This window comes from Mytilus galloprovincialis, chromosome 2 (assembly GCF_965363235.1).
Source record: "Mytilus galloprovincialis chromosome 2, xbMytGall1.hap1.1, whole genome shotgun sequence".
In the NCBI taxonomy this organism is placed as follows: Eukaryota; Metazoa; Mollusca; class Bivalvia; order Mytilida; family Mytilidae; genus Mytilus; species Mytilus galloprovincialis.
Genome location: NC_134839.1, coordinates 98,833,383 through 98,895,863, shown reverse-complemented (window position 1 = coordinate 98,895,863; position 62,481 = coordinate 98,833,383). Strand labels below are relative to the sequence as shown.

Below are 62,481 nucleotides of genomic sequence, written 5' to 3'. Positions count from 1 at the left end.
AGGGACATTCAAACTCGATAGATCGAAAATATACTGACAACGCCATGACTTAAAAATAACCAAACAGACAAATAATAGTACACAAGACACAAAATAGAAAACTAAAGACTAATCAACACGAACCCCACCAAAACTGGGGATAATCTCAAATGCTCTGGAAAGGTAAACAGATCATGCTCCACATGTAGCACCCATCGTGTTGCTATTGTAATTACAAACCCAGTACAAAATCTAATTCAGTTGGTCACAATCGTGAAAAGGGAAAGAGATTGTAATTACGACATAAGGAATATATCCGATATTATCTGTGAAACGGATATTCCGTAACGGTCAACCAACTCGTGGTGGCTTCCGTAAAATTTACGAAGGGATGACTTCATCTTAACCATTTGTAACTCTTGGTTATATAGCCTTTTGTGAGCAGCAAACCTCTATCAAGGAAATCATAATTGGAAATACAAGCCCCAGAGTATCGTATCAATTGGGAGATACATGCTCTGTATGCAGGCGCTGCTGGAATGTTGCTACATAGAAATAAAAAGTTCACAGTTGGGAAGCTGAAATCATCTCTTGTGTCGTTAAGTTTTCACCCGACCCTCATTGTCAACTTTTAGATGTTAGTCAAGATATGTGGCAGAATTAAGCGACATTATTATTTAAGGACCTAACCTTGTTATTTTCAACTATTTTGCGCAATAATAGGGGAATTATAGACTTTAAAAGTGTCTGCGAGCCAATAAATCTAAATCCCTGCTTTTAGAGAACAATCAAAGTAGTTTATAAAAGGTTTCTTTTATGTGTTTTAAGTTTAGTTTCCGGTCACGGTGAAAAAACTTACTATGCGGTATGGGTGTTGTTCATTGTTGAAGTTCGTACGGGAACCCATTGTTGTTAATTCCTACGTCTTTGGTCTCTGTTGGAGAGTTGTTAAGTTGTTGCATAACAGTCATAACATATTTTCCCTTTTTATATATGGATGATTTTATTCGTTTCTTTTAGTCAACAACTGTGTAGAATATACAAAATAACTATTTATAAAGAAGAATTATTGTTAAATAAACAAAATGTGATTTTTTTCCTTTCTAATACTAGTTATTTGAAGCATTCCTGTCAAGTTTTGTCATAATTAGTGCAATAGTTTGAGAAAAATCCAGTATAATGATAGACGACATCTACAGCGATTCGAGCAACATTTCGTCGACAAATCCAAACCACGCCGCTTCAAGATAGAATAAAGTGTGGACCAAAGTGTGGCCTCCACTACGACTACACCACGTTTACAACACGCTGTTCAAGACCATAATACGATTCTAGCACGTCCTTGTCGTCCTCATCACGCTATTCTTACGACCTGACTACGTCCGTACTATGACCATCATTCTCATTGTCTTTTTCACATAAAATATATTAAATCTCTCCAGGTTTTGTTTGTCTGTATGTAATTAGACTTCTTGTCCATTTTCTCTAACGACTCAACCATGCTTCTCGTTTTAGTATAGATTAAACCGACGGTTTTTCCGTTTGATTGGTTTTACACTAGTAATTTTGGGGCCCTTTATAGCTTGCTGTTCGGTGTGAGCTAAGGCTCCATGCTGAATGCCGTTCCTTGGTCTATAATGTTTTATTTTTATAAATTGCCACTTGGATGGAGAGTTGTCTCATTGGCACTCATACCACATCTTCCTTTATCTATTGACACATCTGTGTCATCTCTGCTATCGTTCATTTAAATATCGTAGTCGGTCCAACATCTCTGCTTGATCATGATTCGTTACTATCAGAGCTCACTCTGCCTCTACATCAACCCCTACCACAACGTCCACGTGTTCTAGTAGAATTTGGTGGCATGGCTGTATTGTTTCCGCGAAATCTACGTATTGATCAGAAATAGAAGGAATGGAAATGTATTGATATGGAACACGATGTTGTCAATTTTGCTGAAGATCGCGGTATAAACGTAGTATAATCGTGGTAAGAAGTGCTATAAACTTAGTAGAAGCGTGGTAAGATCGTGTTGCAATCGGATAACTCGTGGTATGGTCGTAGTGAAAAGGTGGTGAGCGTAGAAAGATGATGATAATCGTAGTGAGGTCGCAGAATAAGCGCGGTGAGAACATTGTATTATCGTAGCGGGATCGATGTAGAGGCGTAATGAGGACGTAGTAGTATCGTGAAAGCAACGTGATTTACATTTTCATGCCGCTCATACCGCGACCTCACCACGATCTGAATTTATTTTAGATCGTGGTGCGATCGTGGTCTAGTGGGACTTCGGCTTAACTACATGTTCATTAAAGTATTTTCTAGGAAAATGTTCTATCATAGCAGAATAAAAGAAATAAGGAGAAAAGGCTCCCCAAAACACTAAGTATAGCTTGTTCTGTCAACTGAATATGCATGGTAGAGTCCTATTTTAAGGAAATTTTCTCATAAAATGTGTTTTGGAGACGCAATCCACTCAGAATATTTATTTTTTTGTAACATTTCACTTTAATAGCAAGAAATTTTAACACATGAGAGTACTCATATAGTAGTGTATATTTGTTTAGGGGCCAGCTGAGGGACGCCTCCGGGTACGGGAATTTCTCGCTACATTGAAGACCTGTTGGTGACCTTCTGCTGTTGTTTTTTCTATGATCGAGTTGTTGTCTCTTTGACACATTCCCCATTTCCATTCTCAATTTTATCACAAGGTCAAAGGTGCATGTACAGCTTCCCATATTAGGTGTAATACCACCATTGATTTGTCCCTATTTGTCTTTTTTAAATTTGCACTTTTAGTAAGCTAGTTAATTTAAAGCCATTTTTTTAAGATGTGTATTTCCGACAACAAAGTTACATTATGAATTGAATGTGAGGAAGTGTTGCATGTTGACATTTTTTTCATACATATCCGCCATATAATTCAAATGTTGTTGTTTTTTTTGTTTTTTTGTTTTTGTGGTTTATTTTCTTTTCATTAAAACGGTTCAACTAACGTCTAATTTTACTGTAATAAAATCGGTGAGTTATTCTTCAACATAATAATTCATCTTTTGGAACATGACTAAAATGATACAAAAGACTAAAAACTTCGGATGACGAACCTACTGTTAATGTATATATAAAACTTACCGTTTACATAAACACAGACGTTGTAGTGAACTGATGTTAAACATGTTGGAAGATTTTCTTAAATATTTTATTTTACATTTTTGCATTATTTGACGATATATTTCACCTGTACTGTCAGAAATATAATACATTCTCAACGCGATAATATATTTTTAATATTACCACAGATCCTTTCAACTGCTATTGTAGATCTCATGCTTCATTTACACCTATTGACAATTTATACAATTTCGGCAATAGTTGAGAATTGAATTAAATTTTACACATCAATCCAATTTTAATACAAACAGTATATCAACATTGAACGACAAACAGCTTTAATTTTCTTCCGTCCATTGTAAATATATTGCCCTGACGTGTTATAAGTGTTACATATTCAGAAGTATTACGCTTACCTAATATTTCAATTTACACATCACTAAAACAATTCCAAAGAAAGTACTTGTGCAATTACTTAAATTAAAATGTTTTAAGATTTTTAAAGATCATAGTCCTTTTTTTATGACAAACTTCCGACAGTTGATTCATGTTTTTGAATGTATGAAATCAGACAATTTCATTTTCTCTAATATTTTAGCTCATCCAATACATTAAAAGAATTTGATATTCTTGTCAATCTTTTTAAAGAATTACTTACACTAGGTTTAATTCTTATCATTATTCTATTAAAAATAATCTAAAATATGACAAAAAGAGTATAGGAACTAAATGGAAATATATTGTATAATATAGACTTCATAGAACATGTACATTTGCTCATTATTGAAGGCCGTACGGTGACCTATAGTTGTTAATGTCTGTGTCATTTTGGTCTTTTGTGTATAGTTGTCTCATTGGCAATTATACCACATCTTCTTTCTTAAAGTTTAGCCAGATGGGTTTATGATATAAGCATACTTCCATTTAGAATATTAAACTTGTAAACACACTTGAAGAATGACCATGTTACGCAAACTTCATCACACCTAATACCTTAAAATGTCTTGTCCTAGGACCTTTTTCAAAAAGTTCATCAAAAGATACCAATATCTAATAGATACATATTCAGCATCTCCTTAACAGAAGGTAGCCTTACGTTATAGATGTTAGTAGATATAGGAAGATGGGGTATGAGTGCCAATGAGACAACTCTCCATCAAAGTAACAAATAAAAGTAACCCATTATAGGTCAAGGTACGGATTTCAACACAGAGCCTTGGCGCACATTGAACAGCAAGCTATAAAGGGCCCAAAAAATTACAAGTGTAAAACCATTCAAACGGGAAAACCAACGGTCTAATCTATATAAAAACGAGAAACGAGAAACACGTATAAATTACATAAACAATCGAAAACTACTGTAGGTCTTGAAGTTTTGTATCTTTTTCTAAATAGTTTTCCCTTTATTATTTTCCTTTTGGTCGATTTCTTTTACATGACATTACATGCCGCCGTCTTTGTGCATCCAGCTATCGGCTATTTGGCTTTTAACCAGATTGCTTTTGTACAAAGGTGAAGAGCATTTTATCTTTGAATTTGTTTCTGAATCCAGCTTTCATCTTTGATGATGTTTTTTCAAACACATTTAGATGCACACTATGTTTTTTTTCTTTATTTAATCCGCATCTTACAAGAACAATTACACTGTATAATATAAACAAATATTTGTGCAAGTGGACTCACGCAAGTTAAAAAACGACGCTCTAACTGTGTAAAGTAATCGATATAATTAAACTAAAGAAAATTCAACTTTGATCTGCTTATCTCGTCTTGTATTTTCCTGAAATACAGAATACAATAACTGTAAATAATAGAATATAAGTAAATCAAACATAATTTTGACAGTCTAACCATAACTTGTGTATTAATATAAAAATAAGAAAAAGTTGTATGATTGGGTGATTGTAAATAAGACATCTTTACGCCACAGAGAAAATGTCGTTGCTCTTCAAAGATTTCAATTGATGTTATTCTAAGTTAATATGAGGCAGGCATAACCTGTGAATGGGGACGAAGTCTGTATGTATTATTTTTTTTACCTCAAACATGTTAATAAAGGAAACGGAAATACCGTAACGTTCCCGATTTCGGTTCTGTGGTTAGGGATTTAGCTGTGACGTTGTTTAAGTTATGACGTCATATTCAATGTAAACAAAAGAAACGCTTCCATCAGGTAACGTTTTTTTCAAATCAAACAATTATTAAAAATGAACTTGTATTGAGTTCCAATCTTATATTTTACTAGACTGATACATATAATTTTCTTTTCAAAGTTTCATGCAAACAAGACAGATTTCTGCGCAAATGCGGGGAAAACCGGAACAGGAACTAGATCTGAAAAAAAAAGTTAACGATTTTGAGTTCATTAGTAGAATGAATAATTCGGGAAATTTTCCCGATTTTTTTTTTTTTTTTTTTTTTTATTGATTTTTTTCTTCCGTAATTGGGGACTTCGTCCCCATATTATAAGCTTTTAATTCAAAACTTATCTAGAGTAGGAGTAAAGTTTTAATGTACCATGTGTTGTATATCCTTATCTATTGTTAAAGTCGATCCGCTCGGTTAGGCAGTTGTAACATTGGATGCTAATAGCTGTTAGGCTGTCTACTAAATTACCATGCTTGCCATACAAAACCGAATCAAATTGCTCAAAAACAGTTACTTCTATCATTACAAATGTATGCAGCCAACCGACAGTCGCGTTAAAACCTGTTGATCTTGTTTTTGTGCTATATACACAAAACCAAGAAACACATCAGTGTATTGGTCTACGTCAGAGTGCACGCAAATATCGAACAACAGACATTTAACCTAATCTTCGTGTGGAAATTCCAATATTGTTGTAATCTACATGCATGACAATGACACCAGGCGTGATGATTGATAAATATAGAGGAATTCTGATAGAAGCAACTTCTTTATCTTGCTTTATTGTTTTATCAGCACTAATTTTCAATCGTGTTTACTCGATATCCTCATCAGTTATAACAGCAAACTATCTTTTACTCTATCTTAAGAAAACATCAAACTATTCCCGCTAAATGTTTTATTAAGAAATCATCAGGTCATGCATCAGTTGGCAGACCATTATTACCAAAATCAAAACACGTGGCAAATGGATGGACCATTTATGTGTATAGTCGACGTCAGGATTTAATTTGTGTTTTATCCTCAGTATGGTTATCATAACTGTTTACCTTGAGCTCTGCGTTAGCTACGTCTTTTGCACCTTCAGATTGTTGAACTGATGCATACATGTAGCTCGCTAAAGTCTCTTCGTAACTTATACATCGTTGCATCATTTTAATCTGGGCTTTAAGCAAACTCAAAACCTGTAACATCCCAACACTTTATAATCATTATAATTTTATATTCATTGCTGTGAAGTTTGGCACTGTCAAATCAAAAAAATTTCTATTCACACATTGGCCAATTATTGAAAGTTTTGTGTACACGTAATTAACGTATTATTATATTAATAATATGTAGGTTCTCTGAATGCTTTAATTAGTCATTTGTTACAAATTTTGGGTATTTTGTAGTGTTTTTTAACCACAGTTTAAGGCTATTTCAATAGAGCATGAACCATTTGAACATAAACAAAATTTTTCTGGTCAGCTAGTATAATATCGATATTGAATTTATCTCACATATCATGTTGTTATTAGATTTCAGATGCAATAAGAAATTGTACACAGTTTAAAATACTCACTTCTCCATTTAAGAAACAGAAAAGAAGAGATACAAGAAAACCCTGAAAAATGATCGAACATTATTTTTTTTAAATGTTATAAATATTAACAGTATAGAAAAATTAATTTGGTATCTTGAATAACCTCTTTTGAGTCGATGTGCAATATTTTTTTTTAAATGAATTAAATCGGGTTTAAATCTATATTAAAGGTTATGAACTTTTGGCATTAGTTCAGTGGGCAAAAATGAACCTGCGAAATGAGCATTGATTTATAAATATCTGACTCAACCCGAAAAATTATCATTTCATTTGTGTTTATTAGAAAATACAGTCTACTTTGTTATGGTATTAATGCAAAACAAATCCCATGTTTAAGCACCGTTAGGATAATAAACACAATTTAACAGTGTGGTTTGTGATCTTTGCAAGCTGTTCATTAAAAGAATTACTGTGAACATGAACTGTGTGTGTATAAAAGCAACTTTCAATATACAAAGTTTTTATCCAGGTAAAAGATTCAATGTAATGAATAGATTTTTAAAAAGCATAAAGATTGCTTAGATAAATAACAAATAAATTTACTATTTCCGCAAGCTCTAGCTGTATTGTCAAAGAAATGTTAGTTCGTTCTCGTTTTTACTTTTGAAGTTTGAACATTTGTAAAAAATATTGAAAAAGAAATTTTCCTATTGAAACTTTTCATAATAGTTCAACATTTTATACCTGAAATGAAGAAAGACAGGCTGACACCATATCATACACATATTTTCCATTTTCGTTTCCATCGTTTGGACGGAATGGTAGAGCGATGTACTGTATGCCCAACAATGGTATCAAAATACAGGTTGCTTTTAATGATTGCCTGAAAAACAGTTGTCATGTTAAAACGCACACTATAAAAAGTATAAAACTACATTTTTTGTTTAACAGATGCATTTCATTTTCACATGACATTAGCCTGTCAGACAACATAATTTATATTCTTTTAATTTCTGTCTTTGTTTAATTAAGTTTCATATATGTTTTCGTGCATTTAAAGCTTGAATGCAGAAACTGTAAATGAAGCTTTATTTTAAGATCTTGTCATAACTGCATAATACGACCCAGGGCATCAAAGTGACGTCACAAGTTACATTTCTGCACTTATAAAATGAAAACAACACTGTCTATATTTCATGCGCCCCCAAAACCGAATGTTTAGAAACCAAAACAGATGAAATGCAATTTTACCTAACAAAGTGTCCAGATTGTATGACCAGTTCATTGATATATCAACCGAATAAAGATCTTAAAAGAAATGAGGTTTTGCCATTTCAAGGCACAAATGATGAGTTTTGGAATACTTCACCTTTTTTTCCAAATATGATATGATATTACAAATTGTAAGTAAAAAGATATATGAATAACCAAAAACATTTGAAAATACAAGAGACCAAGAGATATAAGAAATCAGAACCGAATGAAGTTATTCTTAAAACAAGAAGAAATTGTCAACCATTCTGAACACAATCCACAGACAAAATTTTAAACGAGATTTCAAATGAAACAACTATTTATTATTGACTATAAGATGATGGTATACACAATTATAATATATCGTATGACCTATGAAAGGATCCGACAAGAATAGAGATGAAAAAGGCCAGATTGATGCTAAAACAATAAACGAAAACCTAATAAGGCAGACAGCAAGCAACGACAACCTATGAGTTACACATTCATAACTTTGGACAGGAACATGAAGTATGTAGAGAGGTTTAATATGTTTGTGAACGCCGCAATCCTTTCCCTTGCCTTGGAAAACAGTGTAAATAGTAACATAAAAAAAATACTGAACTCATAGGAATATTCAAAACGGACAATCAAAAGCTCAAACACATCAAACGAATGGATACCAACTGTCATATATCTGACTTTGAATTTTCCTTGGAGTTCAGTATTTATGTGATTTTATTATTTTTCAGAATCAAACATCCCTATATGTAACAGCGGTCAGTGTTTTGTTATTGGCATATTAACATCGTTAAATGATACATTTTGTTTGTCACTAGCTATGTAATAATCATTAAAATGGCGTTACAATTCAGTCATCGCTCAGCATAAGAACACGAAGTTAAAGTAAACCGAAAGATAGTTACATGTAATACTCGGATGAAGACAATTCTTCAAATTAGTTTTTATCTGTTTTCTTAGTCAACCTTTTTTATGATTTCATAAACCTATAATATAAACTACAAACCTTAAAGACTGCAATGATTGTGACCTATTCGCATTTACTTTAGAACAAAGAATACGTATAATATTCATTAGGAAAATGACATTGATCTACAAGATAAAAATAGGACAATAGAAAAAAACGCATATTAATATCTTGAATACAGAACATAAATTGATTGAACAATACAAACATACAATTCACTTTACACATCACCAAACAAAGTTTATACCATAGCATTCACTTCTATAATTATATTAACAATTATTATAGAAATATGTATCATTCATTTTATATTCAAGCTATAGAGGTATATGACCGATTAGAATACAAAAACACGTGGACAGAAGGACACAAAATGATATCTTTTGTAAGAGAACATTGTTTTTGTGGTATAATTTCAGTATATTTAAAGAGAACAAAATAAAAAGTTTCATTGTTTTCGTTATGTCATTACCTAACTCCATAACCATAGGCGCACTGAGCAACATGTTTAAACTAACTATAGACATGATCTGCTTACCCTTTTGGAGCACCAGATATCATCCCCATTTGTATATGGCGTTCGTGTTACTCAGCCTTGAGTTTCATATGCTATGTTTTGTGTACAATTGCTTGTCTGTTTGTCTTTTTCTTATTTAGCCATGGCGTTGTCAGTTTATTTTCGACAGATTAGTTTGAATGTCCCTTTGGTATCTTTTTCCATTCTTTTTCAATACCAATCAAATAAAATCGGATATAATGCTGTCTCGATATTCGTAAAAATGTTCTCACATTAAGATACAAATTGAATTTTCTCGCCATAAGATACATGTGCAATGTTCTAACATCAAAACTAATGGTTTCCTGTAATTCAGTGGTTGTCGTTTGTTTATGTGTTACATATTTGTTGTTTTCGTTCATGCTTTTGACATAATAAGGCCGTTAGTTTTCTTGTTTGAATTGTTTTACATTGTCTTATCGGGGCCTTTTATAGCTGACTATGCGGTATGGGCTTTGCTCATTGTTGAAGGCCGTACGGTGACCTATAGTTGTTAATGTCTGTGTCATTTTGGTCTTTTGTGGATAGTTGTCTCATTGGCAATCATACCATATCTTCTTTTTTATATCGTCCAAAGGAAAACTCTTGCACATCACTTCCATTTTTATATTTTTGTTCTCACACTTTACTGAGGTTATATAGTATCGAATTCATAACAGTGTGGCTATGGACATTGATTGGCGCACTTTAATATCCCATTGACTGGGACAGATTAGGTGAACGTTCGTCTATAACGCCCATTGCTCACGACGTCCTTAATATAAACATTTAAACCGTGGGGTCACCAAAGGTTCTCAACGCCTATATAAAATAATTCGAAATACTAATCAGGAATTTGTGTTTTGATTTATATTGATTAATTAAACGTCCTTTACTTGTGTTTTTGTTATGTTTCGACAATCAATTTTCATAATAAGATATCGCAAAGCCATGTTCTTTCAGAAAAAAGAATGACTTACTGAATGCATGTATTGATTGATTATCTTTTTCGGATTTAACAATTGCGATTGTCGAGTTATGTAATCTTTTAACTTTTATCTGGTCTAATTTTATTTTAGAACGAATGCATAATCCACTTTCAAAAGTTGTGCAAATACGAAACATAAAGACAAAATATACTTCTGCCCTGTCTTTTTCGTACTTGAAAGTTATTGGATAGTAAGAAAGCTATTTGGATTAAACCTTGTGAAATTTGCATGCATTTACGTTATTGTATTGGCAAAATGTATCATTTGGTGTATATAGGAAACTTAAACCGTTCTGCTATACTGCTACTATACTTGTGAAAAACACTTGGCAACAGAAACGCATTCATCTTATCTATATAAAAAAATCGACCCAATTTACATAGAAATGGACGTCTTCGTGCATTTGTGATCGCAAATAAAATATGTTCCGGACCTTATGAGTATTTGGACCATACGTGTATGGTTGGACCATATTAGTATACCCTTATGGTCATGATATATGCGTATGGTCCAAATACTCATATGGTCCGGAACACATACATGATATTCTGTGTGTTGTCGGTCGTCTATTAATTTTTTTTCTTTTGTTGATGGATTTGACGTCTTTCTGTGAGTGATTATTTGTTCATGACTTAAAACTTACTTGCAAATAATTTAAAAACAAGACTTGATCTATACAAATGTCCAAACAAACCATGATTTTTTTTTAAACATACATCACATCCATTGCAAAAGGCTAAAATTCGCCAGGTCTTTAATTTCAACTAAGTGAGTTGACTAAATTAATGTTGCGGACCATTTTCCAATTTCCATGCGGTATCCCTATTTTTTTTCTCGCTCATCTTTTATGTTTGTTTTTTTCATCCCAAGACCTCTTGGAGCTTTCATTCTATAAAGTGTGTATTTTGCTAATGGTCGAAGGCCATACGGGGACCTATAGCTTGATAACGCCTGTTGGTCCCTGGAAAGAATGTGTCTGATTGCCTATCACACTTCATATTCTTATTTTAACATGCAGTTATATCTATGATAAGAATGAAAATTGAATTGTCATTGAGACAAAAACCCAACCAAAGAGCAAAAAAAAAAAGAAAAAAAAAAAGCCCAAGGCAACATGTAGATCTTTCGTATCAAGGGAATTGCTATAAATATATTTATTTCAGGTTAATAGTATTAGGCCATACTCAAGTTATAAAATATTTCTTGTCGTCAACTTTTGCAACCAGCTTCTATGTTTCTATAATGCACTGTTCATCTTTTTTGGGCTTCGACTTTTCCATTGGACAGACAATTTTGTTTTCGACTGTTTTAAAAAGATGCATTTTTTACAAAATCATACAAGTAAGGAGTCTCTGGCCTTTGGTAGTGTTGTATGTTAATTAATGTTTGTTTATTTATTTGTTTAGGAAATAAGTATGACGTACATTTTCACTGAACTAGGACACTTTTTATAATAGTTTTTCGATATCGCTCGGGCAAAAATAATCACGAATATAATGCCTACCCATGTTAAAACTACAATAAAGTATAGTTTGCATCAAATATTTCTTGAACCTACCATTTTTTTTGTCTGTGTTGGATTTGTGTGGCATTGAAAAAAACGGGTATAAACTACACAGTGCAGCTTCCAACAAGAATACAAGATTTATTGATTTTCAAAATGCGACCAAAATTAAAAATTTGCTCGCAGAGGAAAAAATTCAACAGTTTGATTTTCATTGAAATAAAATAATTGTTATGATTTACACACCGTTACTTTTTCCAATATAAATTTTCGAACTATTTTGTTTATAAATTTACATCATTTTTAAAAAGACCACGCGTCTTCGATATTTAGAAGACTATAAAAGCGATGTTCATTATCTTTCTTCTGCTGTAAGTTTAATTTAGTTATTTTGTGTCATAATTGCCATCTCGTATGTTTTAAATTTGAATAAAGAAGATTCAGGTTGTCTTATACGTCAATGATACACACACAAAAAAAAAAACGATAACAAATAAAATAAGGTGCAACATTCATTCTCCATGAAAAGAATACATCACATGGATGTAATTTTTGTAAGAAAAATACCAATTTCGTGAGAAGTTGTGTGTTGGACTTGAAGAGCCAAGGCAAACTGACAAATATCTGAATGAACGAATCGATTTATGGTATATAAAAAAAAAAAAAAAACAAAGCCCACATGGTTAGCATTGAATAAATAGAAGGCCACTCTTAAATGATCACAACGTAGAAGTTTTTGTTCTCTTAATCAATAAGATATTTTCTGAAATAACGCGGGTCCCTATTAACTTAAAAGTTTTTTTGTTTTTTTTTTACCATGAATAAACTTTTTCTTTTTTATTATTATTTATTGATATCAGCTCTGGACATTAATATTCTTAAAAGTGAAACTGTTGTAAGTGATGGTATAACAATTATTTAAAATAAATTCCTTAAATGATATGTGAAAAGAAAGTTTCATTTTATGTATCAAAATGTGTAACAAATGATTATTTAAATCCCCACTTGAAGGCCTCCGATAGACTGAGTGAGCATAAAATCATCGCCCACGACAAACAAGTTAAAGGTAAACTTTTCAGTACAATTACTAATAAACGTTTTACTGTCGACCACACTGTTATGAATTTCGTTCTATATTGTTTTACTTCTATTTTTGTATCGAATTTCAATACAACCTTGCAATTTTATGTGATTTACACCACGTCATAGTTACTTACTAAAAGTGACAGAGCAATAGGTCCCGAAAATATCCATATTAGGATTGTATCATCATGCCAACAGCTATGAAATTATATAAACAAAAACATGTATAAATGTGATGTAATATATAAAACAAATATATTGAATCTGAATTAATTCACGATGTTTATAAACCACATGGCATTCTTCAGTGTCAACCAGCAATTGATTTGAAAAAAAGAAACACATTCTTATAGGAACTATAAAGACATTCAAGACAACTCATGTTTAAGTGAAGTATGTGTTGATCAGTATACTTTGTTACGTATAAATAGTAAACACAACTGTTTGTCTTTCTGTAGTGTGTGGTCCAAGAGTACACGAAAACAACAAACACAAAAACAAACTATAAACCAGTGTAAACATGGACACAGTCTGTGTATTAATTGAACAGACGAAAAATTGATACAAATCGGAAATCTGACTTTCAAAATATTCAGCATTTTTTATATAATCTTCGGTGACCTAAAACAATGCTTTTGGATCTACGATTTCCATTTTCAGTGACTACGGCTCACTTAAACTAAAAAAAAATGTCGATCTTTTAATTGGAAAAGGTTTCATTTTGTAAAATTAAGGTATCCAGAATACAAAAGAGAGATTTTCGTCAATATAAGAGCTTTCGATGTCTCGAACACCCTCTTGGATGCAGTGGGTTTGGTGCGGGTAGATGCGTATAGTATCATATTTGAAATAATTTTTCGGTTCTTTTACAGATTTCTATTGGAAAAATTACTATATTGATAGCAACTATATTTGTATTTACAAATTCCCTTAAAAAAACTTTTCATCATCTTTGGAAGTAGTTGGTGAGGTTTTGAACCGCCAGCTGTCATAGCCAAATTTTACTGAAAAAACTATGACAATCTTGTGCATACAATTATACATATAGAAGCCATCATACATGTATACGACAGACAAACAAGCTATCAAACAAACAAATACATGTGCTTTGTTTGTTAACCATGGGGCCCAGAATGAGCAAAATTACAATCCGAATTTTCAAACATACTAGTAATATTAAATGATACTAAGGATAAAGATGGATTAAACGAAGTATAACATGATTAATTTGAATTTTATTAATTAGCATAATATCTAAACATACCTGGTATCAATATCTTCGTTTGTTGAACGTAACACTGTATATATAACAGAAGGTATCACTGGAATGCCTGGGAAATACAAAAAATGGGATAAAGGTTCATTGTCTTAAGCCCCAGTCCCACTATAGTCGCCGTCACGTAAAATTAGCGCCATGTTTTTTGTCCAAAAAAAATTAAATATCAGCCGCGTTTACTCAAGATGATGTTTTTCATTTAGCGGAAGTAAAATCCTGTCCAAAAATCCACTACTGTCCTACCTTTTATTGTGTTTGCACTGTATAATCCTGACCTTCACATTTTTCAAGATTATTTATATTGTAAAACCGACATCTTGGTTTCTATGAGGATCCCTTTATCCATAACATTCGTTACTCTCTGGTAATGTCATTGTCATTGATGATACAATTTCCCGCGCTTTTTACGTAAAGATGACAAAAAACTCAAAGAGAAACAAGAAAATGGAGAGCATGTGGAACTCCACGGCAACACTTCCGGTAATAACAATGTCGGATTCCACTATACAAAATAATCTTGGATTATGTGAAGGTCAGGATTACACAGTGCAAACACAATAAAAGGTAGGACAGTAGTGGATATTTGGACAGGATTTTTTCTTCCGCTAATTGAAAAACATGATCTTTAGTAAACGCGGTCGATATTTAAGAAATTTTTTACAAAAAACATGGTGCCAATTTTTCGTGACGGCGACTATAGACCACGATCGCACCACGCTCATCGCGATCTAAAATAAATTCAGATCGTGGTAAGGTCGCTGTATGAGCGGCTTGAAAATTTACATTTTCGTTGCTTTCACGATGCTACATTATTACGCTTCTACAACGATCCAGCTACGATTATACCACGTTCTCATCGTGCTTATTCTGCGACCTAACTACGCTTATCAAAATCTTTCTACGCTCATCACGTTCTCACTACGACAATACCACGAGTTATCCGATTGCAACAAGATCTTACCACGCTTCTACTGCGATTATAATACGTTCTTACCACGATTATACTACGTTCATACCGCGATCTTACTACGTTCTCAGTGATAACGTCAATACGTGTTCCATATCGGTTCCATTACAGACCTTCTATTTCTGATTAATACGTAGATTTCTCGAAAACAATACATTCATGCCACTAAAATCTACCAGAACACGTGGGCGTGGTGGTAGGGTTTGATGTAGAGGCAGAGGAAGCTCTGATAGTAACGAATCCTGATCAAGCAGAGATGTCGGGCAGACCAATCCAACCTAAATTACAACCTATTGCTGGTCCATAAAGCTGAAATGAGGATATCTTAGTGAACGATAGCAGAGATGACACAGATGTGTCAATAGATATAGGAAGATGTGTTCTGTGCCAATGAGACAAATCTCCGTCCAAGTAACAATTTTTAAAAGTAAACCATTATAGGCCAATGTACGGCTTTTGGAATTTTGGACCCTCAATGCTCTTCAACTTCGTAGTTATTTGGCTTTATAAATATTTTGATATGAGCGTCACTGATGAGTCTTATGTAGACGAAACGAGCGTCTGGCGTACTAAATTATAATCCTGGTACCTTTGATAACTACTTCAACACGGAGCCTTGGCTCACACCAAACAGCAAGCTATAAAGGGCCCAAAACTATTCAAAAGGGAAAACCAACGGTCTAATCTACATAAAAAACGAGAAGCATGGTTGAGCCGTTAGAGAAAATTAACAAGTGGTCCTATTTACATACAGACAAACAAAACCTGGAGAGATATACTTTATGTGAAAATGACAACGAGAATGATGGTCGTAGTATGAACGTAGTCAGGTCGTAAGAAGAGCGTGATGAGGACGGCAAGGGCGTGCTAGAATCGTGAACAGCGTGGTATAGTCGTAATGGAAGCGTAGTTTGGTCGCGGTAAGAACGTGGTGGTCGTAGTGAGGTCGTAATAACGTCGCTGTGAGGTCGCAGCACAGCATCTCTGAATAAAATCACTCTTCGCTACGCTCTCGCTACGATGGTACAGCGACGTTTGCGATCTTACTACGATCTTAGTGCGCTCTCATGCACTACGCTTTTACTACGACCTGATTTCGCCAAGACCGCACCACGATTGTTTTGAACATGTTAAAAGTCGGCCACGCTCATCACGATCTTGAAAATCTCACCATGACCGTGACACGACCTTACTGCGATATACTCGATCGTACTACGATCATCAAAATTTGCATTTTTTTCACAGATCGTAGTACGATCGTGGCCTAGTGGGACTGCGGTATTAGCAATAAGCCGTTTCTTTATAGAAATAAATGAGTGTAGTGAAATTATCATTCAAAGTTTTCTATACAAGGATATGGAATATGGGATATACAAAAGATATACATAGCATACGCTTATTAGACAGCAACTAATAACACATCTCACAATTAGAGGACAACTAAGGACTACTAAATAAAACACAGAGTTGAAGAGCATTGTTATCCAAAAATTTCCAAGTTGTGCAAAAAAAGGCAACAGCAGTAATTTCTGTTGTTTTTACTGTTGTACTTGATGGACTAGAACCTTCCCTAAAAACCATTACGGAATAAAGGTAGCATTTTGGGAATAATTACGAACTACGCTAACAAATGTCACTGAAGAAATATAGAAATAAAATTATATAGGATTTGTTATTTTTAATTACAGTTAAAAAAAAAACTATTATTCTAGAAATGCAGATCTATGACGTGTTACTGGATAGTCATTTAATTGCATCAAACAATGTCCTCTTACCACTTTGGCATTTTGATTTTAGTGCTCCTGCAATAAAACCTTACACAGTAATTGACATCCTGTCGCATTAAATAAGAGCTGATATTTTATGTTTTAACTTTTTCATGATAGAAGTGCAATAACTTGTCAAGCCATGTTTTGAAAATGAATTGTTTTATTGTGATGTTAGAGTATTGTAATTACACTGAAGGTTAATGTTTATAGTTAACAAACATGTTTACATAATTGACATGAAGTAAGAAGATACGTCATCATTAAGGAATTATCATGCAAGATCACTTTATAGAAACGGAAAGAGCTTTCAGAAATGAAGAAATCGAGTTTTTAACAAATTAACGATGGTCTTCAATTATCATTGTGGTCTATTCTCTATAAAATGCACAAAATCTATAAAATTATTGTTACAGTTCTAGCAAAAAAGTGATTTGTATACATAAAGGCCATCATAGCCTACCAGTTTAAAAAAAGATCAGTGAAATTTCAAAAGCATGGCAACTGAATGTGTAAAGACAATGCATGGATCAATGTACATTTAAAGTATAAGGAGAACTTTTCAATTTATGGTTGTTGATATGTGTATCTTAACGGTCGCCAAAATCTGTTCAGTCATGTGCAATTCCATATTTTTTCCCCTTTTATATCTTACTTAAACCGAGGTCGTGTCTGACTTCTTAATTGAAGAAGGACATACACAAAATCATGACCGAAAGAAAAACAACTTCGAAGAGATGACTGCAAATCTACCGTTAATAAAAGCTTGGTTCAGTAGTTTCTTTGTAAGAAATAACACTGTAGGAAACACAAGACTTGTCATTAACACTATGTGCAAGTGCTAATGAAATGATTATATCAAATGGAAATATCGCGATTAGAAACATTGAGATCATCTTGTAAGTCGTAAAGTTGAGTTCCTAATAGATTTTCACTGTCAATTTTTTGATTCAAAATATGAAGCGAAGAAAACTGTCTGATATTATATTACAGTATATGTAATATTTTTTTTTCTGTTTAAAGTTCATTTAAGAAGATTCTATCAACACAGTTCCCAAGTTTACCAAGTGTATTACAATGCAATCTTGATAGTTTCATTTGCAGGATTATGTTAGCCTTCTTTCTTTTGATTTCCATAGATATACCGACTTTTATGTTAAAAAAAAGTTTAATCATCAAAATTAGAATCAGCTCGATGACAATTTCAGAGAACTTTTTTATTTATATTAGAGCGTTATTCAAAGATATCGTGCTTTTCTTATTAATGATGCAAAGTTGTTTCAATGTGTGTTTTAAGTTGAACCTAAGCAATAATAGTGCAATTAAGGGTGAATTTGTCAAATGTTTCGCCATTAAATAAACAGTCGGTATAAGATAAGATAACAGATTTCTGACCAAGCGATTGGACAATAAGGCAGTGATACGAGGTTTGTGCAATTATTAAACAATTAGATAAAAATAAGGGATGGATGAACATAAGACAAAAGATCGTTGCAACAAGAGGGTGTAGTCCAAACTTCATAGCTCTGTCAGTAACACCTCTAACATTTCATTCACCTTAAACACATCAACGACCTTTAACCTCTAGAATCGAAGTCAAGGTTTCCCTGGCCAATGTTACTCGGATCTCTGGAAGATTTGATTAACAAAACTATTCCTCGGTAATTATGAGAATGAACACAAACTGAAAACATTCAGTCCTTTTTTTTATTATAAAAGAGAGGATCTACACCACAAAAATTAAAGAAGAAAGATATATTAACTGATGTTCACAGAACGAAAGTCCTATAATAGTGATTGGTGATAAGCTTATATAAATTAGTGTATATACTAGTAAGTCAATGTGGTTCCTTTACTGTATGTCCTTCAATACACTTTCAAAACATTCAATCACTACTTTAATGTCGGACTTTTCGAATGACAATGTAAGAGGAAATTATACAGCTAATTTTGTTGTAGAAGTATCAAATGATATGTTGCTTATTCTTTAGTTTTCTATGTTGTGTCATGTGTACTATTGTTGGTCTGTTTGTCTATTTCCTTTTTAGCTATGGAGTTGTTTGTTTATTTTCGATTTATGAATTTGACTGTCCCTCTGGTATCTTTCGTCCCTCTCTTATATAAATGTTAAGAAAATACTGGAAATTACTTATATATTTTAGATGCAATAAGTTGATAAACCGTTTTTACCAAATGTGTCCTATATCCTGTTGTGACATTTTGACCGGGTGTTGAATGCATAGCATAAGAAACGAACCTGTTGACGCACTAGTTCAAGCTCCTTTTGAGTTCATGCGATTCTCTCAGGTTTTATTTTTTACTTTGATTTGTATGTTCTAAATGTATTGATGAGATTTAAACATAAAAAAAAACATCTATAAAGTACTTACCCCATCCAACAAAGTAACACATTTTTAGCAATGTCTTTTCGTTTGTAAAAGTCATTACAAGTACAGTATGAAGATAAAATCCTTCACAAAACATCCAGGCATAGTTACAAACTGTGACATACTGTGAAAGAACATGTAGTATCCGGCACCATACCTTGTAGAAAATATGGATAATAATAGAAACAAAGAATTAAAAATTGCTTAATGTTCATTGCATAATTGACAACGTTACCAATGCAAAGATTATACTTTAAATACAAAATATATAACAAGATCTCAGTACAGGTTATATTGCATCAGCAAGAGTTTTATTATAGATCATAGTACATTTCTAGTTAAAGTGTCTAAATCAATACAACTACCTTATCATATCACACTGATTTCTCATTTCACAACAGTTTTTCAAAGAGAGTACATATTCTCTAAAAGAACTCATCATCATACAATATTAGTATCTCTGACGTAAACACTACATCAATAATTTTTATATATATTATAAGTGCTCTTAAAAATCAAGATTACATGTAAAAACTACGTAATTTCGAAGCGGTTTTCTGTCTTTGCCTTCACCAGGAACGCTCCCCAAGCACATACATTCAAACTGAATACTGATCAGCTACTAGTACACAAGTAAAATGGAACTAAAATACAAAGCAAACTTCAACTTTGCCTTATGAAGTTGTAACTTTAGTCTCTTTTAAAAAGTTTCTAAATCCAACAATAATGACTGAAAGAAAGTATACAATAATCTCATCAAAGAGAACAGATCCCAGGATAACAAAAATAAAAAAAGTCAAACAACAGTCCATATACCATCAACAGAAAATTAAACATTTAGCAACATTAAGGAGGTTGTATGAGGCAACGCATTTCCAATTAAACTATATTTCATTTTAAAAAATATCCCACAAAACATACAGAAATATAAAGCACACTCACCGGGTTATCTGCGACGACATGGGGGTCAAATGAAGTAGTAGCGTAGTATGTTATCCAAAATACAGCTGTTAGTGTATACGATACAAACAGGTGTTTGTGTATAGTCACTCGTGTGCATTTCAACTGTCTGAAAAAAAGATAAATTGAAAACTGTTTTGTGGTTTAAGTTGATAAAATACCCCACAAGAAAAATGATCATATTTAGACTACCGTAGTACACATGTAACAAATTTAAAATAGTTGAATTTGCAAAACTGACAAAATGTCTTGCATTATTAGGAACTAAAAAGTTAACTAGTAAACCTCTATCAAAGAAGTTTTGGTATCCAAGAGAAGCTATTCCTGATATTGACCATTCAATCAGTCGGCCTTGAAAAGAAAATAGAAAGTCAATCACAGTATTGGATATTAAATGAATTTTAGGTTTGGAGAAACATTATTCTTATTTCTAAAGCTTGCCAAACAAAATACTAAGCTCTGGGACGTAAATACAGAGATTTTACTAAAGCGGTTAGTGTAAGGCTTCATCGGTTTTCTAGAAATACATATTGTTGATAAAATTCCCTATTTTCATTACGGACCTCCGTGTGTTAAATCTCTGAGTAATCTAGTGATATTTGTGTTAATATTGTATGATAAATTATATAAATAACGTATTATAAATTATGAGTCGATTTTCATTTGTGTAACTCAGCTGACAAAAACGAAATACTGAATTGATATGCTATCGAGGTCACACTTTAGAAAGATTAGACCATTTGTTAAGTTCTTAATGATGAAAATGAACTACATTGATCATTTTCAATTTTGAAATCCTAATTGTAAATAGTGATTTATAATCCTGCTGAGCTTCTGAACAATTTATGCATTATATGGTGGTTCATCTGACATATATATGAGCGTTAAATATTTTAGTTTATCATATTAAAGGAGTAGGTGTGGTAGGGGTCATTATTTTGCCCTTGAATAGCAAATTGTAAATAAGTTCAATAGAGAAATAAAAAGTTGTGATACGATTCCCCTTGATTCAACTATCTACAAGAGAGCAAATGTCATGAAGTTGAAATATTTTGTAAGGTAAAACGAGCTGTAAAAGAGATGCGAAAGATACCAGAGGGGTGATCTCAGGTTCTCCGGAAGGGTAAGTAGATCTTGCTCCACATGTGGCACCTGATAATCCATTATACTAGTAAGACATATAATTTTTTCAGTGGTATTTGTGACTTACCTGAAATAAGCCAAAATTAACAAGGCTACAGTCAAAACCACAATGGAGAGACCATATCCGCTGAAGTAAGCATACAACACATTATTGGCTCTCTGAGAGAAAAAAATCAAAAAAAAATCAATTGACTCAAGAAAGGAATGAGAGTTATCCGGCATCGATGAAAAAAATCTGGTAACAATGAACTTTCTATTTAGTAAAATATTTGTCACATTAACAAAACTATAGAGGACAGCAAATCTGTTAACAATATAATATCTATTTAGTTAAAGAGTTGTCAATACATCAAGTACATGAGCAGTGGAATTTGGTTACTAAAATTACGTCAGTTTAAGAGTTTAAAGAGCTGTTGAATTTGTATTCACAGTAAAACATTTGTCAATATCAGAGTTCTGAAATCTATAAGAACCGATTATCAGGTATCTGCATGTTAATGTTATAAAATACGAGGTACGAGTTCACAGTATGTGGATTTTGTCGAGTGAACGGAGTGAACGAGTTCAAAAACGCTTCATAATATGTCGAGCGCTGATATTTTACAATATATTATGCAGTTAAATAGACAAATTATGCGTATATTCAATAATATAAAAAGAAATGTGTGGTTCGCCAGGATACCGGAAGATATAAATTCGAGTCAAACTCTAGTCAACAACGGTTTATTTATTATGACGTCAATGATATTAACGGGTAAACATATTTGATGTCACAAAGTCTACTAAGAGCTGAGCAAAGTGATACAGACAGAGAGACGACCGATAATTATAGTCAAAGCATGTTATTCTATTTTATCATTGCAGATAGAAATTACAAAAACAATAAATCGTTATATACGGATTATCTGCTATATATAGGCCATAGGGTATCAGCAATATACATAGTCTTCAGCATAAAAACAACGAGTATGTTATTGCCAACACTGAGGCTTGCTAACTGTTTTTACTTTATACTTTGGAAAGGATGAAAATACAAAGAGAGCTCTATCCAAAGTATTGATACTTGTTTGTTGAAATGTTAGTGCGTCTTGTACATCTATAATTCTTACCTGTACTTTAATAGTATCAGAACATGGAGCGTAGTTTGTCCATGACCTTTGTGTATGAGGATGTTTATACCATGTACCATCAGTATTACATTCCTTAAACGGTTGTCCTTTAAAACAAAAACATGTAACATGTATGCAAAGTCTTTGAAATAAACTGCACAAATCAGATTGACATATTGCAAGATAAGATATTATTAATGTTTATTTATCTGTTATTTTTGTTTGTTTGTTTGTTAGTTAGCTAGTAAGTTAGTTGGTTAGTTAGTTAGTTAGTTGGTTAGTTAGTTAGTTAGTTAGTTAGTTAGTTAGTTGGTTAGTTGGTTAGTTAGTTAGTTAGATAAGTTAGTTAAGTTAGTTAAGTTAGTTAGTTAGTTAGTTAGTTAGTAAGTTAGTTGGTTAGTTGGTTAGTTGGTTAGTTGGTTAGTTAGTTAGTTAGTTAGTAAGTTAGTAAGTTGGTTAGTTAGTTAGTTAGTTAGTTAGTTAGTTAGTTAGTTAGTTGGTTGGTTGGTTGGTTGGTTGGTTGGTTGGTTGGTTAGTTAGTTAGTTAGTTGGTTGGTTAGTTAGTTAGTTAGTTAGTTAGTTAGTTAGTTAGTTAGTTAGTTAGTTAGTTGGTTGGTTGGTTGGTTGGTTGGTTGGTTGGTTGGTTAGTTTGTTAGTTAGTTAGTTAGTTAGTTGGTTAGTTGGTTAGTTGGTTAGTTGGTTAGTTAGTTAGTTAGTTGGTTAGTTGGTAGTTAGTTAGTTAGTTAGTTATTTAGTTAGTTAGTTAGTTAGTTAGTTGGTTAGTTGGTTAGTTGGTTAGTTGGTTGGTTGGTTAGTTAGTTAGTTAGTTAGTTAGTTAGTTAGTTAGTTAGTTGGTTGGTTGGTTGGTTAGTTAGTTAGTTAGTTAGTTAGTTATTTAGTTAGTTAGTTAGTTAGTTGGTTGGTTAGTTGGTTAGTTAGTTTGTTTGTTTGTTTGTTTGTTTCTTTCTTTCTTTCTTTTTATTTCGCTGTATTTAGTTTTTCGGGGGTGATCATTAATTTTATATTGCAATTACACATTTTCTCTAAACTTGTTTGAAACTTTGTAGACAAACAATGCGTATACCATCCATTGTTGGTGGAAGAATCCTGATCTCTGGAGAGAATTCCCAACATTCCACAGGAAAATAAGTAATCCTAGTCATTTAAAAAGAGGGACGAAAGATACCAAAAGGACAGTCAAACTCATAAATCGAAAATAAACTGACAACTACATGGCTAAAAATGAAAAAGACAAACAGACAAACAATAGTGCACATGACACAACATATAAAACTAAAGAATAAGCAACACGAACCCCACCAAAAACTGGGGTGATCTCAGGTTCTCCAGAAGGGTAAGCAGATCCTGTAGGTCCTGGTCCACGTGTAACCCGTCGTGTTGCTCATGTTATTACAAATCCGGTAAATAGTCTAATTAACATCGGAGTCTCCAAGGCACCTGCCACGGTTCAAATTGAATTCCTCAGTGTTGACCAGCTAGCGATATCTGTGAATAAACTTCTTAGACTACTCGATCACAGGAAATAATCTCTCAGAGCAATTCATTAGAGAGTAAAATGTTTTAGTAAAACGGAATTACGTTTCAGACTTACCAAAGGGATCCAAATATAACCTCCTTCTGCTCCTAATGAATGATTTGATAATTTTAAATAGTTTCCTAATTTTATGTCATATTTTTGTTTCACTGTCTCTTATTCGTGACCATAAGAACAGAGCATATTTCTTGTTAGATTGAATTTTGTATCATCTATAATACTAAAATAAAGAGGTCCAATTTGTCAGCCGTCATGGGGTAAAAACAACAAATCAAAGAATTCAATTTTATATATAGCTAATATAGGACAATGGTGTAGATTAAAAAGTACACCACTCCAGACCCTTTTGTTTTCCACATAATTAATATAGCCAATAATTAACAAGTTCCGGGTCGATTCCGATACCGATACCAATAGTATATTCATCTGTTACCTATTACCTTATTTGTACGTTCCGCATCTGACAGGCGCACCACCAAACGGTGTCTTTAGGATTTTGCTATATACACGGGTCATAATCACAGGGTTGACACTTCTAAATTCAATCATTGTCAAATTGTTCCCTATTGTAGTATTTTAATCAGTAAGACTTTCTAAGATAACAATACGAGTACTAAAAATCTGGACTTAAAATAATGCGTATAGGTACAGTTTTCGATTTGTTAGCGGGCATGACGTAAAACAGCGAATCAAAGAATTCAACTTTATTTATAACTTATATAGGACAATGCTGTTGATTAAAAAATACTCCATTCCAGGACCTTTTGTTTTCCAAATAGTTAATATTACCAATAATTGATACGTTCAAGGTCGACGGCTTCAAACAGAAAGATTTGAAAGCAGAGAAAACTGTGTATCTTATAATAGGCATGACTTTATCAAATGACAATATCAATACTAAAATAAGGCTTACGTATACTTTAATTCATTTACGGACCCGCGATATCACGGGTGTGTTCTAGTATTATTAATATTATTCATCCTTGACATTCAATCTGTGGTTTCAAATTTGTTGAGCGTTATGTCGGCGTCACACATTGGCGAATAGACCGGCGTGCACCAGACGTTATAACTCCAGGAAATTGTTATGCAGCTACGAAGGAAAAAAAGTTTCTTGAACCTATTTGAGACACGTCCCGGTCGTATCTGGGACGATAATCCGTGCTTTCGGCGTGTTTGGGACGACGTTTTGTAATAGTTTGTTTGTTACAAACACACCTGCATACGTTTTAGTTAAAATCGAACGATCTTGAAGCGTATACAGCGTGCCTTAGACGTGTCTCAAACTTATCTATAGCGTTTTCAACGCACTTGTATCGTATGTATTACGTGCATGTAGCGTACACGTATATGCTAGACAAACGCTTGAGCTGGATGAAATTTTTATTCTGCATAAAAATTTCCTAAGAGTTATAGCGTTCACCAAGCGTATACCTTTGCATTTCGACGTACTTCAAACTTATGCAACGCGCGTTTAACGATTGTTTAGCGCTCCTCTGACCGGCAATTAACGTATACCGACTTTGTCAATTTTCTCTGTACGTCTGGTGCACGCCGGTCTATACGCCAATGTGTGACGCCGGCATTACCTTTGGTGGTAAATCCAGCAACGTGCTTCTGACGCGTGAAATTTTGAAAGTCACGTTCTACTATTCTATACTTGTAATCATTTTAGGACTTACATGTCTATTTATGTTAGTGGCACTGGAAGTAAATTAATACATCTGACATAAATGCACAGAGTTTAATTCTTATGTTCCCGATATGATATTAGATATTGCAATCATTTGACAGTACATGCTATTTCAAAACAATTAATCCATCATTCTTTATATAAAATGCAACAGTTTTATTTGTTTTTCACTTCCATTTGGGATTTTATTTGCCTTTTTATTGCAAAACGGTATTTTATTGTGCATTTGAAAATTCATTTAAAACAATTTATATTGATATGATATGAGATAGGAAACAAACTATTACCAATGACAAATGCACTTGGGAGACAATTAATTGTATTCCGACTCTTACATTCATATGCGATTAAACACAGACATCTTAATATTATTGATAATAATGACTTGCATCTTATGGCTGGTGAATTCAGAACACTCATTTAATCTCCCGAGAGACTACTGTAAGTAACTTGTAGCCGTTTTTCTAATGTCCAGTGTCAAATATTTCATCCACATTAAGATAGATAACATTTTTAACATTAGACATTTTAGAAGGGTCTGACGAGTGGGTATCTCTTTCGGTCGAAAGTGACAAACAAAAAAAAAGTTATAGGCACTCTGCGAAAGCATGATTAAAAGAATACTCATTATTGTTTAATGTTGATAGGCCATGACTGTGTTTAAAAACAGTCATACAGGCAAAATATTAGGTCTCATGTAAGGAGGGGTAGAACGCTAACAAATACATTCAACTCCGCCAATTTCATTGTTTGCCTGTCCCAATTCAAGTATTTGTATAAATATAAGCATCTGACATTGAAATCTCCAAAATAGTAGTGGAATTCTGTGCTCAATATAAATATTTGTTTTATTTTGAGTTTTTTGTTTTCCCGTAAAAAATTAATTTGCTAGTATCATAGTGTTTTAACGTGATATAATCTCTTTTTCGGCTTTCTCATTTAGATGAGATATTACGTTTGGAGATGGTGTAACATATCAACTTTAAAATTGAGTAATATAATTTTTAAATTATTCACCATTTTGACTTTCGTAAAATATTTACAAGAATGTATTTTCTGTTTGAAGAAATAGTCAGGATAAATAAATTGAACACTTAATCAGTCGAATAGTGGTGGTTTGATGTCCTATTGAGAAGGGTTTCATGAAATCATAGAAAATAACAAATATATCTAATCAATATGAATTCTTTGTGTTTGGTTTCATTTTAATCACTAGAGAAACCAATCTTCACATAAATGTAAAATTTCATTACTTGATTTTTGTGTGTTCATCATAAAATCGAATTAAGTATTTCTATATCTGGTTTAATAACACTTGCACTTTACTGTGATAAACTAGAATAGCATAATTGTTTACCGTGTGATGTAATATTACAAAAAAGATTGATCTAACATTTACTTTGCCCTTCTTATAGTCGTATTAAAATATTTTCAATTCAATTGTGTTTGCTAACTGCATGTTGAGGTCAAACAAACACAATTTCGTAGCGCTTAAAACATCACTCGAATAAATAATTTATTACCGTGAAATAAAACTCGAATTGTAGAAAATCATTTTAGCAAACCAGATACAGTAATCAATTTGAAACCATAATAAAAATAATTGCGAAAATATTTGTTTTCGCAATTATTTTGTACTGATGGATTTCACAATAAAAAAAAACTGTTTGGTCGTCAACTTACATTGTACCTTAGTTACTTTATGATACATTTACATATGTACTATGAGATTTATCCCTACTGACATAAGGCCAATCACGAAATATTATGTGACTTACAGTTAATTTGAATTCGTTTATCATATTCGTGTTTTTATATAGATCTGCCATTTTGCACGAATGTTGTCTTCCTGGTTGATTATATAGACTTATATATAGCAGGATCTCCCACAAAACGAGTCCAAATAACTTATCAATAGCTGCTGTTTCAAATTACCTGGTTGTTGGCCAAATTTCTCCACCATAAACAATGGACAGTTTCCATAGGTCTTTGTCCCTGCTTTGGTATGATTCCAACAAGTGTATCCATCAAATGTAGCATTGCAGTACAATTGTCCTGAAAATGAAAGAAATTAAAGATCTTATTCGGCAAACACACACTTCAGTATCTAGAGGCCTAGTACCTACATTGTATTTTGGCATACACGTAGTAAAATTTTGAACATTAACTTTTAACTCAGTTATATTTTTGAATATTTTCCTTTTCCTTTGATTTCCTATGTTATTCATGCATAGCTCCATTGTTGTTAATGTCTTCATCATATGTACTTACCTTTTAATAAATAATAATTTAATATTGGATGTAACGCGTCTTCTGATTGGCTGACGTTATTTTGTTATGAGCCCATAGACATAATTTAGCCAAGTGACCGTGACGTCATCTACGTTTTTTCATGGTTTTCTACGGTTTAAAATGGAATTTAGAATTTAATTATAAGAAATGACTGTAGTATTTTTTCTGTCTATTCGAAATAATATAAAAAATATGGTGCACACTGTTAAATAACCCGCTACGCGCGTTATTCAGTGTGCACCAAATTGTTTATGTTATTTCTTCATAGACAGAAAAAATATTACAGTCATTCCTTAAATATTTATAAAAACAACTTTTACAAACTCGTATGATATTAATGGCAAACAAAACCAAAAGACAAAGAAAAATAAACAACTTGAACTCCAACTAAAACTCGGGTGCTCTGGGGGCAGTTTTTACTGGTAACCGATACCCGTTGCGTTCTAAAATATAACACTTCGACCAGTAATAGTCGGTGTAAAGTCATCACAGCATTACGGGTTGTTATAATAAACATTCTAGTCAGACACCACAAATTACATAAACCAGCAGTTAGAATGCACATGAATTCTCTTATCCCAAAACATGGCCCCATTTGAAAGTAATGTTTAATAAGGATGAGATAACCTTCACTGTTACTGTAGATATTTTGAAGACTAATACACTGTTTTTACCTGATTTTGTAATTGTTTATGATAATTATCTTGATGACAATGAAGTGTTGTAATTTTTATTGTCTTTTCGGTTGCCTCAGTGTTAGTTTTTCCAAAATTGATGTTCAATACAAAAATAACTTTTTTTTATTAACTTTTTAATTTTTCATGAGTCAATCATAAATAAAGGTAACAGTAGTATATCGCTGTTCGAAAATCATAAAACGATTAAGAGAAAACAAATCTGGGTAACAAACTAAAACTGAGGTAAACACATCAACTATAAAAGGAAAACAACGAAACAACAGAAACACTGAAGTGCAACAAAAATCAAACCGAAAATGCAACACACACAGAAACAAACAATAAGATAAAACTGCCATTTTTATGACTTGGTACAGGACATTTTAATATAAAAAAAAATGGTGGGTTGAACCTGGTTTTGCAGCTAGCCAAACCTCCCGCTTTTATGACATTGCTAATTTTACACTTAACATGATAAAATTATATGACAGGACTACAGTACAAATAAATGCAAGAACATTACGGACAGAGAAATACAAAAATAAACATTACAACAGGACATTTCGACATGCTAATTTTTGTCAAAGGTACCAGTCCTACATTTTGATACATGATATGCTCGCTTCTCCTACACAAGACCCACCAGCGATGCCCAGATCAAAATAGTAAGGAAAGCCAAAAAAAAGAAGAGCACTGATGACACAAAATTCAGACAGTTGTGCCGTAGTATTTAGAATAATTCGTATCCTTGCAAACAGTCAATTTATAAAAAAATGACTTTATAATTGATGTCCATGTCAACACCGAAGTGTAGACTAACCACAGAATAAACACGAACACGTAAAAAAAACAACCTAGGACGGTACATAAAACAGCTAAAGAAAACTGCATTGTCACACAACACACGACGATAACGCTACAAAAGTGACGTCACAGGTAATTACAATAAAACTTTGATATTGTTCAATTCAGGTTTGAAGTTATGGTATTTGCTTTATAATATAACAAGTACAATTTTATTAATATAGAATCGTGTTATTAATTAGATAATTAATTGTATTATGTAGTCTTAAGTTGCCCCAAAATAAAATCTTATAAATCAACTGGGTGATTACCGGAATTGAAATATAGAGTTTTATTTTTCTTTCATTATGATTGATGGGTGCTTCTTTCATGTAAAGCACATGTATATTCTTATTAATGATACTTCGTTTTTCAATGTTCAACAAAAAGAAATGCCAATAACGGTTAACATCCATGTTTAACCAGTTAGACTTAGACTTTCTGAAACGGAGACTCAGACCCTAGTTACTGCAAAGGAAAAAGGAAATGAATCTGTAATCATGTAAATGGACATGATAAGATTGGTGGGTAAAAAAAAACATTTATCAATACAAACTACTTCAGTTATAGCCGACTGTGACATCAGCTGTATACATTGGTAATCAATTGCTTTAATCAAGTCGTTTTTTCGTTCAAACTGGACCGTTTTATTCAATTCAAAAATTATTCGGCAATTATACTTTATGTTTTAATATTTAAGTGTATGTACTGTAGAATTAAGTATTGGTAGTGGAAACCATTGTAATGAATTGATGACATTGTCTAGTTAAAATTTAATTCTTGGTCCGTACGGAAAATATGTCTCGCACAGTGACAATTACTGCCAAAGTTATACATCATCAGTAACTTGTAAATGATATGAAAGGAAACTTTGCTGAAAGACATAATTAAATTTTCAGGACCTATTGCTTTAGGTTATGTCTTTGAAGGCGTCCAGTGGTGTGTTTATTGTCATATCTCATCTAATGATGTCAATATAACGGTATTCAATCACTCAAACATAAAGCAATACATTATCTAACAATTTCCTAATGCGTAATTAATTTTTTTTAAAGGTTGAGCCTATTAAAACACGTCTGAATGTTCAAGGTTAAATGCTAGTAAAATCCTGCTAAAAAAATCTCATTAGACGACTTATTTCAACATCTATGCTTGTTTTATCGGGGCCTTTTATAGCTGACTATGCGGTATGGCTTTGCTCATTGTTGAAGGCCGTACGGTGACCTATAGATGTTTATGTCTGTGTCATTTTGGTATCTTGTGGATAGTTGTCTCATTGGCAATCATACCACATCTTCTTTTTTACATTAAAGAGAGCATCAGGAGAAACGAAATTTTAAACTTAAAAAAAAGAAGATGTGGTATGATTGCGAATGAGACAACTGTCCACAAGAGACCAAAATGTCACAAACATTACCATCTATATGTCACCGTACGGCCTTCAACAATGAGCAAAGCCCATACCGCATAGTCAGCTATAAAAGGCCCGATATGACAATGTAAAACAATTCAAACGAGAAAACTAACAGCCTTATTTATATCAAAAAATGAACGAAAAACAAATATGTAACACATAAACAAACGACAACCACTGAATTACAGGCTCCTGACTTGGGACAGGCACATTAATAAATAATGTGGCGGGGTAAACATGTTAGCAGGATCCCACCCCACCCCCTAACCTGGGACAGTGGTATAACAGTACAACATAATAAGTCTTTTTCCTACAATGTATTTACAGGGTCAGCTTCACCCAATTAAAACACTAATAAATTTCAAGAAAAGGGTATGTTGTAGACTGTAGACGCATTGGCGAGTTGGCCACCCTCTTTATAAACTACATTGTAAAATGTGAGATTGAAGTTGAAAATGCGCAATAGAAAGTCGAATAATACCAAAGGGACATTTAAACTCATAAGTTGAAAACAAACTGATAAATAACAATTGTATATATAATATAACTCAACAAAGAAAGACTCAGAAACACGAACCTTTACAAAAAAAAAACGTAAGTGATCTCATGTACTTCGAATGAGTAAGGATATCCTTCTCCACAGGTGGCACCCATGTTGCTCATGTATAACAAATCCGGTGATGTGTCTTATTTGGTAGGTTACATTCAAAGAAAAAAGGACGGGATTATGGTTACGACAGTTGAAGCATAACCGTTGTCATCTGTGAAACATAATTTTCTTGTATTCAATAACGGTCAATCAAATTGATATGGTCATAATCATAAATTAACTGGTTACAAAACTCTGAATTTTTCGAAATATTAAGGATTTCTACATGGTTTTATAGCTAGCTAAACCTCTGACTTGTATGCTAGTCGCATAAAATTTCATTATATTAACCAAAACAAATAGATAAAGTAGGTAAAGATGTCAAAAATAGGGACACAGCAGCCAAAAACGTACAAAGTTGAAGAGCACCGATGAACCAAAATTCCAAAAAGTTGTGCAAAATACGGCTTATTTTATCTATACCTGGGACAAGAAAATTCGTAGTATTTAGAAAAATTCGTACCCTTGCTAACAGTAAATTTATAAAAATGACTATATAATTGATGCTCATGTCAACATCGAAGTGTAGACTAACCACAGAATAAACACGAACACGTAAAATAAACCTAGGACGGTACATAACACAGCTAAAAAAACCTGCATTGTCACACGACACACGATGATAACGCTACAAAAGTGACGTCAAAGGAAATTTCAATAAAATTTTGATATTGAGAATTTGTTCAAAATCAGGTTTGTAATTATGGTATTTGATGTATAATGTAACAATCACAGTTTTATTGATATAAAAATGTGTTATTAATTAGATAATTAATTGTATTATATAGCTATGTCGGTATTTCTTAAGTTGCCCCTAACTAAAATCTTATAAATGAACTGGGTGATTACCGGAATTGAAATATAGTTTTATTTTTCTTTCATTATGATTGATGGGTGCTTCTTTCATGTAAACCACATGTATATTCTTATTAATGATTATTGATACTTCATTTTTCAATGTATTACAAAACAAATGCCAATAATAGTTAACATCCATTTTTTACCAGTTAGACTCAGACTTTCTAAAACGGAGACTCAGACCCTAGTTACTGCAAATGAAGAAAGGAAATCAATCTGTAATCATGTAAATGGACATGATAACATTGATGGGTAAAAGAAAACATTTATCAATACAAACTACTTCAGTTATAGCCGACTGTGACATCAGCTGTATACATTGGTAATCAATTGCTATAATCAAGTCGTTTTGTCGTTCAAACTGGACCGTTTTATTCAATTAAAAAAATATTCGGCAATTATACTTTATGTTATAATATATAGGTTTATATGTTCTGTAGCAAGCAAGTATTAGTAGTGGAAACCTTTATAATGAATTGATGACAACAAAAACATTACTTGTTATAAGGCTTGTGTTCAAATATAATTCTTGGTCCTTATGGATAATATGCTTCGTACAAATCACTATTACACGACATACATTTTCAGTTAATTGACATTCAAGAAAACTTCGCTGAAAGACATAATTAAATTTTCATGACTTATTGCTTTGGATTATGTCTTTGAAGGCGTCCGGAGTTGTGTTTATTGTCACATCTCATCTAGTGATGTCAATATAACGGTATTCAATCACTCAAGCATAAAGCAATACATTATCTAACAATTTCCTAATTCGTAATTATTTTTTTAAACGGTGAGCCTATTTAAAAAGCACGTCTGAATGTTCAAGGTTAAGATTTAGAGAAAGTCGAAAGATGCCAAAGGAACATTTAAACTCATAAGTTGAAAACAAACTGATAAATAACAGTTGTATACAAAACTCAACAATGAAAGACTGAGAAACACGAACCTCTACAAAAAACGTGAATGCTCTCATGTACTTCGTAAGAGTAAGGATATCCTTATCCACAAGAGGCATTAATGTTGCATAAGTATAACAAATCCGGTGATATGTTTTATTTGGAAGGTCACATTCGAAGAAAGAAGGAAGTGATTATGGTTACGACAGTTGAAACATAACCGTCGTCATCTGTGAAACAGATATTCCATAACGGTCAACCAACTTGATATGGATATAATCATAAATTAACGAAAATATTAAGGATTTCTACCTGGTTTTATAGCTAAAACTAGTTAAACCGCTGAATTGTACGCCAGTCGCATAAAATTACATTATATTGAACAAAACAAACAGAAATAATAGATAAAAATGTCAAAAAAGAGGTACAGCAGTCAAAACTGTTTTATAACCTGAATAACTACAAAAACAAACAAATATGTAACAAAAAAGCACAAACAGGCATATGGACAAAGCACATTATCAAAAATGAAAGCCAAGAATACAAACTTTACCATGGTACAATAACACGATGACGGGATGTACAAGTACAGAGCCACGTCATATGTAACCCCCCAAAAAACACATAAAGACATATAGACACAGAATGTAAGCAAAATTGGAAGACAAGAGTACTAACAAAATCAAAGAACAACAGCATGTAATGAAGGGATGTATAAGTAAAGAGCCACGTCAAATGGTTGTCACCAACAGCAATGACCATTCTGTATTATTTGTGAAGTTAATACGGAATATTTATAAACAAGAGCTTGTACCTTCCGATGAACTTTGAATTTTTCTAAATATTAACGATGTTCTACCATTGGAATATATTATATCAGCTGTATTTGGCAAAACTTTTCGAAATTTTGAGTCATCAGTGATCTTTAACTTTATGATTTATTTGGCCTTTTTAACCTTTTTCTTTCGAGCTTGACGGGTGAGTCTTTGTTGAAGATGAAACGCTCATCTGGCGTACTCAACTAAAATCCTGGTATCTTTAATGAGTTTCTTTCTAAACACTAGGATTCCCAATGGCATGTTAAAATGATAACACATCTAACATATCTTACTATCATATACCACAACACTGTGGAGGAGAGAATTAATTTCGAAAGATTTTTTATCAGAAAAAGTTAGCACAAAAAGGGAGCAATGAAAAGATGTAGTTCAAATCGTGATATGTTAACCCCTCGGCGTTAGTTTCATTTAGGATACAAAGACAAGTAGTTCTATTTTAAAAATTGAAATTTTCGAATTGCATAAGCGTGGTTCTGTTTTTTATTGTTTTATTAAAATCAGAATAAATTCATCAGAATCATTTTAAATCATATTAATGAAAGATGTGTTTTATTTAAATCTTCCAATAGTTTTGCCGTGTGAAATTTTATAAAATTACTCATTAGAAATAATATAAATTAACAACAGTTTATTGCTCATCAACTTTTACATGTTTGGCTTTCTAACTATTTTGATCTGAGCGTCACTGGTGAGTTTTATGTAGACGAAACGCGCGTCTGGTGTATCAAATGACAAGCCTGATACATTTGATAATAATAATAGACATCTTAACCGTTTGATTTTCGTAATATATCGCCAATACATATAAATATAACGAAAAATGTATAATCTGTAGTAATGTATATTCCCTCTGAGAATAATCTACTGGCAACATACTATATTGCTATTTACTGAAATTAGTGCATCAATACATAACGTACACAGTAAGACTGGCATAAGTGTTTTCAATATAAACATTACATTATAATTAAGTGTACCATTATTAATTATAAAGGAATTTGCACAAGAGGCACAGTGTGAAATATTTGTGTCTTATTGCATCACTTTTTCCAAGTAAAAGCATGCATGCAACTTTCCTTTGTGCATTTTTGACGGAAAGAAAAACGAATAACAGGACTATATCAATTTGAAAAATGGACGTTAGATATGTCATTGATATAACCTTTCTGATGGATGTTTTATATACTGTATATAGCTAGTTAATTGTATTGAAGGTAATATGCCTAATTACTAGATGAAACTGTTGGCATTGGACGAATTATTTAGCATCTAACTAAAGACAGTAGAGAAACTTCTCGTGACTGTATATGTTTTCTTTCGGACTCAGTTCAAGTTAACGACAATTAAAGGGGGCGAAAAATTGGCAATAATCTTTTTGCAAAAAGAGAGTCGATTAAATTTGTTACGTTTTGACTTGATGATATACTAACCTTTAAAAATCACAGTACCAAAAATGAAATATATTGGTTATATTGAATACCTTTGTAATTAAACATTACAAGTTCCAAGTGAGTATATGTGTTTGAATAGCAAAGAAGCTTCTTGTTACTATGTGTATTTTTTCTAATTTTTGTTTACTTCTTTTTCAATTATTTTAGTATGAAAAAGAAGAAGTGGTATGATTGCGAATGAGACAACTGTCCACAAGAGACCAAAATGACACAAACATTACCATCTATAGGTCACCGTACGGCCTTCAACAATGAGCAAAGACCATACCGCATAGTCAGCTATAAAAGGCCCGATATGACAATGTAAAGACGTTACGCGCGATGTTCGTACCTCATTGGAAATTCGGTGTAGTTGGCCAGATGCAAGTCTAAAATATATAATTTTGTGATATCATATTCAATGCTATTGTACGTATTTAAAAAAAAAAACGATTTCTAAAATATAAACGAAAAACATAATTGTTGAAACTATGTATTATGCTGCGTGTGACAAGCTTCATTTTAAAAAAACGGCGATTTTTAGGTTGTCCCGCGTAACATATTTCATTTATTGTAACCACTAAACTATGATTTTCGTCAAAACTATTTAAAGTTTTGAAAAACGGTTTTTTGCATTATTAAACAGAATGGTTCCTTCAGTCTTTTATGCATTTTTTATGACGTTATGATGACGTCATAGAAAAAAACGCGTTCCATACTACAAGGGCAAATCTGTCCCGCGAGGGAAAAAATTGGGATTCAAATTTTTGAGAATCAAAAAACATTTATCTAAGATGAAAAAAGTTTAGTATTTGTATTTACTACATCAATGTTTTAATTTGCTTAATTTTATGAATTTAAAGACAAATATCCTGAAAAATGATATATGGTTATTTATGAGCGATTTTCAAAGGCTTACAAGTTTGTTGCACCGCCATTATTTGACGTAAAAACGAACTCAACTCAAATTTACGTCAATTCTTTGCTTATCACTGCTCTTATAATAATAGAATTTTATGATTTTTAAAAATGTTATTTTTCTTAAATTTTCAAAAAACTAAAAAACATAAATTTTCAATAAGTAGTTTAAAAGCACCGTCGATTTTGCGGAGTCTTACAAGAATGTCGCACTTACTAAAAAACAACGTTTTAGTCGAATTTTCGGTTTGAACGTTACGAAATATTCGCGACGTTGTGTTACGCTTACATGTACGAACATCGCGCGTAACGTCAAAACAATTCAAACGAGAAAACTAACTACCGTATTTATATAAATAAATAAAAATGAACGAAGAACAAATATGTAACACATAAACAAACGACAACCACTGAATTACCGGCTCCTGACTTGGGACAGGCCCATACATAAATAATGTGGCGGGGTTAAACATGTTAGCGGGATCCCATCCCTCCCCTAACCTTGGACAGTGGTATAACAGTACAATTTAAGTACGAACTATAAAAATCAGTTGAAAAAGGCTTATTAATTAATCTCTTTGAAGAATGTATAAAGAAAAAAAGAGGCGGATACATCGTACCATTTCACCCAATTAAACTTTAGCTAAAGCCCTTTAAGACAGACTTTTACTGGTGGATCTTAATAATGCATTACTTTTATAAAAAAAAATGTTTTTTGTTATCTAGAGTTATTTTTAGTTTAAAATATTTCTATTCGTCCCTTCCACGAAATAATTGAATGGATTTGTTTGATTGATACTTCAAAAATCCTCCCTGATATACCAATCAGACAATAATTCTAAGTTGACAAAATGATTATAAAGACGGTAATTGATGTTTAATAGATAGAAGATACAGTTATCTTTTGAAATACAACTTTTATGTATTATTTAGTAAGCATCGTAATGAGTCATGAGAATGAACTTATTTGTTAGCAAGAACAAAGCTGACAGCGAGTCATACTATATAACTTAATTAGAGGTAAAAATATATAATTAGTGTTTCTTACTCTTTTGCATTTTGAAGAAAAATAATATACTCAATCTATAATATGTATCTCCATGCTTGATATTTAATTGGAGTATAAATATCATTTATTTAAGGGTGCACTAGCTGTCAAATTTGTGTTCACCGATTTGACTCAAATACTCATATTTGATTTATAACAATGTAAAACATTTATACAAATTAAACAAAGTCTGAAATAAACAATTCACAGGGCATGGGCTCTAAAATATGTAGCTTCGTTTAGTGTGTATTTGAATCTAGAGTAAGACGCCGTCAAATTAACTATCGACTTGACATCCAATGGTCATATAAGCGATATAAAGATAATTAGATAGCAAACTCGTGCAATTGGAATTTTCTAGTTCTGTTAATTTCATACTATATATCAAAAATATATGTTAATCACCGTTTTTACCTGTATAAAAATGACTTTTTGTGAATCGAATCAGTCATCAAATGATTTACCTTTGTTTCGCTTTTAATGTTGACATTCTTTTTCTTTTAAAAACTGAACACGGCCAATTCCTGCGTTATGTATCTCTAGCTAAGGGATATGATTGTTGTTCGCATGAATGCGGATTCAATGAAGTTGAATTATTCACTAGCAATAATTCGCGATTCTTCTATCCGTGAAAATAAGCGAAAATTTACACACCGTGAGAAAAAGATAACTATAGTCTTCACTTTCAACAACTTTTAAACATGCGTTGTGCATTATTTCTTTAACTTTGTATGTCCTTTTATATTGATAGCAATTATTTGTAAAAAGTTTGATTGCAAATGAGTATAAATATTTTGGTTAGGAAATTTCAACTTTAGAACAGAGATAAGAAATATTTGAAACTGGTAAAGAAAAGTACGGAAGCCAATAAGGGTCATTCAAAAAAATATTATGTCGTAATAACGATATCACTATGTCGTAATTTTGACATAAAGTAACAATGCGATCAATATTTATTTTTAGTTTGTTATAATATTTGAAGATGTATATTAGCATTACAAAATCACAAAACTTAAGTTTTTCATCATTCTTTATAAAAAAAAATCATGTCACTGAAGCAAACATGTTCCTTGAATTTTGTCTTTGTTGGACAGTTATTTCATTGGACATTATGCCGCATATCCTTATTTTTCATATTTTTCTAAAATGCAATTTTGATTCTTGAAAATTGAAATTACTCGTTTTGAGCTGATTTCGATTTAGGTATGATATTGTTCAAATGTACCCATTAAAGCTGTCATTTCAAGTTTAGTATATATCTAACTTGAAAAAAGTAATAAATAATAAACAACTGGACAAAAAAACTTGTAACGTGTGGGCTTTGTTACTCAAATTTAGAAAAAGATTAAAGATATAAAACTTTTACACTTGTTATACGTACCGTCGTTAGGATATGGTTCCTGCAAAACAGTTTCATTGCATTTTAGAAAATTGATGAAAATTTCCTTCTGCATTATTTGATCAAAAGATAGATTTTCACTCGACCGAATATTTCTAGCTACCATTCCGAAAAAATTTATATGTTTCATCTCCAATAATATCCCCAGAAAACTATAGTTCACTTTCTAAAGTTAACATTAACATCACGATGAGATGCATTCGTAAAAAGTATCCACTGATGTTCCAAATCACAGTAATTTATTCATTTGACATGTCAATTGTATCATTTCATTCCTAGCTTTGTCTTTTTTCAATAAAATAATTATTAAACAATGTCCAAGTAAAAGTCATTTGACACTATTATTTAGATACAGATCACATTAAGTACTTTTGACAACGTAATCTATATACTATTTAGTATAATACCAATTTGCGCAGAACACTTGGGAATCGTTAGTAATCAATCATTCTTATCCCAATGAAGTAACGAGCAGCCAGTTCTATCTAAAAATATAAATGACAGTTCAAAGTATGATAGTTCACGAGTTCAGATTAATTTGTCCTGTGTAAATCTTACTTGATGAAACAGCAATTAAAACACAATTTTGTCCAAGGTACTACGATTACATTTTTTAGCTTTAGCAATCATAGCATTGATATTTGAAATTAAATGTAAAACTGTGGCGTATAAGGCAACTCAAATTATGCTAAACAAAAGAACTCTTCTTACACATGCATTCTCATTTACAGATTGAAATTAATCTTCCGGTGGTAAATATTCGACCAAGAGGTGAATCAGAGTTTTCCACTGTATAAGTGATATATATGCGAACATCATACAGAATTATGAAATGTATGTGATTAATTTTGTATATAGTCATTCAATTCTTCAATGCAGCTGCTCTTGATTTTTAGCTTGTATGGCGTATCGGTAAAACATCCGGTTTTACATGTTATATGTTTTGATAGAGTAAGAATTACTATGTCCTTGTTTCAACTATCTACAGGTGAATATCATTTGATGCATGTGTTTATTAAAATGAAGATGTAGTATAATTGCCAATTAGAATACTATCCACAAGTTACCAAAGGACGAGGATGAAAATAACTATATATTATCGTACGGCCTTCAACAATTAGCAACAAGCATTTCGTACAGTAAGCTACTAAGAGTGCATTTCTTTCTAAATAAAGGCAACAGTAGTATACCGCGGTTCGAAATTCATAAATCGACAGAGAAAAAACAAATCCGGGTTACAAACTAAAACTGTGGGAAACGCATCAAATATAAGAGAACTACGACACAACAGAAACACAACATTAAATTGTAACACAAACAGAAACGAACTATAATATAACAATGCATGAACGATGCAGACGGCTAAGCGCGCACATGCTTTGATCATTTGTTTCTAACAAACGTTTGCGCAGTTAACATAATCTTTGACAAACTATGTACTCGCTAAAACTGCGTCTACAGTCTGTCGTTCATCGTTTGTTAGTACAAACACTATATTTGTTTCTAACTTCAACCTGTTTAAACGACGTATTTGTTTCTACGTTTGTAAAAGACTGTTTACCAATAACATGTGCATGCTTTATTGAATGTTCAAACAGGGTCAGTAAACATTGATTAAACGATGTGTTTGTTTCTACTTTTGTAGCGTTTAGAAAAAAAAAACACAAACGCCACACAACGTTTACAAAATTTTGGTTAGAAAGAAATGCACTCCTTATTGTGTAAATTTGCCTATGATTTAACGACATCTGTGTCAGAGCAATTTCTCATAGTGCAATACTTTCTAACACAAACGGTATAAAGGTATGGCGAGCACACGTTTTGATCATTTGTTTCTAACATACGTTTGCAAAGTTCGCATAAACTTTGACAAACTATTCACGCGCTAAAAATGCGTCTACAGCAACATACATGTGAATCCATTTTGACAGTTAAACAGGGTCAGTAAACACTGATTATTACTATGAGTGCTTTTATTTCTAACAAAAACGATGCAAACGTCTAAGCGCGCATATGTTTTGGCCATTGGTTTCTAACATGCGTTTGCAAATTTTACATAAACTTTGACAAACTATGCATTCGCGATTGTTCTATCCGTGAAAATAAGCGAAAATTTACACACCGTGAGAAAAAGATTACTATAGTCTTCACTTTCAACATTTAAACATGCTTTGTGCATTATTTCTTTAACTTCGTATGTCCTTTTATATTGATAGCAATTATTCGTAAAACGTTTGATTGCAAATAAGTATAAATCTTTTGGTCAGGAAATTTCAACTTTAGAACAGAGATAAGAAATATTTGAAACTGCTAAAGTCTTTAGAAAAATACGGAAGCTGATAAGGGCCATAAAAAAAATATGTCGTAATTACGACATAGAATGTCGTAAAATCGACATCACTATGTCGTAATAACGACATCACTATGTCGTATTAACGATATCACTATGTCGTAATTTTGACATAAAGTAACAATGAGATCAATATTTATTTTCAGTCTGTTATAATATTTCAAGATGTATATTAGCTTTACAAAATAACAGAACTTGAGTTTTTCATCATTCTTTATAAAAAAAATAAATTATGTCACTGAAACAAACATGTTCCTTGAATTTTGTCTTTGTTGGACAGTTATTTCATTGGAAATTATGCCACATATCCTTATTTTTCATATTTTTCTAAAATGCAATATTGATTCTTGAAAATTGAAATGACTCGGTTTGAGCTGATTTCGATTTAGGTATGATATTGTTCAAATGTAACCATTAAAGCTGTTATTTTGAAGTTTAGTATATATTTAACATGAACAAAGTAATAAATAATAAACAACTGGAAAAAAACTTGTAACGTGTGGGCTTTGTTACTCAAATTAAGAAAATGATTAAACAAAACTGTTACACTTGTTACACGTACCGTCGATAGGATAAGGTTTCTGCAAATCAGTTTCATTGCATTTTATAAAATTGATGAAAATTTCCTTCAGCATTATTTGATCAAAAGATAGATTTTCACTCGACCAAATATTTCTATTTGCCATTCCGAAAAAATCTATATGTTTCATCTCCAATAATATCTCCAGAAAACTACAGTTCACTTTCTAAAGTTAACATTAACATCACGATAAGATGCAGGCGTAGAAAGTATCCACTGATGTTCTAAATCACAGTAATTTAATTACTTGGCATGTCAATTGTCGTATTATTTCATTCACAGCTTTGTATTTTTTTCAATAAAATGATTATTAAACAATGTCCCAAGTAAAAGTCATTTGACTGTTATTATTTAGATACAGATTACATGAAATACTTTTGACAACATAATCTCTATAATATTTAGAATAATACCAATTTGCGCAGAACACTTGGGAATCGTTAGTAATCAATCATTCTTATCCCAATGAAGTAACGAGCAGCCAGTTCTATCTAAAAGCATAAATGACAGTTCAAAGTATGATAGTTCACGAGCTCAGAATAATTTGTCCTGCGTAAATCGTACTTGATGAAACAGCAATTAAAACTCAATTGTGTCCAAGTGTCTACGATTACATTTCTTAGCGTTTAACAATTTGGTATAGACAAATAAAGTTTATTGTACGATTCTTAAGTATAACTTATGCAACTAAAATCATGTTAAATCAGTGTTTAAACTCTTCTTTACACATACATATATAATGATTTTCAGCTGAAAATTGATATTCCGGTCAAGAGGTGAAACAGAGTTTTCCTATGTATAAGTGTAATATATACGAACATCATACAGAATTATGAAATGTATGTGATTAATTTTGTATATAGTCATTTAATTTTCAATGCAGCTGCTGTTGATTTTCAGCCTGTACGGCGTATCGGGAAAAATCCGTGTTTCCATGTAATATGTTTTGATAGAGTAAGAATTACTATGTCCTTGTTTCACCTAGCTACAGGTGAATATCATTTGATACGTATGTTTATTAAGAAGAAGATGTAGTATAATTGCCAATAAAAATACTATCCACTAGTTACAAAAGGACGAGTATATGAATAACTATAGAAAATAATAGAATACTGTACGGCCTTTAACAATTAGAAATAACTCATATCGTACAGTAAACTTTAAAAGGTCATGGTTGAACAAACTCGTACAATTCAAAGAGAAACTATGACCTTGTGATTGCTAGAAACATAAAAGAAAACAGATATAGTAGATAGCAACGATCGACAACAGTCTCCTGATTTTGAACAAGCACATCATTGTAAGATTGTAGCGTTGTAAAACATTTGTGCAAGCGCACAATATTCTTCTAACCTAGGACAGCAGTTAAACTGGAAAATATTTCAGAAAAAGCAAGAAATAAAACAGGTATGTATATTTCTTCTTGACATTGGTATATAAAAGAATATGGAATAATTGTACTTGCCAATAAAACAACTATCTATAAAGACCAAGTACAAAATCAGTTGTTTGTCTGGATTATACATTGAATATTTTGTTGAGAATTTGTAAAATAACTTAGTACAAGTTTAAAACTTCATAATCGAAATGTGTTTTAAAAAATGAATCAACCTGTCCTCGGGAATAGAAACCCTTTGCCTATTATAGGCTGAATGGCAGTTGCCTTTACTAACACTTTTGAGTTTACCAATTTATCCCTTCCACCATCACTAATGAAAAACAAATAGGTTACACTACGTTGTACATACCTCTAAATGAAGGCAACAGTAGTGTACCGCTGTTCCAAAGTCAAAAATCGATTGAGAGAAAACTAATCCAGGTTACAAACTAAAACCGAGGGAAAACATAAACTATGAGAGGAAAAAAACGGAAGAACAGATACACAGAAGTACAACAAATACTGGTACATGATATTTTAAGGAAAAAATGATGAATTGAACCTGGTTGTATGGCCAGCCAAATCTCCCGCTTATATGGCAATGTTAAATAAAACAATTTGCGACAACAAGTACCTAATAAAGCACAAACAAACGCAAGAACATTCAGCATAAAGAAACGCACAAATAAATAATATAATAGTCGTTAGAACTTGTAAACCACAGAATAACAAAGAACATCTTCTTTTAACGACAGCACAGGATATCACAAACAGTGACGTATTTTTTAACGAATATATAATCTATAAATTCACACAGTTATTTTCACAATACTAGAACAAACAATTATCATTATTAATTTGTGATGATATTGATAACCATTTCGTGATAGTGTCCATAAACATTAGTTTTTAATCTTTCCTCATAACTTGGAGCAGTTTTTGCGTAAGGAGCCTACTCATGCTTATGAAGTCCGTAAAAAGTGATCATACACGAGTATAACGTATCAATTGAGATATGTAAAGACAATACGACGGAGCAGAGGGTATTTTACTGTTGGGAAATGGGAAATTATAATTGGGAAGTTGAAATCATCCCGTTTGTCATAAATTTTAAATGTGAAGTCGTCCATCTGTACCAATACTGAGGTTAAGATCAAGGTATGAAGTAATCCTTCTAATACCAGTAGTATCCTTAATTTCAACTTCACAGGGATATATGAAAGTACTGACTGAAATGTGGGTTATTCAGTGATAGGACATCATCACTTTATCTGAAAGTAAAATTAAATAAATTTTCTAGGTGCTCTTTTTGTGTCTTTTGAAAGGTTCTGAATGAATTCGGCTTCAGAAGAGGTGCACTTTGATTTTTTTGAAATATTTAGGCTTTTTAACCTCAGGAATAGATTACATAAGCTGTATTTGGCAAAGATTGGAATTATAGTCCTCTATGCTCTTCAACTTGGTCCATTTTTTGGCCTATAATTTTTTTTGATTCGAGCGTCACTGATGAGTCTTTTGTAGACGAAACGTTCATAAAATATTAAATTTTAATACTGGTATCTGTGATGAGTTTATTTAGTACCTATTGGAATAGTGACTGTCTGTTGACATATCAATCCTCCAAACTCAATAAAAGGGTTAGGGTGGCCTACTTTTGCCTACTTATTTAAAAAAAATAGGTACAAAGTATTGTTTATAGATATAGGAAGATGTGGTATGAGTGCCAATGAGACAACTCTCCGTCCAAGTCACATTGTAAAAGTAAACCATTATATTTTCTTTTGTATGTCAATGGTTTGTCCTGATATAGAATTAAGAACGGAAACAGGGAATGTGTCATAGATACCCGGCAAAAGAACAGAAAATCTATTCTAAATTTGCCAGGTGATCATATGGCCTAAACCAATCAAATTCTATATCTTTACATGTCTTTTTTGTCCTTCCTTTCTCTTAGGACAATGTACTCCCTTAAAATTTTATTCTAAAATATGATACAATTAGTGTTATTCTTCTCAGTGATTACAGATTCACGACAATAAACAATAACTCACTGTCAAAGAAGGTAGTAACATGAGCCTGATTTGTCTTCTTTCTGTAGTTATTAAGCAATAAGTTTCACAATTTCCTCATAATTTCCACGGTCCCTTATATATCATTTTAATTTTCCTTTACTTAATTGAAGTCACTTTATTGTGTAGGTTTTCCTATGATTTAAAGACATCTGTGTCAGAGCAATTTCTCAAAGTGTAATTCTTTCTAAAACAAACGGTACAAAGGTTTGGCGAGCACACGTTTTGAGCATTTGTATCTAACACACGTTTGCAAAGTTCGCATTAACTTTTACAAACTATTCACTTGCTCAAAATGCGTCTTCAGTTTGTCGTTTGTAAGTACAAACGCTGCATTCCTTTCTAACTTTAACATTGTATTAATGATCTACACATATATTTTTCCCACTAAATAAGTCCTATTCTGACAAAAGAAGTATGTTCCTAATTGCTATAACTCAAAACAATGTCACAAATTGTTCAAATTTAGGTATTGCACTCCTTTTTTCATTTTTTTTTCATTGCTGATGTTTTCAATAAAAAGGCTTTATATATCACTATCTTCATACATTCATCTGATAAAGATAATGAACTGACAATAAAATTAAATATACATAGAAGAGTGATGACCTTTGTGTCTAAAACATCTTCTACATAAGTCATTTTCCCGCGCAATAAGTTTGATAACCAGCAACATGCATGTGAATGCAATTTGATAGTTAAAACATGGTCAGTAAACACTGATTATTACTATGAGTGCTTTTATTTCTAATAAAAACGATGCAAACGGCTAAGCGCGCACATGTTTTGGTCATTTGTTTCTAACATGCGTTTGCAAATTTTACATAAAAGGTCGCATTTCTTTCTAACCAAAATTTTGTAAACGTTGTGTCGTGTTTGTTGTTGTGGTTTTCTAAACGCTACAAAAGTAGAAACAAATACATCGTTTAATAAGAAATTACTGACCCTGTTTGAACTTTCAAAACTGATGCACATGTTGTTGGTAAACAGACTTTTTGGGCTTTTTGGGCTTGTTTTTGCTCATTGTTGAAGGCCGTACGGTGACCTATAGTTGTTAATGTCTGTGTCATTTTGGTCTTTTGTGGATAGTTGTCTCATTGGTAATTATACCACATCTTCTTTTTTATATTTTTACAAACGTAGAAACAAATACTTCGTTTAATCAGGTTGGAGTAAGAAACAAATATAGCGTTTGTTCTAACAAACAACAAACGACAAACTGCAGACGCGTTTTTATCGTTTGCATCGTTTGTCAAAGTTTATGTAAACTTTGCAAACGTATGTTTGAAAGAAATAATCAAAACATGTGCGCGCTTAGCCGTTTGCATCGTTTGTGTTAGAAAGAAATGCACTCGCTGAAAATGCGTCTACAGTTTGTCGTTCATCATTTGTTAGTACAAACACTACATTTGTTTCCAATTTCAACCTTCAATTTTAGTAAAATTATAAAAAAAAATATTGGAACAATCTGCAAAAAGATAAACAATGCAGTGAAATCTTTACAAAAATAAAAAGGAATAAATTGCTATATCAAGGCAATAGTTTGAAAAGGGACCCATGATGTAACAGTATAAACAAAAAATCTTAATGATAGGTAACATATTTTCATACAAATGAAATAAAAAAAAAAACAATGTAAAGTCTTGAGATTTATTAATATGATGGTTGAAAGAACCGCATTTAATTTTAACCGCGTACTAAGTCTCTTTACCAACAACACGTAAATGCATTACTGATTGTTCAAACAGGGTCAGTAAACACTGATTAAACGATGTATTTGTTTCTAGTTTGTAGCGTTTAGCAAAGTTAACGATAACAAACGCCACACAACGTTTACAAAATTTAGGTCAGAAAGAAATGCACTCTATGGATTTGTTTCTACTTTTGTAACACTTACCATACTATCACAAACGACGCACAACGTTTACAAAACTTTGGTTAGAAATAAATGCACTCAAAGAAATGCACTCTCAGTTATGTATGTCATATGTTTAGTTAAAACTGTTCACAGTATTAATAAAAAAGAATTAAGTAACCTCAAATAAAATAGTATTCTTGAAATATGTTTTGGACTGTTGTTGTTTGTCTGTTTGTTGTTTTTGCTCCTTTTTCCCAATTTTTAAAAGTGGAAGTTGTTTTTAAATAAAAGTGATTATGTTGAGAGTTACTACTGAAGGCCTTTCTTTCCTTTTTTTATCAATGAACTTTTAAATAATTTCAGTGATCTTAAAAAATTCCTAGTCAGGAATCTCTACTTATAGTTCCTTTACTATTAAACTACTGAAGGAATTTACACACCAATTATCATTGATATGGTCATTATTGTAAAATAATTGTTCAAATACTAAGACTTTTCTACCTTGGGAAGAGATTACATAGCTGTATTTGGCAAAATTTAACAAATTTTTGGTCCTCAATACTCTTCAACTTCGTACTTTTTAGGCCCTTTAAACTAATTTTAATCTGAGTGATTTGATGAGTCTTTTGTAGACGAATTGCGCGTCTGACACAACTAAATTTTAATCCTGGTATCTGTGATGAGTTTATTTACTGTAGCATCAATGTATATACACCGGGAAGGAACAAGAACACCATCGTCTAAAAAGGACGTTTTATTGTATATTTAAATATAGTTTAGATTTATTTGGTAAAAAGAAGTATCTATATAAAGAAAAGGATACACTTTAATACACATACTACATCATGTTAAAAGTATATGGATTCATTTCATTCCTGTAAAAAAACAATTAGTACAATTTTGAATTATATATATATATATATATATATGCATACAATATATGCACGGAAGAAACACAGGTATAAGAGAAACTGTAAGAGGTGGAGGCAACAGAGGACGTGGTCAACAAAGAGAACCGCATCTCGAGGCCGGGGCACATTCAATTCTTTTTTAGGAAGAGGCTGGAACAAACAACCGCCAAACCTAGATGCTCCATCGGACTAAATAAAACTACAAATTGAATTGATCCGAAAGTTATTAACTTATCATCTACAAAACTTGACAATTCGCAAATAGATTTATTAATTAAAGGTTTTTAATTTACACCTACACCTACTCCAAACACAACTACATTAAAATCGGATATTCAACAATTCTCAAGACGACTCCGCCTACGGGAATATTTCGGAAACGGCAAATTTGACGATGGATCACTTGTAAGGAACAAATCTACTTTCACTCCTAAAACAGGAAGAGACGAGTATTTAGATTCCTTCATAGACACTATCTCGAAAGTTCCAATCAATTATCATAATACAAAACAGAATCTCTCAAGACGGGAGAAAAAATCACTAGAAGAATTAAAGAATAATCCGTCAATTATATTAAAAGAAGCCGATAAAGGAAGAGGAATAGTATTAATGGACAAAACTTTTTATAGGGAGAAAGTTTTAGAACAGCTAAATGACAACGAATATTACACCAAACTTCGTAAAAACAATGATAAAAGTACAATCAGAAAAATTAAGAAATTGGTGGAAGAATACTCAGAATCATTTACGGATAATGAAATTGCTTATTTGTGTGACTTTACTCCGAAAGAAGCTAACTTCTATGGATTACCAAAAATACACAAAAGCAATACAATTCAAACAGCTGTAACACATCAGAATAGAAAGTACATTGAATCTCCCAACCCTAACGATCTTAAACTGAGACCAATAGTTTCTGGCCCTGAATCAACAACTCAAAGAATGAGTCACTTTTTGGATCTAATATTAAAAAAGTTATGTTCGCTAATACCAAGTTACGTCAAAGATGATATAGACTTTTTGAGGTATATACCTGAAATAGTTCCGAAAAATACACTCCTTACTACCTTTGATGTTACCAGCTTGTATACAAATATATACCGCACGATCTAGGAACAACGGCAATAAAATATTGGGTTGAAATAAACCGAGAAATTGTCGACGGCAGATTCGATACGGAATTCATTGTAAAAGCTATGAAAATCATCCTTGAGGGAAATATTTTTTATTTCGATGGTAAATACTACAAACAAATTAAAGGAACTGCAATGGGAACAAAAGTTGCGCCTGCCTATGCCAATTTAGTTATGGCCTACTTAGAAAAAATATTATACGAAAAAGTTGGCCAGATATTTGGACAGGAATTCAAAACTTATGTTTATGAACAGTGGGAAAGATTTCTCGACGATTGTTTTATATTATGGAATAAATCAACAGACGACTTAGAAAAATTCCATGAAATTCTTAACTCATTGCATCCGTCGATAAAATTCACTATTGAAAGTAGTAACTTGGAACTCCCATTTCTAGACATTTTGATTAAACTCTCCAACAATAAAATCATTACGGATATTTATTACAAGAAGACAGATACACACCAGTATTTAAACTTTGAATCATGCCACCCATCACATACAAAAAGAAACATTCCATATTGTATGGCAAGACGACTATATTCAATTGTATTGGATAAAACTCTTCGCAAAAGAAGATTAGAAGAACTGAAGATGTATCTCTTACAACAGAAATATCCATTAAAACTTATAGATGACAGTATTGAGAGGACAAATAAAATGTCTACAAATCAACTTAGAACACCGAAGAAACAGACAACCGATGATGATGTCCTCCAGTTTGTGACTACTCATGATCCGTCATTACCAAATGCCTTCAAGCTTATAAATTCGAATTTTCCGATTTTACATCAAAGTGAAATAATGAAAAATTTGGTAAAAGAAGAATCGATCATTTATAGTAGAAGACAACCGAAAAATTTGAAACGTCAACTTACAAAAGCGCGATTTGATATAGTTGAAAACATATCATCCGTACAAACTTGTGGCGATTCACGCTGTGGAGTATGTTCCAGAGACAATTATAATTACTTAGAAATCGGTAGTACGAAATATTTCAAAAACGGTAAGAAATTTACAGTAAACGCAAACATGACTTGCAAGTCAGAAAATTCACTCTATTGTATAACATGTGTAAACTGTAAAGAAAATTACATAGGTCAAACAGGAAATAGTGTGTGTGAACGGGTCAGGATCCATAAACAGCAAATACGGCAACCCGAGTACAGACAAATTCCGTTGAGCGAACATTTAGACATTTGTGCGGGAGGAAAATTCAAATTTTTCCCGTTCTTCAAATGTACGGAACCAACAGAAGAATACCGTAAAGAACTAGAGAGAAATTTCATAAAAGTGTTTGACGCCAAGCTTAATGCTTAGTAGTTACATGAACAGTAACGTCGCGTCATACTACTTATATAAAATTAACGGTACCAATTTTCTTGCACCAGATGCGCATTTCGACAATACATGTCTCTTCAGTATATGTTACGAACAATGACGTTACGTCATAATACTAATGTGTTCCCCATAACGACGTTCATAGTCTTGAAAAGTCCCAAGATGGATGAAAGCGCTAGACAATGCTGCTTTTAAAACTCTTTTTGTGTATTTAATTTTTAAATATATATATATATATATATATAAACGCCTAAAAAAAGTGTACACAACAACTCCAAATACAAAAAAGGTAACTATAAATGTAATTATTTATAAATATTTCGGATAACAGATATCCTTCCTCAGTGAGATTCTGGTGTTAAATGAATCATCTTTTTAGCCCTCTAAACAACAACTTTAGTTATGGAATACCAGTTAAATGTACACAAAAATGTAAATTTTTCATCAGCAGACATTTTGCTAAAAGATTGGACTTTCTTTCTTCCTCCCAAAAAAGTGGTTGCCTTAAATTTAACACTTTAAGGCGAAATTCATCTTTAAACGGAGGGAAATAATCTTTTTTTTATTTACAGTATATACCCTATTCAATATTGAAATTGAAAAAAATAAATCAAGTATTGGTCAAATGTTAGTCTTCATAATAAATAATAATAATAGTAATCATTTTTAAATTTCTGTTGGTTCTTAGTTTGTTTCCATTAGGGTTATATATTTGTTGATTAAAAAAACTGCTTATCCAGAAATCTATTTAGCTAATTCAATCACTACAGCATTAATCAATCGTTTTTTTAAACAAGTATTTGGATTTTTATTTTAATACATTTCCAAAAAAAAAACGCTAGCCATACATATATACTGTGTACATATATATTATGTTTCATTGTATTAAAAATATTATCCTTTTAGTTTGTTTTTTTTTTTTTAATCGATAGCAAATTACATATTTGAATATGACATGGCTTGTGCTATTTCCACAGAATTTTGAGTCAAAATTCAAACATGTAGATCTTTACTTATCATTAAAATCTGAATGAAAATAGCAATTTTAATACTGTTTACCTTCAACCAGTGGTTATTGTGCAACTTATGGAACACACAAATTGGTCTAAGTAGTCCCAACTACTGTATCACTATATATATATATATATATATATATATATATAGCAAGCATGTCAGTTCTCAGATGTTTAAGAATCCCACACATGATAGATGCACTAGACTCCAATCTTTATTGAATAGGATTGTTAGTCAATCAATCGATGTGTTTTAACATAAAATTCAGGTACAATTATAAATGAATTATGAAGTTTGGAAAAAATGACTTTTCTTATTGGGTGTTTGATACAAACTTTTATGATAAGCAATACTGGAGGAGCATTGTAAAGCAATAAAAGCTAATGTTTTGAGTAACAAAGACATAGGTTATATGGCTTATTACATTTTTACATTTTAACGACTGTTTGTTCGCGATGTTTAAATATTCAGAGTCTGTTGCAGCTACTTTTACTCTGTCAATTTTAATACATTTATAAATTTAGATCGTTCAGTGCTGTCTATTTGGTAATATTACTGACGTAATCATTCTTGTACCATCATAATTGTCATTCCCGTTAAAGTTTTAGAATTGTGCTAGTTCATATCATACATTATTATTTGTATTTAAAGCATGTATTTGAACTCTCTGTTTTAATAAGCCATATAACCTATGTCATGTGTAATAAATTTTTAGAATGGTGCAAGCGTCTTAACTGATGTTCGGTTTGACTTTTTATTGTATAAATTTCAAGATTGTAACAGTTTAATCTAAGAAGACTTAAAGATGATTCATTTAACATCAGAATCTCACTGAGGAAGGATATCTGTTATCCGAAATATTTGTAAATAATTACATTTATAGTTACCTTTTTTTTTTTGTATATGGAGTTGTTGTGCACACTTTTTAAGGCGTTTATATAATTTATTTATTGTGTACATGTATCGTTACTCGTAACGATCCAGCGCCCTCGTGGGGAATATCGTTGACTACTATTCAGACGTTTTATATATAATGTATATGTCTCTGGTATAAACAATCTTGGATCGTAAAGTAGAAGAAAACAGTCTTTTAAGATGTTATTGATATAAGCAAACTTTGAGACAGGAATGCGTGCAAGTTAACGTTTAATCCTAATTTATAATGATAATAGTCAATATCAACAAATTATACTTTTTACACGAACATCCCAGATAAGATATCAGAAAAATTCCAGTTCAATATATTGTATTGACTATCATCGAGATTTTTGGTTTACTCTTAATGTTTGTTATCAAAAAGATAAGTAACAAGAATGTGTCCAAAGTACACGGATGCCCCACTCGCACTATCCTTTTCCATGTTCCATGGACCGTGAAATTGGATAATTATCTAATTTGGCATTAAAATTAGAAAGATCATATCATAAGCAACAAGTGTACTAAGTTTCAAGTTGATTTGACTTCAACTTCATCAAAAACTACCTTGACCAAAAACTTTAACCTGAAACTCCCACTTTCATTTTCTATGTTCAGTGGACCGTGAAATTGGGGTCAAAAGTCTAATTTGGCTTAAAAATTAGAAAGATCATCTCATAAGCAACAAGTGTACTAAGTTTCAAGTTGATTGGACTTCAGCTTCATCAAAAACTACCTTGACCAAAAACTTAAACCTGGACGGACGGACGGACGGACGGACGAACGGAGCCACAGACCAGAAAACATAATGCCCCTCTACTATCGTAGGTGGGGCATAAAAATAGGAATATAAAATGTAAAATAGCATAGGCAAGACGAAACTATACCGGTACTAGATGCACATCTTCAAATTTTTTATGTTACCGTAAATAAAAAAAAAGGTAAAATACATGTAGGGTAAACAACAATAACAACTACTATACAAAGAACATATTCCCATCATCTTTTCCTCCTTTATAAAATCGCTGATAATGACCTACATGTAACAGCGCAGTGCACGACGAGTGCCGTCAGTGAAGCATAATCCTTCCTTCCTTTCCTTTTTTATGCCATCACGATCTACATGTAACAGCAGAATGTACAATTATTGTGTAGGGTTTACATTATTTCAATCTTTAGTTTTCTGTAAAAATATGATTGGCTCTATTTCCCATTTTTTATACAGTAGGTTGTTTTGGGGAGGATTATAAGCTGGTTTTCCTTTAGTCGTGATGTTGTCTGGATTCATCAGACCCTAAATGCTTAATCAAACTATACCTTGCCTCGATTTGACTATGATGAATACTTATTTAGTTTGTATTGTCCAAAGTTAAAAAGACCGTTTTCTTTTCTTTTTTCTCCATTTAGTTTTAAGTATAGATTTTGTTTTGTAGTGAATGAAAAACTGATATCTTAATCACATAGGTGTCGCGATCAATCATCAGATATGGAGTAGATGTTGACTATAATTAAAGCAGAAATTGGTTAACATATATTGGCTGTTTTTTTTTTTTTTTTTGTTAAATTCATAGAATTCAGTGGTTATGTTACGCTGATCTTCTCAGGTAGGGGGGAGCAGATTGCATGGAGGGAGTTATGTAACGCTGATCTTCTCAGGTAGGGGGAGCAGATTACGTCATGGAGGGAGTTATGTTACGCTGATCTTCTCAGGTAAGGGGAGCAGATTACATGGAGGGAGTTATGTTACGCTGATCTTCTCAGGTAAGGGGGGGGGGGGGGGGGGCAGATTACATGGAGGGAGTTATGTTACGCTGATCTTCTCAGGTAGGGGGGAGCAGATTACATGGAGGGAGTTATGTTACGCTGATCTTCTCAGGTAGGGGGAGCAGATTACACGGAGGGAGTTATGTTACGCTGATCTTCTCAGGTAAGGGGGGGGGGGCAGATTACATGGAGGGAGTTATATTACGCTGATCTTCTCAGGTAAGGGGGGGGGGGGCAGATTACATGGAGGGAGTTATGTTACGCTGATCTTCTCATGTAAGGGGGGGCAGATAACATGGAGGGAGTTATGTTACGCTGATCTTCTCAGGTAGGGGGAGCAGATTACATGGAGGGAGTTATGTTACGCTGATCTTCTCAGGTAGGGGGAGCAGATTACATGGAGGGAGTTATGTTACGCTGATCTTCTCAGGTAGGGGGGCAGATTACATGGAGGGAGTTATGTTACGCTGATCTTCCCAGGTAGGGGGGAGGCAGATTACATGGAGGGAATGAGCTATACGGGTTATGTTTTGCTTTCGCTATCCCCAGTTCCATGCTCTCAAAGGTTTACAAAATGTATGGTCTACTAAACTTTTGACCCAAGAGTATTTTGGAAATACGTAGCGTAACAATTGCGATCGGTTTCATTTATTGACATAATTTGATGTTTTTTATATGTAATTAATATCATGTAATTAATAGTCTTCAGTATTCTCACACATACTCAAAAGCAATTATCCAAATATTCTGATGATATTTTCCTTTGTGTCAAAGATACATTTGGTTTACAACGAACCCCTTAATTATACAACGAGGTAACTTTATATCTGCGCTTATTCGATATGTGGTATACTTCTGCAATGAATGATTAATCAAGATCAGTATAAATTTATGTAATTGATATATACACAGAAAGAGCCTATAGTATTCTATATGCCTTTGAACATATATAATTTATAAACCAAACGCGACAAAATATTTCTAGTTATTATTAATAATTTTCCAATTCCTGATTTGTTATTTTCTTTTGCGATTCTTTCAGATATCATATAACATTACTAACTTTAAAAGAGTGTTAGTGAAATTGCGTAACAGGAGTTTTCTAGTGAATAGAGAAACAGAATAAGGCATTTCTGACCACCATACTATTTACTTCCCATGAAATGTGTTTACAAAATTTCCGTTCCTTGAACATAACCGAATCAGATAACAAATGAAACTATGTGGTAAAATAGGCACTAAATACGGAAGCTAATTATATAGTCATCAACAAAGTAATTAGTGTGAATCTTGTTATACAATGGTCACAAAATAAGTACCTCTTAACATTTTTTTTAATAGTCAGGTATATATGCTATCATAGTTTTAATGAAGAGATTTATGAATAAAAGAATAGGAAATAAAATGTAATCAACTATGAAATAAATCATGAACAATTGCCTTTTCCTGAGTCCTTGCAACTGTCATATCAAAAGCGTCTTCCCAATTGATTATTTCTTGAATTGTTAAATCAAATAAATGATAACAGGGGTACAAGAGCAGCTATTTCCATATATGAATTGTTGCTTGGAGTTATTGCATGAATTATTTCGTCGATTATTGCCAGTCATGTCCCTGGAATGCTGTATTAGATTTGTTCATTTCTTTGTTATATTGTGGGGAAAACACAAATTAATTGGAAACAATTGGTCAGAAAACCGAGGTTCCAGTTTAACCTTGACCCTTTATCTATGTTACATACCTCTTGCGTTGACCATCACTGATAACGACCATCATTTTTTTAAAGCAGTTTCACACGAAACCAATCAGTAGAAGGAAAATGAGATGTACTTTTAAACGCATCATTTTGTGTCTAGTATTCATATATATTTTGAATATACTATAGTGATGTACAAATGATTATGCTTGTTATTAGACCTCTACCACTCTAAACTATCAATTTAAACTGTTTTCATTTTCTTTTAATGGGACACAATAGTTTCCATATTTTCCTTAGCATCCCTATACTCCTCAGATTTTGCTCCAGATAAGTTAAGTTTTCTGTAAACTCCATCGCAATGTCCATTGTAACATTCGACATATCAGTCTTTATAAAAATGACTGTTACCCTTGCCTTCGACATTTGGACATATGTAGCCCTTTTCACAAAAAATCTTAAGTGTAAAATTAATCTTAGTTATACGATAAAATGAGTTAGTTGAATTGTTAAGGAATATTTTAGACTTACGATAAATTTTACACTTAAGATTTTTGTGAAAGGGCTACCTGGTATGTCTAGGTTTGTTATTTTTTTTGTTATTTTTTTTTTTTTTTTTACGATAACAAATATTTTATTCAATCATTTCCTGATATATAAATACCTAAGTAGCCCAGGTCGCATACTTAGAGACCCCTGTATTTTAACAGCCTCACTTGACAAGGGAAAATATCAAATGAGTTTATACACTAGTTTAACATACATAATGATATTTAAATAACCAATACAATTGATTTTCACACCTGATAAGCATCACTGTATAAAATCACTATCGTATATCCGGTCCACCGAACAACCATGTGTTGATTGATTAAACTGGAAAAACTTTAAAATTTGATTGCGAAATTAAGTTATAGTTTGAATTGAAGAATTTGATGTGATTGAATAGAAATTGAAAGTATTCTTAAATATATATATATATATATATGGATTATAAAAAGGATAAATCACATCATCATGTGGTGAGTACAAATGTATTACGAAGCATAATATATGTGGTAATTTACTAATGTTACTATTATGCACAGACATAGATTCAAATAATAATTACAAAAAAAAAAGATTGTTTTTCTTTCTGTTATAATAACATATTGTTCACTACTTTATACACAAGATACAATATTAGTAGTATATATGGAATCAAACACACCTTTCGTTTAGAGCAGTAGAACTAAGTACATCTTCCTATATTTTTTCGATAAAGACTTTAATTTTCGTTTTGCATATATACTTTATTTCCGAGCGTAGCAGAAGAAGTTTTAATTCGTTTTTCATGTGCAGTTTTAGCAAAGCCTGTATAGACTGCATATCCAGTTTAATTTTATCGAATTTGCATTTATTACGTATTTTCCAAATAGCCCATTTGAAATAAAGTATTATTGCATTAACAATGGTATTATTTGAATTCTCTGTACAAATTCCTAATAAAATATCTTTTTAAACGAGAACCTCGTCGCTTATAAGGTTACAAAGTTGTAATTTAAAATGTCTAACAACCGTTTCTATCAATGGTTTAACATTGTTACATTGATAAAATAAATGCTCAAGAGTTTCAATATAATTAATTTCATCACATAAGTGACATTTTCTATTTGACATATGCATTATTTGCAGTCTGTTTTCTGTATATATAATCCGATGTATACATTTCCATTGAAATTCTTTAACTTTTCTATTAATATTCATTTTACTTAGATTTAGCCAAATTTTTTCCCAATTTATATACTCGCTATACAAAATTTCCCATTTTGTTTGACACTTAGGGGTCTCAGTTATGTTAATGTTTAATTGAAGGTATTTTAATGTCAAATCCTTGATTTTAATGATTTTATTGTTTGAATTTAAAAATTCAAGGTTTTCAGAAATTTTGATTTTGTTGCTTTTTAAAGCAGGTTGATCATCGTTTTTTTTTAAAATCTGCATGAATCTTTGTGGTATGGAACTTTTAATTCGTGAATGTTCCGAAATACAATTACGTTAATCTATTAATTGTCTATGCGTTTCCTTGCACGATTTAAAATCGTTGGTATTATCGTCCCATATATCACCAATAGTTTGATCTGACTTTTTGAAAAGGAAGAATAAAATAAATATTTGCCCTGAAATAAAAATTGAGTTTTCAAATAATCGCTGTTTCTTTACTTCAATTTCGTTAAATATACCCTGTGTGACCTTTGTCAATTTTGACCACGATTGTAAAGCGCTTTTGTAATAATGTGGTAGGTTTTTTTATCTCAAGACCTGAAAGGTCAGAATATTTACACAGAAAAAGTTCATCTTCAAATTTCTTATCACATTTTTTTTGTAACCAAAATTTACCTATTGCATTCCAACTAGATAACCAGTCAGGATTCTACTTCGTTAAAATTATCTCCCATTACGCCAGTTCATTTTCACAATCGTAGAAATGGAAGCCATTATAGGGATGACGCGCTGCCAATTTTGCTCATGGAAACCGATAAATTTATCCACATTGCACAATTACAATCCTTATATGTCAGTTGTATTTTAAAAGACAAATGTGTCTACTAGCTAATGAGCATTAGTTAATGATCTTTTCTACATTGATTCAACTTAAAACTATTGTCTGATCGGTTGTCAGGTGGAATTTTCGAAAATTCATAAACATTTAAAAAAATTCTAATTAAATATTTCGTGGAAGGGCAGACTAGATTTTTTTAGTGGTTGAAACTATAAACCCTAGTTTTCCCACACACAAAATTATAATTTTTCGAAGATATGCATTTTCATCATCCAACTTGAAAGACTGTCGTCAAGTACTTTCAGTAAAAAAAAATTGCTATTCGAACACACCTACTCTGTTTTTGTGATTCATTAGATAGGTATTTCACTTGACCCATATATTTTATCTTTTAGAACTGTGATTTTTTATGTTATAAAGTCAACCTGTAGCTTTGATATATAAAAATGATAGAATCTGAAGCGAGACGATGTATGAAATATTCTTGCTTTGTACGATATCAAGACAAAATATTCAACTCAAACACGCCCTAACATAAAAGGTGCACTCGATTTTCTCTTTTCGATACAATTGTTACCAATTTTTTGGAATTTTTTCTTCAGTCACATCATAAAAGGGCAGACACGAAAATTAATGAACTACTAGATTGATATGTTTTCCGTCCGTGATAAATTTAAAAAAAAATCGGAGGTTATGCATTTTCTACATCCAACTTGAAAGATACCCATGTCGTCGACTTGATATCTAATTGTTCTGCTTAACTATGTACTAAATAAATTGAAAACTTATGCAAATGGTGTTTTTTAAAATAAAACACTTCGTAATTGAGAAGAAAATTGTAATTTTGTTTGTTTTATTAACTTTTAAAATTTTTGTTACTATAGTAAACATTACAGTAAGCATTTATCGCCTTCTCTAACAAAGAGCTTCGATTCTTTTGTTCTATTTCAAACGGGTTTCCGACTGTAACGGCTTATGTAATATCGAATATAAAGATTTGATATATTTACTTTCTATCCAACTATCTAAATTTACCATCCCCATGCCCCCTTTTTTAACATCCAAAAACAAACCTTCCGGTCTACTTGATTCACTTTCCCATCCCAAATAAAATTCCATATTATCTTATTCAATTCTTTTTTGTATTTTTCGGGCATACCTCTTATTTCTAACTCATAACCACACACTGATATAATTAATTTTTTTAACAATAAAGGCTTTTCCAGAGTAAGTCAATTTTCGACTTTTCCAGACGTGAACACAATTTTGTACATTGATTTCCAAATTTTGTCATTGTCAATATTATAACTGTTGTGCCAAAGCTAATTAACTTAATTTACTTTCGTGATAGAAGTTATTACGTTGTTTAATGCAAATAGTTTGTGCAGTTCATTTTTATATTTCACAATTCCCGCAATATTTTGGTAATGATTTTACCGGGAGTTCGTAGCACATTTTAGGTTGTCATTCGCGACTCAGATGTTATGCGGAGTAATTTTCATAGGAACTGCATAACAAATCATTTATATATGTTAAAGTTGTATGGAATTACCTTTTACACATTCATTTATAACGATAATCTTTCATAAGTGTAGACTTTTGCTACACAGCGTTCATGTTTACATTGTAACCGTTAACCGGAAGTAGGGAATATCTATTTTTGTGTATTCACTTTGTAAACTAGGTCGACTATAGTCAGTTTCAAATTTGGATTGCCAACGATCAGCTGCTTTCAGAAATACTATTTATTGTAAATTGCAATACATTTCACATTTATTTCTGTTGTAATAAACGGAATATATTTTACACCAGTTTTTCATTCATTGCTTTGAAATTGGTAAACTTAATAAACGGTCGGCGCTACAATAACCATGGTGAATACCTGGTGTTTTTATGTTATCTGTTGTCCAGCTTATCTTTTTTAAAAGTAGGTCGTCTATGTTTATTTGCGCCAATATTTATTCCCTTAGTCTTTTCGTAATTAATTTTAGAACCCGATGCCTTTTCATATTTGTCTAATATTTCAAAAGATTTTTTTACAGAACTTTCATTTTTATTAAATAATTGCGTGTCGTCTGCAATCATATTCAATTTGGTTTCTATTAGCTCCCCATTTTCTTCCCCAGGCAATATAATGCCTTGAATGTCTTTTTCTGCCCTTAATGCACAGGCCAAGGGCTCTGCTGTAATATATATAAAAAGGGGGCTATAGGACACCCCTGCCTGGCTGATCTAGAAATTAAAAAAAAAATTTAGGTTTGTTATTGAAGTCTTAGGCAAAAATCTACTAAAGATATGGAGATTTGGTATGACTGCCAGTGAGACAACTATCCCTAAAAAATCGAATGAAGCCGTTTTTATAGCCAACATTACAGCTTTCAGCAATGAGAAAAACTGACACCATACATTCAGCTATCAACATGAAAAAAAAATAAATGTTTCTTTCCCAAAGTACCACGATCAAGGATTGTATACCGATTCGATATCGTGTCGACATTGTCTCGATGTCGGCTTCTGGGCATGTCTTGGTGTGTCATGGGTGTTTAAAGCAAACATCGATATTGTATCGAAATTGCCGAATTTAAAGTTTTGTAAACAGTCAATTTATAATTATGACCATATGAATGATAACTGATTTCAACAAAGACACAGAAGTGCTGACTTGCTGGGCTGTATACAATCAAATAAGTTAACAGGTATAGTTTGAAAGTATTGTTATTGGCACCAAAGTTGCAATTTTATAGCAACTTGATCCTATTTTATTATGAACTTCAATTCATGGTCAACACAATTAGTCAGAATTTGAACAAACTGCTCAAATGTACGGAAACGTCGCCATCTACGTCCACAAAAATTCATCTTTTAAAAATGAGTAAATAAAATGTGTTGCATATTACGTATTTTTGTGATTATACTTTTTACAAGCTTCCATTTGTTAAAAAAAATAAACTAAGCATGAATTAATATCAAAATGTTCTAAATATTTGCCTGTACCAAGTCAGGAATAAGTCAGTTGTCCACTCGTTTGATGTGTTTTATCATCACACATTGGCGTATAGACCGGCGGAGAAAATTGAAGGAATAATGTTATATTCTGTGTACTATAACGTCAGACGTTTTCTGTCAATTTCTAGGCGTATCGATCAACTTTGAATACATTTATCTCAAAAACAAGGATGGTGACATATGAGTTTCTATACGTGTATGGATTCAGTATGCAATCCTGGATATTATGTTAGTTTTTTGTTTTTCTCCGTATATAAGAACATAGCCGTCCATTGGAAAATCTAAAAAGGTAAGCCGAAAAAAAGGCATTTCCCCTATATACCTATGTAAATTTGTCTCCAAAATTGACGTTTTCCTATTAAAATACCAAGAAAACAAAAATGGTGACCCCCATTTTTTATTACATATTCTGATGTAACTCGATTCAAATAACACGTGTGCCAGAAAGTTTAGAAATCGGGAGATATGGCACACAGATAAATTTGAGACACATTTAGGGCACGTTGTTTACACTTCAAGATCGTTTGACTTTTTAACTAAAACGTATGCGCGCGAGGGTGTGTTTGTAACTTTTTTTTCTTCGTAGCGTGCATTCAATCTACGTTAGACAAACACCAGGCATACGCCAACATACGTTATTTCAACGCCCGATACACGTTTAGGTACGCTTTTCGTATTGCCAATACACGCTTAAAGCTCGTTGT

General features: G+C 32.2%; 1 protein-coding gene across 1 annotated transcript; it reads right to left on the bottom strand.

Moving 5' to 3' along the window:
• Nucleotides 1-3,193: 3,193 nt before the first annotated feature.
• Nucleotides 3,194-39,483, bottom strand: LOC143065065 (calcitonin gene-related peptide type 1 receptor-like). The gene is made up of 13 exons (XM_076238380.1): nucleotides 39,203-39,483; nucleotides 27,890-28,009; nucleotides 22,707-22,813; nucleotides 21,665-21,756; nucleotides 20,437-20,563; nucleotides 19,498-19,651; nucleotides 14,363-14,429; nucleotides 13,233-13,296; nucleotides 9,027-9,112; nucleotides 7,511-7,649; nucleotides 6,806-6,847; nucleotides 6,291-6,425; nucleotides 3,194-4,873 (listed from the first exon to the last, which is right to left on the bottom strand). Exons 1-13 carry the CDS (start codon nucleotides 39,348-39,350, stop codon nucleotides 4,823-4,825), a joined length of 1,332 nt encoding a protein of 443 aa, XP_076094495.1. The 5' UTR covers nucleotides 39,351-39,483; the 3' UTR covers nucleotides 3,194-4,822.
• Nucleotides 39,484-62,481: the final 22,998 nt, after the last annotated feature.

Bases quoted from the DNA above. Each gene is read 5' to 3' on its own strand.
- LOC143065065 (XM_076238380.1), bottom strand. From the start codon at position 39,350: ATGAAACATATAAATTTTTTCGGAATGGTAGCTAGAAATATTCGGTCG. The intron at 22,814-27,889 runs GTAATTTGAAAC...TTTGTTTTAAAG, and splicing joins GAAATTTGGCCAACAACCAG to GACAACCGTTTAAGGAATGT. The intron at 20,564-21,664 runs GTAAGTCACAAA...TCTTTTTTTCAG, and splicing joins TTAATTTTGGCTTATTTCAG to ACAGTTGAAATGCACACGAG.